This window comes from Plecotus auritus (assembly GCF_963455305.1).
Source record: "Plecotus auritus genome assembly, chromosome: 3".
In the NCBI taxonomy this organism is placed as follows: domain Eukaryota; kingdom Metazoa; phylum Chordata; class Mammalia; order Chiroptera; family Vespertilionidae; genus Plecotus; species Plecotus auritus.
This window is the reverse complement of record NC_137772.1, coordinates 101,273,997-101,346,085: the sequence shown is the minus strand read 5'-3', so window position 1 is coordinate 101,346,085 and position 72,089 is coordinate 101,273,997. Positions and strand designations below refer to the sequence as shown.

General features: G+C 39.6%; 1 pseudogene across 1 annotated transcript; it reads right to left on the bottom strand.

The window, feature by feature from the left end:
• Positions 1 to 52,187: 52,187 nt before the first annotated feature.
• LOC308244360 (monocyte to macrophage differentiation factor-like) lies at positions 52,188 to 52,904 on the bottom strand (annotated as a pseudogene). The gene has a single exon. The product of its transcript is annotated as a monocyte to macrophage differentiation factor-like (transcript).
• Between the last annotated feature and the right edge of the window lie 19,185 nt (positions 52,905 to 72,089).

Sequence of the window (72,089 nt, the reverse complement as noted above, 5' to 3'; positions counted from 1 at the left end):
ATCAAGAGAAATCACTAAGACACATTATAATTGTCAAAATTCAAAAACAAAAGTAAATACACTCTGATGATATGATTCAGCAATTTTGCTCCTTGGTATTTACCTAAAGGAGTTGAAAATCTTTGTCTACCAAACAAAACCTACACATGGATGTTTATAACATCTTTATTCATAATTGCCAAAATTTTGAAACAGCAAGATGTTTTTTAGTAGGTGAATGGATAAATAAACAGTGGTATTATTTAGCACTAAAAAGAAATTAACTATCAAGTCATGAAAAAATGTGGAGAAACCTAAAATACATATTACTAAGTGAAAAGAGCATACATGAAAAGGGTACATCCTGTATAATTTCAATTATATGACATTCTGGAAACGGCAAAACTATAGTGCCAACAGGAGATCAGTATTTTCCAGGGGTGGAGATTGGGGAAACACAAATAGACAAAGCACAGTGGATTTTTAGGGCATTGAAAATACACTATATGATATTTTAATGAAGGATATCTATATATATAAAAAGCCAGCAACTGTAACACCATAACAACCAGAATGATGCCCACTGTGGCCAGGGAACCTGCCCGATCAGGGGATGGGGCTTGCCAGCCCACCTCCTGCAGCCCCTCCCCACATCTGACCTGCCCCTGATCGTCCCTTCACCCTAATAGGGGTTGAGGCTGGCCAGCCAACCTCCTGCAGGCCCTCCCACTGTCTGGCCCCACCCTTGATCAGCTCCCCACCCCAATAGGGGGCAGGGCCAGCCAACCTCCTGCAACTCCTCCCCCAACCTGGCCCCACCCCAGATCAGCCCCCCCACTCTGATCAGGGCCAGGGCAGGCCAGCCAACCACCCATGGCCCCTCCCCAAGACTGCTGATCCTTGATCGGCACCCTCTACCCCAAAAATTATAAATGAAAGAGAAAGTATTACAACTTATAACACAGAAATGCAACAAATCATAGGAGACTACCATAGATAATTTTACACAAATAAATTGGATAACTGGGATAGTGAGCACAAATTCAATATAGAGTTGACATATTATAGAATCCTATACCTGAAAATTAAATAATTTTATTAACCAATTTTACCTCAATAAATTCAGTACAAATAAGATAAAATGAAATTTAAAATAAAAATAGTAAAATCAACAACAAAAGAAATGAATAAATTCCTAAAGGCATACAACCTACCAAGACAAAGTGATGAAGAATTAGAATATATAAACAGACCTATTACTTGTAAGGAGATTGAATCAGTAATCAAGCTCTCCCAAGAAAGAAAAGCTCAGGGACCAGATGGCTTTCCTGGTGATTCTACAACATGTAAAGAAGAATTAACAGCAGTCCTTCTCAAAATCAGTCAGAAAATTGAAGAGAAAAAACTGTTTCAAACATTTTATGAGACCAGCATTTCTGTGATACTAAACCCAGACAAAGTCTCTACAAAACAAAACAAACAAAAAAGAAAGACAGATTACAGACCAACATCCCTAATAAATACAAATGCAAACATTTTCAATAAAATACTAGCGAACTGAATTGAACAGCACATTTAAAAAGAAGGAGCACACACCATGATCAATGGGATTTATTCCCAGAATTCAGAGATAATTTAACATACATAAATCAATAAATATATTATACCACATTAACAAAATAAAATATAAAATCACATGATCATCTCAATAGATGTAGAAAAACTGTTTAAAAAATGCAAGCTCTTTTCCCGATAAAAACTGTCAACAAATTATGTATAAAAGAAATAAAGCTCAACATAATAAAGACCATATATGACAATCCCACAGCTAACATCATACTCAGTGTTAAAAAGCTCAAAGCTTTCCAAGATCAAGAACAAGACAATAATGCACACTCTCCCAAGTTCTATTCAAGATAGTACTGGAAGTTCTAGCTAGAGCAACTAGGCAATAAAAATAATAAGGGACAGTCATATTAAAAGAAAGAAGTAAAATCTCTGTCTACAGTTGACATTATATTATACTAGAGGCCCAGTGCACAAAATTCATGCATGGGGGGAGGGGGAAGGTGTGTCCCTCAGCCCAGCCTGCACCCTCTCCAATCTGGGATCCCTCTCACAATCCAGGACTCCTGGCTCCCAACTGCTTGCCTGCCTGCCTGCCTGATTGCCCCTAACCACTTCTGCCTGCCAGTCTGATCACCCCCTAACCACACCCCTGCCAGCCTGATTGATGCCTAACTGCTCCCCTGCTGGCCCGATTGCCCCTAACTGCCCTCCCCTGCTGGCCTGGTCCCCCGCAACTGCTTTCCCCTACAGGCCAGGGTCCCCCCAACTGCCCTCCCCTGAAGTCCTGGTTCCTCCCAACTGTCCTCCCCTGCTGGCCTGATCACCCACAACTGCCCTCCCTTGCAGGCCTGGTCCCCCCCAACTGCCCTCCCTTGTAGGCCTGGTCGCTGCCAACTGCCTTCCTCTGCCAGCCCAGTCACCCCTAACTGCCCTCCCCTGCAGGCCTTGTTGCCCACAGCTGCCCTCCCTTGACAGCCATCTTGTGGCGGTCATCTTGTGTCCACCTGGGGGCAGCCATATTTGACCACATGGGGGTGGCCATCTTGTGTGTTGGAGTGATGGTCAATTTGCATATTACTCTTTTATTAGATAGGATATTGAAAAACATAAAGACTCCTCTAAATTTGTTTAGAACTAATAAACAAATTTAATAAAGTTGCAGGATATAAAATCTATAAACAGCATATATTGCTTCTATGCACTAAAATATAACTATTTCTAAAAATTAAGAAAACAATTCCCTTTATAGTAACATTAAATGGAATAAAATACTTAGCAATAGATTTAACCAAGGAAGTGAAGATCTATACACTAAAAACTATAAAACATTGCTAAAAGAAATTGAAGAAGACACAAATAGATAAATATCCAACCCTGACTGGTTTGGCTCAGTGGATAGAGTGTCGACCCTACAGAACTGTAGGGTCCCAGGTTCAGTTCCAGTCAAGGGCATGTACCTTGGTTGCAGGCACATCACCAGTAGGGACTGTGCAGGAGGCAGCTGATCCATTTTTTTCTCTCATAGACATTTCTGGCTCTATCCCTCTCCCTTCCTCTCTGTAAAAAATCAATAAAGTGTATTTAAAAAAAGTAAGTAGATATCCAATGTTTGTGAATTGAAGGAATTAACATTGTTATAATGTACATACTGACCAAAGTTATCTATTGATCTAATAAATTTTCTAACAAAATTTTAAAGGCCTGTTTACAGAAATAGAAAAACAATCCAGAATATCATGTGGAACTACAAGAAACACTGACAAAGAAATTTTGAGCAAGAAGAACAAAGATGAAGAGATAACATTTCCTGCCGTAGCCGGTTTGGCTCAGTGGATAGAGCATTGGCCTGCGGACCAAAGGATCCCAGGTTCAATTCTGGTCAAGGGCACATCCTGGGTTTCGGTTCAGTCCAAAATGCAGAAGGCAGCCAATCAATGGTTCCCTCTCATCATTGATGTTTCTATCTCTCTCTTCCTCTCTGAAATAAATAAAAATATATTTAAAAAAAGAGATAAAGTTTCCTGATTTCAAAATACATTCCAAAGCAATCTCTCTCTCTCTTTTTTTTTTTCATTTGTTTTTAAATTGTGGACAGTATAACAGATGTACCCAAATTCTCTCCCCGGCTTAGTCCTCCTCCCAACTCATGCCCCATTCCAGGCCTTCACCATACTATTGTTTGTGTCCATTGGCTATGCATATATGTATACAGACTGACATATCTCAGGGGGTGAGGGGGGGAATGGGAAGAGATTAACCAAATAATTTAGAAAGCTATCTTAATCATAAGAGTATGTTACTGGCATAAGAACAGACATATAAACCAATGGAACAGGATAGAAAGACCAAATATAAACTTATGCATATATAGTCAACTAATCTTTGACAAGGATGCTAAAAATACATAATGGTAAAAGATAGCCTTTTCAATAAATGATGTTGGGAAAACTGGATATCTACATGCAGAAAAGTAGAATTGGACCCTTACAACATACACAAAAATTATATTAAAAAAAATTAAAAACTTAAATGTAAGATGAAGCCATAAAGCTCCTAGAAGAAAACATAGGAAAAAAATCTCCTTAACATTGGTCTCAGCAATGATTATTTTTTTTTTTTGGATGTAACACCAAAAGCACAGGCAACAAAAGCAACTGTATAAACTTTTACACAGTTTTTAATTATGAGATTCCCCCCTTATGATGGGCCCTAGGTTTATCTTATCTGTTCTAGACTTTTTCTAGAATTAAAAGCAAAACTCAAAACTCTAGGTTCATCAGGTGACTCCATGGAAAAAGTTATCTCTTTCACCCTGTTTTCTGTCTAAGAAGATTTCTTGCTTAGTCAATAGCAAAATACATTTTTTTAGGATTTCATATATATATTTCAACATTTTATTTGGAAGAGTCTTCATTAAATTTAGTCCACTATACTACCAGACATGGATCTCATAGATTTATAGATGTGGAAATAATATAATGTGTCCAAGATCGCACTGATAGGCAACAGCAAAGTAAATATTAGACAGTGGATATCTTTGGTGTTTCACTAATTTTTTAAAATATATTTTATTGATTTCAGAGAAGGAAGGAGAGGGAGAAAGAGATAGAAACGTCAATGATGAGAGAGAATCCTTGATTGGCTGCCTCCTGAACACCCCACACTGGGGATGGAGCCCACAAACTTTCCTTGTGCCCTAATCAGGAATTGAACAGAGACCTCATGGTTCGTAGGCCAACGCGCAACCACTTGAGCTACACAAGCCGGGCTATTTCACTAATTTTTGTAGCCTACCACTGTATTAGCTGTTATTCCTTCTAAAATTACATGTCTGTGCTTGGGTAAAGTGGATGAATTTCCTACAGGGACAGTTTTCCTTCAGTTTCTACTTGGAAAGCAATGGGTACTCAGTTAGGCTGGAAGAAAGTACTGATGTTCCAAATCCTGTGCCCATGAAACTGATATTTAATTACACTTTGTCAAATACTTCTAAAGTCACAATTAATATTTTTCTTTCATTCATACTGAGAAAAATTATGACTAATTTAGAGTTATACTTCAATTCTCTCTCAAAGAAATGGATTAGAAAAATAAAAAGATCTCTAAATGGCTGTGAGCTTCTTCAAAGGAAATCACACCATTAGCTTTAATGGCTTCTTTTTGGCTCTAGGTTTTTAAATTCCACAATGAAAATTTATATGCAGTGAAGTATGGCCAACTTTGGTTTTTAATAGTCTTCATTTTGTGACTGAGGTTTTATCAGTAATGGATCAGAAAAGTATTTTCTCGGGATACAGCACTGTGGTATGTTATATATAATTTAGCTCTTGCTTATGTGGTGTCTTTGTTGTTAGTATGTAGTCAAGGCTTGATTATAAAAATTTTCCATTTTTTTGAAGAATATTTTTGTTTTCCTAGTTCTCAGAAAGCCTAGAACAGTACTAAAAACATTGTAGATATTTCATAATTACTTGTTGAATCTGGTTAAATTTTATTTTCAATTCAGCTACCAAACTAGAATAAATGTTCAGTATCTTGTCTAATCTGTTTTATTACTATCTCTTTTGCCAGTAAAACTTAATGAGTCATATGACTAACTTCTTCAGCCTAAGGCCAGGTTATTTTTTGCCAAGATCAATAATTTCCTTTGCGTCAGATATAAATAAAATATGAAGAAGAAAAATTTGAAATATGAAATTGAGAATGAACAGATGCAGTGATACCTAGCTCAGAGGGTTAGGAGCAAGGCAGAGAGAAGAGTACTACAACTTTTTATGTTCAGTCATGTGCTCAGCTTTTAGAAAATATAGTGGATTATCATTATATATTGTGTAATTCTAGAAGCAGCCATAAAGTTAATATATATCAAAAGCCTAAAAAGGGTAAAAACAAAATTTATAGGAAGTTAGAATATGGCATAAACATAGCAAATTGAAATTGGAATATAAGATTCTAGTGCTAATTCTATTCTCTTTAGTTTTATGTGTCATGGCGGAACTATTCCCTGTCTTCTCAGTGGGTAGAATCAGACTAATGGCATGGTATTATGTGATGCAAGGATAAGTTCACATGTGTTATTAGCATACTAGATGCTCAGTGCACTAATTCGTGCATGGATGGGGTCTGTCTGGCTCATCCGGATCGGGGCCCATCGAGCCAGGCCAGCCAAGGGGAGGAGCCGTGGGTGGTTGGCCAGCCGGCCCTGCTCTCTAGTCAAACTCCTGGTTGAACTCCAGGTCGAACTCCTGGTCGAGGGGACAATTTGCATATTAGCCTTTTATTATATAGTAGAGGCCCAGTGCATGAAATTCGTGCATAGGCGGGTGTATCCTTCAGCCCAGCCTGCACCCTCTCCAATCTGGGACTGCTGGCTCCCAACTGCTTGCCTGCCTGCCTTCCTGATTTCCCTTAACTGCTTCTGCCTGCCAGCCTGATCACCCCCTAACCACTCCCCTGCCAGCCTGATTGATGCCTAACTGCTCCCCTGCCAGCCAGATTGCCCCTAACTGCCCTCCCCTGCAGGCCTGGTCACCCCTAACTTCCCTCCCCTGCAGGCCTGGTCATCCCTAACTGCCCTCCCCTGCAGGCTTGGTCCCCCCCAAATGCTCTCCCCTGCAGGCCTAGGTCCCCCCCAACTGCCCTTCCCTGCAGGCCTGGTCACCCCCAACTTCCCTTCTCTGCTGACCTGGTCACCCCTAACTGCCCTTCCCTGCAGGCTTGGTCCCTCCCAACTGCCCTCCCCTGCTGGCCATCTTGTGGTGGCCATCTTGTGTCCACATGGGGGCAGCCATCTTGTGTGTTGAAGTGACAGTCAATTTGCATATTACTCTTTTATTATATAGGACTAGAGGGCCCAGTGCATGAATTCATGCACCAGTGGGGTCCCTTGGCCTGGCCTGTGGGATCGGGCTGAAACCAGCTCACCAACATCCCCCGAGGGGTCCCAGATTGCGAGAGGGCACAGACCAGGCTGAGGGACCCCACCAGTGCATGATCAGGTTGGGGGAGGGATGCTGGAGGTTGGCCAGCTGGGGAGGGACCACAGGAGAGATCCAGAGCATGTCCAGCCTGTCTCACTCAGTCCCAATTGGCCGGACCCCAGCAGCAAGCTAACCTACCCATCAGAGCGTCTGCCCCCTGATAGTCAGTGCACATCAGGCGATTGGTCAACCAGTCAACTGTCTACCCCCTGGTGGTCAGTGCATATCATAGCGAGCAGTTGAGCGGCCTTAGCATATCAGTAGCATATTATGCTTTGATTGGTTGAATGGCTGACCAGTCGACTGAACACTTAGCATATTAGGCTTTTATTATATAGGATAATCCTCTGTAAGGGATTTGAATCCAAGTAAAACACATTGCTTTAATGTCTTTGGTTGCCTATGGCGATATAATTTCTTTACTCTGGTGCTTCAGCCCATTATATTCCACCAATAATTTTCACACATGAATGAATCTCCTTGCCTCTATCAAAAACAGAATCAAACGAGTAACTCCAAGTCTTTAGAATTTTGAGTTAATATTATCAGACTTTAAGAATTATATATTGCCTAGCTGCGGTGGCTCAGTGGTTGGGAGTCAACCTATGAATTGGGAGGTCACCATTCAATTCCTCCATCAGGGGTCAGGGCACATGCTTGGGTTGTGGGCTTGATCCCCAGTAGTAGGCATGCAGGAGGCAGCCAATCAATGATTCTCTCATCATTGATGTTTCTATCTCTCTCTCTTCTTCTCTGAAATCAATAAAAACATTTTTGTAAAAAAAATGATATATTGATAAAAAGAAAGTGAGCCTTGCCTATTAGCTTATCTTATCATTTTTGAAATTTGAACCCATATAACATTTACAAGTTCAGAGCAAGTCTTTCTGAAGGGCTCAGAACACTTACAGAAATTTTTTAAATCTGCTTTCTCTTAGAGATAAGTTGGTTGTCAATAATAACATTAAAGTTTATGAGAAATTTTTGAAGACAAAATTCATGAGTATGAAAAGAAGTTGAAATCATCTACATTTTAATGATGTCATAGAAAAGTCTAAATGTTTACCAGTGTAGAAATAATAGCATTCATATTGGCTAACTTTTTTGTCTCTTCATTTTAATCAATAAAGTAGAAAGCTCATTATTATCACCCTAATAAAAACCATCTATAAAGACATTCTTGCTTATAGCATTGCTTGGAGCTTGTTAAACAGGCAAAATCCTCTCCATTATAACTAAATTTGAATCTTTAACAAGCAACCTCTTTTAGATTTTGAGTGAATAATCACAACATTTAGGGCCTATACAAATAAATTATCTAGGTGTGTGTTTTTTCAAAAGGAAAATGGGGTTAAGGGCTGTGATTTTCAGAGAAATTAAGATATGCTGATTTATTCATGTGTATGTCACCTCTTAGACTTGATTTTTATGATTGCCAATAATATCAGTCCCTCAAAAGATAAGAGGTCTGTAATCACAACCATTCTGCTTTTGTTCATATTCTATAGCTCAGAAAAACATTCTTCCCTTGTCAACTTTATGAAAAAATAGAACATAATTTTCATTTGCCTGTTTGGGGCATAATTGTTTGGTATTCTTAAAGTAAATTTTACTCATAGGCATAATATTAAAAAATAATTTGGCTTTACATATAAACCCATTCACATTCCCAGAGCATTTCCTAATTCTATACCAATGGTTTGGTTTCCATGTAGGGTAACCATAGACTGTATTCCAGGGATAAATTTTTATTTAGAGTGGGAGTTGTGTTGTTGGACTCCCACTGTTTCAAGTGGTGATGATGTATTAACCCCCCAGGTAACACTTTCCTAAATTCAAGGCATCTCTAGTTACTATCTTTATTAGATAGGATTGTTGGATCTGAAATATTGAAACCTTTGCTTGGAATTTTTAAAGTAATTATTTGCTGACTTAATGGCAGACTTGAGGCATATGAAAGAAAAAAATGCTCTATATTGGGCATTGTTTTCTATTAACAGAAGGGAATCTATGTATATTGTCAACAGCAAAAAACAAAAGCAACATTCTGGCTGACAAGCTGGAGACATGCTTGAACAAACTGGCTGCTTCAGAGCTCACCATTCCTGGTTGTAATGTCTAGAAGACAATGAACATATATATCTTAAATATGTGTGTACCCAGGTTAGTGCTTGGGGCCCTGATGACTTGGTTTTACACCCATGTAAAGTTTCACATAAACAGAATCATTGAATGCTATAACTATACCTTCCTGTAATGTCATGTGTGCATGCTGACAGGTCCATTGTAGGATTTCAAGTTCTACTTTAGTGACATTTCTCCAACTAGCTCTCCACCCTCCTCTCAATCTCTTTATATAGCTTAGAGTTCTATAATTGTTTTATCATTTTCTTGCCACCCCTCCTCTTCACATGAACAATCCTATCTAATAAAGAGGGAATGCTAATTGACCCTCATGCCATTGTAAAGATGGAGCACCTACAGCCAATAAGAAGGGAATATGTTAATTGACTGCCACGCCCTCAAAGATGGTGGTGCCCACAGCCACAAGATGGCAGTGCCCAGTCCCCTCAGCCCCGCTGGGGCGGCAGGCACATGGCAAGGAGTACCCCAGTCCCTTCAGCCCCCCAACCACCCAGGGCCTGCCCGAGGTGCAGGCAAGCCTCAGATGGTGGCTGCCCTGCCACCCAAAGCCTCCTGAGACTCAGGTAACCAGGACTGGCCAAGGCTTGCGCTGCCAGCAGTGGCAGCAGCAGAGGTGTGATGGGGCATTGCCTTCCCCTGATCACCGGGTTGCCTCTTGCCCCTGAGGGCTCCCGGACTGTGAGAGGGGCCAGGCCAGGCTGAGGGATTCCCCCTCCAGTGCATGAATTTTCATGCACCGGGCCTCTAGTTTTACTAATAATATGGTCTCTGATTATGATTGATCTCAATAATAAGGATGGGGGCTTTGAGAAAGACTATAAGAAGCTGTATCTTCAACACCTATAATAGCCTAATATAGGGACTGGCACATAGTAAATGCTCAATTAATCCTATATAATAAAAGCATAATGTGCAAATCGACCAAACAGCAGAACGACTGGTCGGCTGGGGTGTGGGGCTGGTGAGCAGGTGGTGCCAGGCCAGCCAAGACACATGCCAGCAGGCAGAGGGAGGGGAAGGTGATCAGGGGGCAGCAGCAACCAGCAGTGATGGAGGAGCAATCAGGGGGGCATGACTGGCTGGTCACAGGTCGGCACCATCCCCTGATCAGCCCACCCAGTCACCTCTTGCAGAGGGAGGCCAGACTGCAGCTTAGGCCTCTAGTATTTGATAACTGACAATTTTAAAAAAAATTAACAATATTTTATTTAACACTAGAGGCCCAATACAAGAAATTCGTGAACTGGGGTGGGGTCCCTCAGCCCGGCCCATGCCCTCTCACAGTCCAGGACCCCTTGGGGGATGTCCCACTGCCAGCAGTCAGACATTCCTCTTGTAGTCCAGGTCTCTCGCATTCCAGGACCTCTCACTCCTTACTGCCCATCTGCAGCGGAGATGGGAGAGGCTCCTGCCACCACTGCTGCACTCACCAGCCTTGAGCCTGGCTTCTGGATGAGCAGTGCTCCCCCTGTGGGAGTGCACTGACCACCAGGGGGAAGCTCCTGCTTTGAGCATCTGCCCCCTGGTGGTCAGTGCACATCATAGCAACCGATCATTCCTCCAGTTGTTCTGCTGTTCAGTCGATTTGCATATTAGGGTTTTATTATATAGGATTGGCACTATATAAATAGTACTATGCATATGTACTACATGTAATATTTATATGTACTGTATAAATGTATAATAGGAAATGCAGAAGAATAGAAAATTGGGGTAATTTTCTTGAATGTTGGCACATATGGCTGACATCTATATATATATAAAAGGCTAATATCCAAAGGGTCCCTGCAGGAGTTTGACTGGGAGACTGAGAGTTCTATCACTCGCTATGATGTGCGCTGACCACCAGGTGGCTGCGCAGAATGAAGGAAGGCCCCAGAGAGCAGCTGGCAGCCAGGGAAGAGAGGTCCTGGCCAGCAGCCAGAAGGCCCAAATTGGCCCTGATCACCGGCCTGGCCTAGGGACCCTATCTATGCATGAATTTCATGCATTGGGCCTCTAGTAAAAACATTTATACTAATAAAAGCCTAGGTGGCTCTCACGCCCTTGCATGATGCCCTCACGTCATCACAAGATGGCTGCCCCCATGTCATCACAAGATGGCTGCCACAAGATGGTCAGCAGGGGAGGGCAGTTGTGGGTAATCGAGCTGGCAGGGGAGGGCAGTTGGGGGCAACCAGGCCTGCAGGGGAGGGCAGTTGGGGGGACCAGGCTAGCAGGGAGGGCAGTTGAGGGGGACCAGGCCTACAGGGCAGGGCAGTTGGGGGTGACCAGGCTGGGGAGGGCAGTTGGGGGCAACCAGGCCTGCAGCGAGGGTAGTTGGGAGCAACCAGGCCTGCAGGGGAGGGCAGTTGGGGGCAACCAGTCCTGCAGGGGCAGGCAGTTGGGGGTGACCAGGCTGGCAGGGGAGCAGTTAGGTGTTAATCAGGATGGCAGGGGAGTGGTTAGGGGCCGATCAGAAAGGCAGGCAGAGTCTTTAGGGGCAATCAGGCTAGCAAACAGGCGAGTAGTTAGGAGCCAGCAATCCTGGAGAGGGATCCCAGATTAGAGAAGGTGCAGGCTGGGCTGAGGGGCACCCCCTCCATGCACGAATTTCATGCACCGGGCCTCTAGTATAAATAAAAAAAAATTGTCACACCTTCACCTTTTGTTACTTTAGAGACTTAGAATATTTCTTCACATAAATATCATTGTTCATAATAACTATTCAAAGATCAGGTTAATAAAATACAGACATAAAGTCAATATTTGGCTGATCAACCATGCTGGTTGACTATTGAGACCTTTATAGCAAATGAGTTGGAATAGTTAATTAACAATAAAATGACAAATTCTGCTATGATAGCTAACACAATTTGCCTAACACTGATATATCTTCATTTTTAACCTTTCACCACTCCTCAAGCTTTGAGATGTAATTGACATATGACATTGTGTAAGTTTAAGGGGTACAATGTGATTATTCGATACATGTATATATTGCAAAATAATTATCATAATATAATTAACAATTCATCATCTCACAAAATTGCAATGTTTTGTGTGTGATGAGAACATTTTTTAAAAAATGTATTTTATTGATTTTTTACAGAGAGGAAGGGAGAGGGATAGAGAGAGTTAGAAACATTGATCAGCTGCCTCCTGCACACTCCCTACTGGGGATGTGCCTGCAACCAAGGTACATGCCCTTAACCAGAATCGAACCTGGGACCTTCAGTCCGCAGGCCGACGCTCCATCCACTGAACCAAACCGGTTAGGGCGAGAACATTTTATAATATCCTTTCTTTAAAACTTTCAGAGATACAATACAATATTGTTAACTACAATTACCATGTTGTTCATTATATTGCCAGAACTTATTCATCTCCCCACCTCCAGCCCCTGGCAAGTACCATTCTACCTTCTGTTTCTATGAGTTTGGATTTTTTTAATTTTTACATTCTACATATAAATGAGATCATGCATTACTTATTTTTTTCTGTCTTACTTGTTTAACTTTAACAAAGTTAAGGTTATAACTATATATAGATATATAGATATGTCGATATCACAATTTCTTTTTAAGATTTTGATTTTGATTCTTTTGGGTTAATAAACAGAAGTGGGATTGCTGGATCACATAGTAGTTCTACTATTAATTTTATGAGGAAACTTTATATAGTTTTCCATAGCAGCTGCACCATTTTGCATTGCCGCCAATAGCATACAAGGGGTTACAATTGCTCCACATTCTCACTAAGACTTGCCTTTTCTTTTCTTTCTTCTTTTCTCTCTCTCCTCTGTCTTTCTTTCTTTTTAAACCTTTTATATATTTTTGTTGATTTCAGAGAGGAAGGAAGAGGGAGAGAGATAGAAACATCAATGATGAGGGAGAATCATCGGTCCGCTGCCTCCTGCACACCTCCCACTGGGGATCAAGCCAGCAACATGGGCAGGTGCCCTGACCAGGAATTGAACTATGATTTGCTAGTTCATAGGTCGAAGCTCAACCACTGAGCCATGCTGTACAGGCTCTTTCTTTTCTTATCAATCAGAAAAGTGTCTAGTGATACTTCATCATGGTTTTGATTTCCACTTCCCTGATGATTAGTGATGTGAAATATATTTTCATATGTTTATTGGCCATCTATTTGTATGTTTTCTTTGGAGAAGCATCTCTTCATTAGCACATTTTAAAATCAAGTTATTAGTATTTTGTTGTTGTAAGAATTTTTTGTATATTTTGAAAATTAACTCCTTATCAAATTTTTTCCCCATTCCACTGGTTGCCTGTTCAATCTGTTGATTGTTTCCTTTGCTGTACATAAGCATTTTAGTTTTATGTACTCCTACTTGTCTGTTTTTGCTTTGATTGCCTATGCTTTTGATGTCATTTCCATGAAATCATTGCCAAGACTAATGTTACAAAAGTTTTCCAGGAGTTTTACACTTTCAGGTCTTACATTGAACTAATTTTGATTGATTTTTGTTTTTGTTGTAAACAATAATCAAATTCTATTTTTTTTTTTTTTTTTTTTTGCATGTGAGTATCCAGTTTTCACAATAACATTTGTTCAAAAAACTATTTCTTCCTCAATGTGTAGTCATGGCACCTTGCTGAAGATTACTTGACCATATATTGGTGACTTTATTTCTCTGGGCTCTCTGTGTGTTTCATTTGTCCATATTTCTGCACTTAGTACAATATGCCAGCATTGTACTGTTTTAATTACTCTATCTTTGTAATATATTTTAAAGTCAGAAAGCGTGATAGATTTCTTTCAATTTCAGTGAAAGCTGTATTTGTGATTTTGATAGAGATTGTATTGAATGTGTAGATGCTTAAGGTAATATACGTATTTTAACAATATAAATTCATTCAATCCATGAACACAGGATGTCTTTCAATTTTAGTTTGTCTTCTTTAATTTCTTTCATCATTGTGCAAGTCTTTTACTTATTAAATTTATTCCTAAGTAAATTATTCTTTTGATACTACTGTCAATGAAATAGTTTTCCTAATTTCCTTATTAGAAAGTTAATTATCAGTGAATAAAACACAACTGACATTTGCCTGTTGATTTTGTATCCTATAAGTTTTTGTGAATTTATTAGTTCTAACTAAAATGTTTTATTAATTCTAATAAGTTTTTGGTAAAGTCTTTAGGATTTTCTATATGTATGATTATGTCATCTGCAAACAGGGACAATTTTACTTCTTCCTTTCTTTTGTTTATTTTTCTTGCCTAATTGCTCTGGCTAAGATTTCCATTATCATGTTGAAGAAGTGGCAAGAGTAGCGTCATTGTCTTGTTCCTGATTATAGAAGAAAACATTTCAGTTTTTCAACATTGAGTTTAATATAAGTTATGGGCTTTTCATGTGTAGCCTTTATTATGTTGGGGAAATTTCTTTCTATTTCTAATTAGTTAAGTAATTTTATCATGAAAGGGTAATGAGTTTTATTAAACTCTTTTTCTACATCTATTGAAATGACCATGTAATTTTTATTCTTTATTTTGTTAATGTGGTATATCAGATTAATTCATTGATGTGTGTGTTTGGGCCATCTTTGAATCTCAGGGATAATTCCATGTGGTCATGATGTGTAATTTAATGTGCTATTATTTTGCTTAGAATTGATACATCTACATTCATCAGGAATATTGGCTTATAGTTTGAGGGTTTTTTTGTTTTGTTTTCTTTTGTTTTTATAGTATCTTTGCTGGTTTTGGTATCACGGTAAAACTAGTCTCATAAATGAGCATGTAAGTGCTTCCTCATCTTTAATTTTTTGGAATAGTTTCAGAATAGGCATTATTTCTTCTTTATATCTTTGGTAGAATTTACCAATAAATCTGTCTTGTCCTGGACTTTATTTTGTTGAGAGGTTTTTGATTACTGATTCAATCTCCTTACCAGTTACAGGTCTGTTCAGACTTTCTATTTCTTCATGATTTAGACATTGTAGGTTATATGTTTCTAGTAATTTGTGCATTCTTTTAGAGTATCCAGTTTGTTGCTGTATAATTGTTCACAGTGGTCTCTTACAATTCTTTTTATTTCTGTGGCACTGATTGTAATGTTTCCTTTCTCATTTGTAATTGGTCTAGCTAAAGAATTTCAGTTTTATCTTTTTTAAAAAATGAGTTCTTGGAAGTTTCTTTCAATCTGCAAGATTGGGTGCTCTCAATTCATGAATCTTTGAATAAAGCTAATACAATCTTTAAAATGTATTAATTACATATTGTTTTTTAATGGTTTGGTGACAGTGACAGCATCCAAATGAGACTTCTGATGGCTTAAGGTACAATGAGAAACACAAGTGTTGATACTTATGAATCCTTTGAGTTTTCTATCTTTCTCAACATTCCTGAAGGGCACCAGTAAGTTTCTTTTGATTCCAAGCTCTGCTCTCTTTTGTTGAGCTTCCAATCTAATTGACTTTCCAGTCCAAGGTTAACATGTCAATCTAAACTACCAGGAGGTTCTAACAGAGTGTCAGTTCTTAGCCCTTTGTTAGTTCATAGTCTCAGTCCATCCTTCAGCAGGTCAGCTTGAGCTGACTGATGGTTCCACACAGAAACCAAAACTTTAGCCCTTAGTTAGTCTGCAGTCCCCATTTGTTGGATTTGCTGGTAGTGTCCAGAGTTCCACTTTGGAACTGCTGGTGATGTATACATAAGGCTTTCCCTTAGATAGTCCTCAATACCATCTCTTTTGTTACTTGTGGTATCAACAGTTTTGTTCCCTTGGTTATTGTTGGTTTATATTAATGTGCACAAGAGGTAAAGGAATAATAGATCTATTGTTAACATGAATCTCAAAAGCCACAGAATTGGTGAGCATGTGTTGAGCACTTAAAAGCTGTTAGAACCTGTTCAAGGGATTTCTCAAAAGAAACTTTACACCATACACAAAAATAAACTCAAAGTGGGTAAAAGACTTAAATTTAAGTCACAAAACCATAAAAATCCTAGAAGAAAACATAAGCAGTAAATCATACATTTTAAATCATAGACATGTCACATAGCAGAATTTCACAGACACATCTCCTAGGTCAAAATAAACAAAGGAAAAAATAAACAATGGGGCTACCACAAACTAAAAAGTTTCTGCACAACAAAAGAAGCCATTATCAAAATTAAAAGGGAATCTACTGAATGGAAGAATATATTCACCAATGATATACCTGATAAGGGATTAATTTCCAAAATATATAAAAACTCATATAACTCAACAAAAGGAAGACAAACAATCCAATTTAAAAATGGTCAAAGGATCTAAATAGATACTTCTCCAAAGAGGACATACAGATGGACAAGAGTCATATGAAAAAAATGCTCAATGTCACTAATCTTCAGAGAGATACAAATTAAAACTATAGTGAGGTATCACCCCAAATGTGCCAGAATGACTACCATCATAAATCAACAAACAAGTGCTGGTGAGGATGTGGAGAAAAAGAACCCTAGTACACTGCTTGTGGGAATGCAGACTGGTGCAGCCACTATGGAAAACAATATGGAGTTTCCTCAAAAAATTAAAAATGAAACTGTATTTTGACCCAGCAATCTCACTTTTGAAGATATATCCTAGAAACCTCAAAACACCAATCAGAAAGAATATACCACATGCACTCCTATGTTCATACCAGCATTGTTTACTATAGCTAAGATCTGGAAACAGCCCAAGTGCCCATCAGTAGATGAGTGGATAAAAAAGCTGTGGTACATTTATGCAATAGAATACTATGCAGCTGTGAAAAAGAAGGATCTCTTACCCTTTGCAACAACATGGATGGACCTGGAGAGTATTATGCTAAGTAAAATAAGCCAGTAAGAGAAAGGCAAATATAATATGATCTCAATTATATGTGGGAGCTAATGAACAAAATAAACTGACAAACAAAATAGGTCCAGAGGTATAGATGCATGCAATAGACTGACAGATTGGAGGGGTGTGGGATGGATAGGAAGAGATTGACTAAAGAATTTATATGCATAAATACATAACACATGGACACAGACAATAATTCAGTGAAGGTCTTGGATGAGACAGACTGAGTGGAGGGGTGCAAAGGAGCTAAAAAAGGGAGACATCTGTAATACTCTCAACAATCAAAATAAATTTTAAAAAATAATAGGAAGAAACTTTGAAGATCAAAGGGATTGGCAAGAAATATTCAAAATGATGAAAAGCAAGGACCTACAATTAAGAATACTCTACCCAGCAAGCTATCATTTAGAATCAAAGGACTGATAAAGAGTTTATAAGACAAGACAAAGCTAAAGGAGTTCAACACCACCAAACCAGAATTATATTAAACTAGAGGCCCGGTGCATGAAATTCATGCACTGGGGGGTTGGGAGGTCCCTCAGCCCAGCCTGCACCCTCTTCAATGTGGGACCCCTTGGGGATATGCAACTGCCGGTTTAGGCCCAATCCCACAGGGACCAGCAGTTGCAAATCCCTCTCATAATCCAGGACTGCTGGCTCCCAACTGTTTGCCTGCCTGCCTGCCTGATTGACCCTAACTGCTTCTGCCTGCCAGCCTGATCACCCCCTAACCACTTTCCTGCCAGCCTGATCGACACCTAACTTCTCCCCTGCTGGCCTGATTGCTCACAACTGCCCTCCCCTGCCGGCCATCTTGTGGTGGCCATCTTGTGACCACATGGTGGCAGCCATCTTGTGTGAGGGTGTGATGGTCAATTTGCATATTACCTCTTTATTATATAGAATGTTAAATGGTCTTTTTTAAGAAAGAGAAAAAGGTAAAAAAAAAAAACATGAACAATGAAATGGCAATAAATGCATACTTATCAATAATTGAATCTAAAAAAAAAACAAATTAAATGAACAAGTAGAACAGAAATGGAATCATAAATACAGAGAACATTTTGACGTTTTCCAAATGGGAGGGGGGGGATAGATGAAAAAAGTGATGAGGTTAAGAATTACAAGTTGGTTATTACAGAATAGTTATGGTGATGTAAAACACAGCATGGGGAATATAGTCACTAATCCTATATAATAAAAGGGTAATATGCAAATAGACCAAATGGCAGAACTGAACAACCAAAGCATAATATGCTAATGATATGCTAAGGCTGCTCAACCGCTCACTATGACATGCACTGACCACCAGGGGGCAGATGCTCTGACCAGGAGGTTAGCTTGCTGCTGGGGTCCAGCCCGATCTGGGACTGAGTGAGATGGGCTGGACCCACCCTGGAGCCCTCCCATGGTCCCTCCTTAGCCCGAAAGTGCACAGGTGGGGTCCCTCAGCCTGGCCTGTGCCCTCTCGCAATCTGGGACCCCTCGGGGGATGTCGGAGAGCCAGTTTCAGCCTGATCCCGCAGGCCACTCCCCTTTGGGAGGGCGCCAGACTCAGGGCTCACGGCTCCCAATCAGGACTGATTGGCGTGAGACCACGGCAGGCACAGTGGGGCCAGGATGAGTGGGAGAGGCAGGTAGGAGCTGCAGGCGGCGTTGGACTGTTTGTTTCGGCTGATTCCTGCAGGCTACCCAGAAGGACCCCACCTGTGCATGAATTCGTGCACCGGGTCTCTAGTCTATATAATAAAAACCATTATGGCAGAACAACCAGAACAACTGGTCATTATGATGTGCACTGACCACCAGGGGGCAGATGCTCAATGCAGGAGCTGCCCCCTGGTGGTCAGTGCGCTCTCCACAAAGGGAGCGCTGCTCAGCCAGAAGCCTGGCTCATGGCTGGTGAGTGCAGCGGTGGTGGCAGGAGCCTCTCCTGCCTCCACAGCAGCGCTAAGAAGCAGCAAGCAGGTGGGCAGTAAGGAGCTAGGGTCCCGGACAAGAGGGATGTCTGCCTGCTGACTTAGGCCCGCTCCCCGACAATTTGACATTCCCCAAAGGGTCCCTGACTGTGAGAGGGATGTCTGCCTGCCAGCTTAGCCCCATTCCCCAGCAGGCAGACATCCCCCAAGGGGTCCAAAACTGTGAGAGGGATGCCCACACCCTGGGAGGAGCAGGTCTAAGCCAGCAGTCAGACATCCCCTGAGGGGTCCTGGAATGTGAGAGGGTGCAGGCCGGGCTGAGGGACCATCCCCAGGTTACGAATTTCATGCATGGGGCCTTTAGTAGTATAATAATTATGTATGGTGTCAGATGGATGCAAAATTTATTGGGATGATCACTTATTAACTTATGTAATGTCTAATCACTGGGGTGTACACCTGAAAGTAATATAATAATGTATGTATTTGAAAATTTTTAAAATGATTTTTAAAATGCTGTTAGAGTGCTTGACATCTAATTCTAAGACTGCTGGGCTAGGATATGGTGGTCATGGAATGGGTTAGGTTGACACTCAGTCACACACTAACCTCAAGAAAATTTCCAAGCAATGTGGTACATTGTAAAACATCACAAAAATCCCCAACCCAGCAACATATCCCTCTAAGGTACTAATTTAGCTCTGAGAAATCTCGGGTTTAGCTAAAAAATAGGGTCCTCAAGTTTCAAAGAATTGAGCATTCCATCTCTGACATAATTACTTATTTTATATGTAAGAACCATGTTCCTAAAAACTGTAGATATCTACAAAAATGCAAAATTTTACCAAGACATCCTAGAATTATGATGGCCATTATGGGAAGCATTCTAACTAGACAAGATGGTTTATTTAAGAAATGTACTCGATGCTCTGGCTGAGTGGCTCAGTTGATTGGAGCATCATCCCATGCACCAAAAGGTTGCCAGTTCAAATTCAGGTTAGGGCACACACCTAGCTTGCAGGTTCGATCCCTAGTTGGGGCAAGTATGGGAGACAATCAATCAATCAATGTCTATGTCTTTCTCTCTCTCTCTCCTCTCTCTTCCTTCCTCTCTCTAAAAAAAGAAAATCAATAAAATCATATCCTTGAGTAAGGACTAACAAAAAAAAGAAATGTACTTGAAAGAAAGAGATTTCCAGTAAAACAAAGAGATAAAATACCTATTTTAATTGGCATGCAGAAACCTCCAAAAGGCTTCAAGATTCCAAAATTCTAAAATTGAAAGATTCATTGCAAAAGGTTACCAAAATATTAAAGACACAAGAAGTGCCTAAAGCAAAAGACTAAGACTGAAGGATTCCAATTACTTCCCTCTATTTATTTTTACCTGAGTACTTACAGTCTACTAATTGTCTATTTGAATTTTTATTCCACTCTGAAGAGACTACACAACTGTAAATAATAGTCTACCAAGATAGTGACATTACAGTCACCTCCATTTCTACCCTTAAAGGTGGGCTCCTATTTGGTCACCTCTCAGGTTTGACATTACTCCAAGAAATTCTTTGGCAAACTGCTGCTAATTATTTCCTTAAACAACCAAGCAGAAACCAATTAAATGTAATAGAAAATATTGCTAAATTCTGGTAGATACTGGAACTAGACTCTACTTTAAACCCCACTGACTCTGCAGCCTACAGATGAGATACTAGTAAAACTGGCAAAGAGTAGTAAAGAATGAAAATTCTTACCAGTCAGCTCTCCCAGATCTCTGTCTGTAGTGCCCAGCCAAGAAAGGATATATGTGCCCCTATGGTCATAGCAGCACAATTTATAATAGCTAAGATTTGGAAACAGCCCAAGTGCCCATCAGCAGATGAGTGAATTAAAAAATGGTGGTACATCTACACAATGGAATATTAGACTACTGTAAAAAAGAAAGACCTCTTACCATTTGCAACAGCATGGATGGACCTGGAGAACATTATACTAAGTGAAATAAGCCAAAGAAAGATAAATATCACATGATCTCACTCATTTGTGGAATATAATGAACAGCATAAATTGATGAACAAAAATAGATCCAGAGATAGAGAAGCATTGAATAGACTGTCAAACCTCAGAGGGAAGGCAGGGGAGGAAGGAGTGGGTGGGTAGGATCTCAACCAAAGGACTTGTATGCATGCATATAAGCATAACAAATGGACACAGACAGTAGGGGGGTGAGGGCATGTGCTGGAGTAGGGGGTGGGAGCAGCCGGGGAGAGTTCAGTGGGGGGAAAAAGGGACATATGTAATACTTTCAACAATAAAGAACTTAAATTTAAAAAATAATAAAACAAAACACATAATTTTGTAATCCAATCCCCACCTTGCATTCTCCTACTCTCATGTAATCTCCCTTAAATTTCCTCCTTAATTTCAAATGCATAAAAGAAACTGCAAAACTGTTATTCTCTGAAACATTTGATATTTTGTTTTAGGGCAATTGTCCTCAGTTTGGGTGGGATCAAATAAACTTTTATAAAAATCCTCTATAAGTTTGGACATTTCTTAAGTTGACACAAGATAAGACTAAACAGAAATGGTCATTTGCCAGCTCTGAGGAGAATTTTCTGTGTTTCTTTCTTTGGCTATTTTAAAGAGTAGCTCTGGATCTTGAGAGGGTAATACCTTAAACCCTCTTTGGGGCTGTCTCTCAGATCAATGGGGATTGTTCAAAACTGCCAAGGATACTTACTGTTTGTCTGGAATGAAACCCGACAAGATATTTGAAAGGATTTTTAAGTAGTTCTATGGTGAGAAGTTGGCCAAATTGGAAGCTGATATTCAGAGCCTGATAGAAATTTCTTTGCAGGGGGGTTTTCCCCTAAGCTAAGCTTACACAGAAGGAAAGAAAAACATTCTAAACACAAAGCTCTAAATCTACAGCGTAAGAATCTTATGTTTTCTATCTTAGTTGAAGATCTCTCTGATACATTTGAATGGGTGGGTCAACCCTTTGAAATTACAACCCAATTCTTTGAGGAATTAGAAACAATTGCTCTTGTCTTATAAATTGAATTTTTATAATAGAAATAAAGCTCTAGAAGAAATTCAAAGCCCACCTATCATTTTTACAAATTTCCAAACTCCCCTATTCATCTCAAAAGGCTTGTAGATATTCTAAAATTCTAGTTTAAAAAATCAAAAGTCCTTCTTAAAGAAACTTGAATACTTTATCTGTGCCTTTAATATATAAATGTTTTATCCTTTCCCCTTCTCCAAAACCTATAATTTAAGCCATCCCTTGAAATGCAAACTTCAAGTAGGTGGTTCTTATCAGAAAAAAAGGAGGAGTGGCTATTTGAAAACTAAGTGAATAAAAATTTTTGTGTTTCTTTCATGCATATTAGTAAAAGGCCTTAGCCAACTGAGCAAGTAATCACCAGTCAAAAATGCTATTTGGATCCTATGTTCTTTTATAAACTACCAAGGTTTGCATTTTTATATATCTCATAGCTAAAATGTTAAAATGAAAGCTATAAGATCTCTGTTTGCATCTATCTGTATATTATGTATGTCTCTATATATGTTATAGATGTGTGATATGTATTTTTTACCTCCAGATGGTATTGCCAAAATTAATTTGTAAAATAGCTGTATTTGATTGGCTTAAAAATAAGTGCTTATGAAATTAAGTGTTCCTAAGACTCTCAGAAATATAGGAACTAACCCTAATGTTTTCAAGCTCATGTAATAATCAGAGATAATCTTTGGTAAATAAAAGCTAGTTTAAGTTAGTTGGTTTAATTAGAATAAGTATGTCTTCAAAGTTATTAGCACTAAATATAATGCAGACATTCAACTTTTATTCTACTTGGGTTTATAAGTTAAGTAATTTCATGTTATTTCTGTTACAAAATTTGTCAGTGAGGAAAATGTCTAAGTACTATGGCTAAGTTTGTTTAATGTTTTGTGAAATTTTCATAAGTAATCTAAATGTCACCTGACTGGTTATGTGCTGAGGGCTGACACTGCCCTGGCACAGTCTGGGACCTTTTGAGTGTCAGGCGACCTCTAGGGTCTTGACTTGCCCAGGAAAGATTTCAAGAATAAGTCGAGGTGAGAATCAAGCAATAAAAGCAAGTTTTATTCAGATAGAGGGGGGAAAAAGAGGCTAGAATGCAAGCTCCTGAATACAGAATCAAAGGTTTAGCCCAAGACTGGCTGCCACCACCTGTTGCCCCCCTGATTGCAAGTCTCAGAGGGCACTGATGTGAAAGAAGATAAAGTGCACATCTGAGTAGATGAGGACAAAGTTGTAAGTGAGTTGTGGGCAAGGTCAGTCAGTTCCTGTGAATTTGTGTTACTGGCTTTTCAACTTTGTGGCACCAAATTTATTCTCCACCTTCTGGTTGGGAGTGGCCTAGTTTCTAATATAGTCCGTTCTGGATGTGTCATTGCATTCACGCCTGCCCTCAGCCCCCTTTCTAGGTGTGGTATCATTTTTCATTATAATGATGGCATAATGAACCTTGGGGTTGGTCTCTGGTCAATTTTTCCTACATCTTGGATTGGTCTAGCTTTAGCTAGTTCTTGCTGTTGACTTCTATGACCACCACAGGGGTTTCTGCCATAAACTGTTTCCTTTTGATCATGCATGAAGGTGGGTGCTTTGATGAGAGGACCTAGTAGCTCATCAGCCTATGATGCTCCTACTTCATCATTCCACTTGTCAAGATTTTCCCTAACTGCTTTGTATCCTGAATCATATATTTATTTAAAGTCCCCCAAGTGATTTAGATAAGTGTAAGTAGGATATAAGTTTTTAGGAAAACTTTTTAACGATTATGTTGTCGACATAAAAATGTACAAATCTATAGAAAAATTTTATGTTTATTTGAGCCAAACTGACAATATGCTTTTAGGTCTCAAATGCTCTCAGAATGATAGATTATAGTTTCTTCTATGTATTTGAGGAGGTATAGTGGAACTCAGAGATGCACTATGACTCCAGTAGCAAAGGCATCTGGGAAATGTTGGACTCTGTTTAATTCTCTGTGACTATTTAACTGTCTATAGCCTCATGCTTGGCTGACTACCTAGATAAATGTCATGCCCCCAGGAAGGAGGTTAATGATTGTATAGAATGTGATAACTGCCTGGTGCTATCTGTTAACTTAGAAATGCATTTTTCTTTCCAGTGGTCCATGTGACTACCCACCATATGGTTTTACTATTAACCCCCTATAAAAATGAGACCCTGTCTTAGGAGGGTGTATATTTTTCCCCCTGTCAGCCATGGCTGGGAGCAGCTGCTTTCCCTTGGTATGTAAGTTTCTTCTATTAAAACTCTTATGAATTTGAATAAGATTAAGCGTTAGTTCTTTGGAACCGATCCTGAATGTAGACTTTTGGGACTTTCCAGCAATAGGAGGAAACTAAGGAAAATTACATAAAGGTGGGAGAAAGCAAGGTGGAAATTGGATTACAGAATAGTTAAGATTATGCATTCAAGTCTTGAGAGTAGTTACTTTGAAAAATAGGCATTTCAAAGGTGTGTTAACCTAGATGCATAAAAACAATGTGTTACCGATTAGGATTACTGGCTGGCACCTTGGTTCTTCTCGTCATTGCAGAAAATATTTTAAGGTCAACAAAAATGAAAATAAAGCAAAGTGAGATAACTAAAATGGAATCATAGCTAACCACCTGTACTCCCCACCTCCCACAACCACATCAAAATTACAACTAAAATACAGAATCACCATCATCCAGAACCAACTGAAAGCTGGCTGAATGGAAGTCCTACAAGTAGAGAATAAAGAAGAAAGCACATTGATACTGGTAGGAGAGGCAGAGGTGTGGAATGGGTTGGACTGGCACCCAGGTGTGCCACCATTTTTAATTAGGAGGGAGATCATCCCTGCAGAGGGCCCCCATAAGGAACAAGGGGTCCCAGGCCCATACCAGACCACAGCCCAGGCTCCCAGAGCAGGGAAGAGAAGTCCCCGTAACTGCAGGCTATAAAAACCAGCGGGATTGTGACTGAGATACCTGGAGGTTGCTGGATGACCCAGCTGTTCCTTTTAAAGAGCCAGGGCATGAACTTACTCAGACTTGCTTCCTCTGAGCTCCAGTGTCCGGTGCCAGGTGATGGCTCTAGGGAACTCAGACACATACTGGGAGTAACTGGATTGTCTGCCATCAGGGCAGGACCTCGGGGGAGGATTTCTCCCATATGGAGATGCTCACAGGGGTCATTGTTCTTGGGCTGGGACCTTCTTGGTGGAAGGGCTGACTGGCAGCCATTTCTGTTTGCTCCACCCTTGTGATTCCCTGAGACCCCACCCTATCCAATTTGCAGCACCCAACCTGTGTGCAGTGGCTTTTGCATATGAATGGCCTGTCTTTGCTCAGTTTTCACTCTTTGCTAAAATCTGTCAAACAAGCAGCAGCTGGGTCAGGGTTCCCCAAACCTATAAATAAAAGGCCCAAGACCTGGCATTAGCACCGGCCTGCCTTGCCTCCCCTGGGCACTTCCAAACCTAGTACAAATAGGAGGAATCTGGGATCTCTCTATAGTTTCTGCTGGGTGGCCCCCCAAAATGGCTGACTTTGCACTTCCCTGGAGACCTAAGAGTCAGTGCACCCAATGGACAGCTTCAGACCATACCAGATTACAACTGTATACATCCATAAGTGACACACTCAAGGGGAAGAATCAGTGAACACCAAAGCCCCAATGAAGCAAGTCCTGCTCCATAGGGGTGTCTCCTGCACAGCAACTGTCCCACTGTAGTCACAGCTAGTCCTCACAACCAATTGGCCTGGAGGCCAATTCCTCCCAGTAACACCAACAGCATCAAGTCTCAACTACAACAAGACTGTACACACAGCCCACAAAGGGGTCCACCTAGAGCGCCCAGCTCAAGTGACTGGGGAGGCTAAGCCACTGGGCCCTAAAGGACACCTACTACACAAGACCGCTCTACCAATTCAAGGAGACATAGAAGCTCTACCTAACATATAGAAACAAACACTGGGAAGCAGCCAAAATGTGGAGACAAATAATCATGTCACAAATGAAAGAAATGGAAGAAAACAAACTACTAGATATAGAGTTCAAAACCACAGTTATAAGGTTACTCAAGAATCTTCTTGAGACCCCCAAGGGACCTAGTGAGACTTTCAAGGATCTTAGGGAGAATGGGAAAAAAAAAAAAAAAAAGGAAAAGGACCAGTCAGAAATTAAGCAGGGTTTCCAATTACCAAAAATATTTGGGAAAACTATTTAAGTAAACATACCATAAACATTGTGAATAAAAATGTGGCCCTGGCTTATTTTTTTATTTTTTTTATTTTTTGGCATAATAAGTCAGTTAGAGAAAGACAAGTATCACATGATCTCATTATAGTGGAGTCTAATGAACACAATAAACTGACAAAAAGACTGACGGAGCTCAGAAAGATTGGGGGTGAGGGGGACAGCAGGCAGAGTTTAACCAAAGATCTTACATGCATATATGCATAATCTATGAACAAAGACAATAGTGAGGTGAAGGCCTAGGGTGCAGTGGGAACCTAGTAGAGCAGGGCAATGGGGGGAAAATGAAGAATATCTGTAATATTCTCAACAATAAAGATTTTTTAAAAAAAACTGGTTCTATAATAAATCTAACCAAAAGTAACCTTAGAGGGTGATCTGATGATAAGTTCCTAACTGAACAGGTCATGGTGGGCAATTATGCCCGAGGTTATAACTCCTGGGTTATAAGGTTTAAATGAGGGATTTTAATGTTATCTCTGATAAGGGTTTAATCTCCAACATTTACAGGGAACTTATACAACTTAACAAAAGGAATATAAACAACCCAATCAAAAAATGGGCAACAGACCTAAATAGACACTTTTCTAAAGAAGACATAAGGAAGGCCAAGAGACATATGAAAACATGTTCAAAGTCACTAATCATCCTAGAGATGCAAATCAAAACAACAATGAGGTATTATCTCACACCTGTCAGAATGACTATCATCAACAAATCAACAAATGACAAGTGCTGGCAAGGATGCGAGAAAAAGGAACCCTCGTGCACTGCTGGTGGGAATGCAGACTGGTGCAGCGACTGTGGAGAACAGTATGGAGTTTCCTTAAAAAACTAAAAATGGAACTTCCATTTGACTCAGTAATCCCACTTCTAGGAATATATCCCAAGAAACTAGAGACACCAATCAGAAAGGATATATGCACCCCTATGTTCATAGCAGCACAATTTACAATAGCTAAGATTTAGATACAGCCTAAGTGCCCATCAGCAGATGAGTGGATTAAAAACCTGTGGTACATCTACACAATGGAATACTATGCTGCTGTAAAAAGGAAGGAACTCCTACCATTTGCAACAGCATGGATGGACCTGGAGAACATTATGCTAAGTGAAATAAGTAAGTCAGAGAAAGATAAATATCACATGATCTCACTCATTTGTGGAATATAATGAACAACATATGAAAAAAATAAAACCAATGAACAAAAATAGATCCAGAGACAGAGAAGCATCGATCAGATGCTCAAACCTCAGAAGGAAGGTAGGGGAGGGTGGGGATAAGGGGGAGAGTTCAACCGAAGGACTTGTATGCATGCATATAAGCACAAGCAATGGACGCAGACAACAAGGGGTGAGGATGAGGGAAGGATTGGGGCTGGGTGGGGGAAAATGGGGGAAAAAGGACACGTTTGTAATACCTTAATCAATAAAGAAAAAAAAAGATAAACATAAAAATAAAAATGAAAAATAAAGTATTAAAAAAAGAGCTATGCTAGTACCAAAAATGTGTAACATGGATGTAGTTATAAGGGCTCATCCAAAACCCCAAAGCAAATTCTATAAAACTGCTAGCCTGTACTCTTCAAATATGTAGTAAAGTTGAATAAAAATCATGTAAAAAATAGAAAATAAAAGTTTACATTTGCCTTAAGTAAGCCCTGCCCATTGTTTCTAGGTTGACATACCTTTGAAATACCTCTTTTCAGACCCCTTCTTTTAAAGTGTGACTCCCCTCAAGAGAGCATAGGATCTTAACTTGCAGTCTAATCCCCACCTTGCTTTTGCTCTCCTTCATGTTATTTTCCTTAATTCCCTCCTTAATCACAAATGCTTAAAAGAAACTGCTATTATTCTTGGAAGCATTTTTCTCAGTCTGTTGAAGTCCTGCTTCCAGGTAAATCCGGTTTGACTCAAATAAATTTTAATAACATTTTTTCTACAATTTTGGGTATTCTTACATTGACAGTGGGAACCACAACAAAATCCAAGTCTCCAGATCAAGCCAATGTCTAGCTATGCAAGCAGAACTTTCTAATGATAATATTCTTAGGTCTACTACATTAACTCTTTTCTACAGAGTAGTTATAACTCTTTGTTTTCTTCTTTGATCACTATGGCTAGGATTTTCAGTATTATCCTATCTAATAAAGACAGAATATGCAAATTGACCATCACACCACTACAAAGATGGTGGCGCCCATAACCACAAGATGACAGCACCCAGTCCCTCAGCCCTGCCGGAGTCCCCCAGTCCTTTCAGCTGTGCCGCTTGCCTGCCGCTACAGTCCCCAAGTCCTTTCAGCCTGAACTGATTACTATGGCAAGTGAACCAAGAAGGTTTTCAGCAAGTGTGAGAAGCAAGCCTTGGTGGGATTGAGGGAGAGCCGGTGGGCTCAGGGCCGCTGTTGCCCAGGGAGGCCCTCAGAGTTCAGTTCTGAAACCACGGGGACCTGCTCCAGTGTGGGCTCTGGAGGAAGTGCCCCTGCCTCCCACCCAGCGCCAAGTCCCTGGTTAAGGAAGTGGGTCCAAGTCGCAGCCATGGGGCCTGGCGGGGTTGTCTCACTCCAACCATCATGGCTGAGCTCTGGTGGGGACGGTGAGCACCTCTGGGATCACTGTCTGCCCCCGAGCCACCTGCGGACACCAGTGGAGCAGGCATGGGTAGAACATTTTAATGAAAATGGGATGCCTCTGCCCCGTGCCACTGTGCCCCGGTCCCCAGCGAGTAGAGGGCAGCAGGATTGGGGGTGCAGCCTCGGGACCTCATTAGGAGGCACTGGGGCTCGGAAGGGGCTGGGAGCAGAGGGCCCCGGTCACTGGGCTAACAGCAGGATGGACCTGAGGTGCCCCCAGTCGCCTTCACCCACCCAGTGCTGGGCCGCGGGCCCTCACTCCGGAGCTCAACCATAGGAGGTGCCGGCCCTGGGATGTTTTTCCTGTTATCTGGCTGGAAGTAGAGGAGGTAGTTGAATTAGAGTCATGATTGTAATTTAATTTCTCCAAACTCAGAGCTATTTTCTTTCCAAATACATCAGGGGCCAGGAAACATTCAAAGAACTGGGGAACCATTCCCAAATCAGCAAGGTAAGTCACAGGGTGTATACTATTGCTAAGAATACAGTATTTCCTACTACTTACAACATATACAACATAATGTGTTAGATGCCTTCCTATCGCATGAAGTATGTATTCTCATAGAGTAATACTGGTAGATATGTTATAGTTATGGCGGTATGTCATATCCTATCTATACTAATAAAACATTAATATGCTACTTATACTGGGAGACCTTCTGGACGTCCTTCTGGACAAAGCCATGGTGGCGGAGCCAAGGCAGAGGCGGTTAGGGGTGATCAGGCCAGGAGGGGAGCACAGTTGGGGGTGATCAGGCTGGCGGGGGAAGGCAGTTGGGTATGAGCAGGCCAGCAAGGGTGGGGGGGGGCAGTTGGGGGCAAGCAGGCCAGCTTGGGGGAGCAGTTGGGAGCAAGCAGGCTGGCGGGGGGGGGGTGGAGGCAGTTGGGGGCAATCTGGCTGGCAGGCAGAGTGGTTCGGGGCAATCAAGCAGGAAGGCAGGTGAGCAGTTAGGTGCCAGTGATCCTGGATTGCAAGAGGGATGTCCAACTGCCGGTTTAGGACATTCTAAACTGGCAGTCGGACATCCCCCCAGGGTTCCCATATTGGAGAGGGTACAGGCCAGGCTGAGGGACACCCCTACCCCCATGCATGAACTTCGTGCACCAGGCCACTAGTGTTGAATAAGAGTGGTGAAAGAAGATATCCATGTTTTGTTCCTGTTCTTAGGGGGAATGGTTTGAGTCTCTGCCATTGAGTGACGTTGGCTCGAAGTTTGTCATATATGACTTTTATTATGTTGAGGTATGATCCCTCTATCCCATTTTGCTGAGAGTTTTTATCAAAAAAGGGTGTTGGATTTTCTCTAATGCTTTTTTTGCATCTATTGATATGATCATGAGATTTTTGTCTTTCAATTTGTTTATGTGATATATCACAATCATTCATTTGCAAATATTGTACCAACCTTGCATCCCCAGAACAAATCCCACTTGGTCATGGCGTAAGATCATTTTAATACATTACTGGATCTGATTTTTCCACATTGTCCAGCTTGTTGGCATGTAGTTGTTCATAGTATTTTCTTGCCATCCTTTATATTTCTGTGGTGTCAGTTGTTCAGTCATCTCTTTTGTTTCTGATTTTATTTATTTGAGTCCTCTCTCTTTGTTTCTTGGGTCCTTTTTGTTTCTTGATCTTGTTTATCTTTTCAAAGAACAATCCTTATTTTCATTGATCTTTTGTGTTGTTTTTTTTTAGTCTGTATGTCATTTATTTCTACTCTGACCTTTATTATTCCCTTCCTTGTACTTATCTTGGGCTTCTCTTGTTGTTTTCTTCCTAATTCTTTAAGTTTAGGGTTGGATGATTTTTAAAAAACCAATTTCTTGTTTTTTGATGTAGGCCTGTAGTGCTATGAACTGTTTCAGCACTGCTTTCACCGTGTCCCATACAATTTTGGGTTGTTGTATGCCCATTTTTGTTGGTTTTCAGGAAGTTTTTTATTTCTTCCTTGATCTTATTCATAACCCATTTATTGTTTAATAACATGCTATTTAGAGATGTGTTTGAATGTTTTTAAGTGTTTTTACTGTAGTTGATTTCTAATTTCATACCATTGTGATCCAAGAAGATGCTTGATATGATTTCATTCTTCTTGAACTTGTTGAGATTTGTTTTGTGTCCTAACATGTGATCTATCTTTGAGAATGTTCCATGTGCTCCTGAGAAGAATGTATATTCTTCAGCTTTGGGGTAAAATGTTCTGTACATGCCAATTAAATCTATCTGATCCAGTGTGTCATTTAGAGTCACTGTTTCCTTGTTGATTTGTTGTTGTTGTTTGGAAGATATATCCAGTGAAGTCAGTGGAATGTTAAGGTCCCAAACTAAGACTGTGTCACTGTCTATCTCTCCCTTAAAGTCCTTCAGAAGTGCTTTTTAAAAATGTATTTAGGTACTCCTACATTGGATTCATATATGTTTACCAGGGTTATATCCTCTTGTTGGCTCAATCCCTTTAGTATCATGTAATGACCTCTATTGTTTCTAGTTATGGCCTCATTTTGAAGTTTACTTTGTCATATATAAGTATTGCTACACCAAGTTGTTGTTTTGTTTCTAAATATTTTCCATCCCTTCACTCTCATCATGTGTGAATCTTTTATTCTGAGGTGGGTCTATTGTAGACAGCATATATATGGGACATATTCTTATTCATTCAGCTACCCTATGTCATTTAATGGAAGCTTTTAATCCATTCACATTGAAGGTTATTGATAGGCATTTATTTATTGCCATTTTAATTCTTTATGCCTATGTTTCTCTCTATATATATTTCTTATTATTATACAGCAGTCCCTTTAGCATTTCTTGCAATGCTAGTTTGGTGGTGATAAACTCCTTTAGCCTTTCTTTTCCTTTTTTCTTTTTTCTTTTTTTTTTTTTTTTTTTTTTTTTTTTGTCTGAGAAGCTCTTTATTTTACCATCTATTTTGAATGAGAATCTTGCTGGATATACTAGTCTTGGTTTCACATCCTTGCTTTTCATTATCTAGAATACTTCATGCCATTCCCTTCTGGCTTCTAAAGTTTCGTATGAGAAATCCACTGACAGCCTTATGGGAGCTCCTTCATAGGTAACAAATTGCTTTTCTCTTGCTGCCTTTAGAATTCTCTCTTTTTCTTTAATTTTTGGCACTTTAATTATGATGCCTCTGAGTGTGGGCCTCTTTGGGTTCTTCTTTCTTGCGACTCTTTGTACTTCCTCAACTTGTGTGACTGACTATTTTCTTCACCAGGTTAGGGAAGTTTTCTACCATTATTTCTTCAAACATGTTCTCTATCCCTTGTTCACTTTCTTCTCCTGCTGGCACTCCTATGATGTTGATATTGTTATGTTTCATGTTGTCCCATAGTTCCCTTAAAACTGTTCTGGTTTTCAATTGATTTTTTTTTTCTTTTTAGTTTTCTGGTTGAGTGATTTTTTTCCACTGTGTTTTCCAATTTGCTGATCTGATCCTCGGCTTCCTCTAGTCTACTCTTTATTCCTTTCAATGCACTCTTTATTTCTGCTATGTCATTCTCCATTTCTTAATTGTTGTTTTTTATAATTTCTATATCTTTTCTCAATCTATCGAGCATCCTTATAATAATTACTCTAAATGCTATATCTCATAAATTCATTATTTCCATTTTATTTAGCTCTTCTAGAAAATTATATATATATTCATTTAGAGCTTATTTTCTTTTTTGTCTCCACATTTTTGCTGCCTGTTTGGGTTTGTTTATATGTATTAGGTAGATATACTATGACTCTCAGTCTTTTTTGAAAGGTCTCTGGTGTAGGCCAATGTCAGATTTTGTTTTTGACTGGTCCTGATTACCCTGTTTGGAGCTATCAGTGATCCACAGTTTGTGGTTCACTCTGGTGGGGCTGGGTGCATTTGGAAAGGACTGAGATGTGCACCAATGTCTGCTTTTCCTAGTCCCTGGTCAGAAGTGAATCATGCAAAGACTCATAGCACCCAGAGATGTGCTTCTTCCTGCAGGCTGATTGTTATTCTCAGTCTCTCAATGAGCCTCAGGTTGTAGACCACAGCAAGGTATAAACTCCACAGGGTGGAGGGAGGTTTTTTGCAATGGTTAGGGCTATTGCTTTCCCCCAAGCTGAAGCTGCCTGGATGGTAAAGGTCTGCCTGAGAAAGATGTCCTCGGCAGTATGGGTAATCATTCAGCACAGGAATCCAGGTAGTTGTACTCTGAGTTCTAGCCCCAGTGCCACCAACCCTGTATTCTCCTCACACAGTTCTAGTCCACTCTGCCCTCCCTGTGCTGGAGCCCAAGGTGGGTGGCTATACACAAAATTTTGTGCATTGGCCCTTTAAGAGGGTGCCTGAATTTCCAGCTGTCTCTCTCTAGCAGACAGAAACCCTGCTGCTTTTCATAGCCAAATGTTATATGGGCACCTTTCTCAGTTCTGGTGCCCTGGGCTGGGGAGCCCAGCTTGGGGTTTAGACTCTAGATTTCTCAGTGGGTATCTCCATAGATGAGATATTTCTATGAAACTTCAGCTTCTGCCTGTGGGAGTCCAGACATCCCTCTAATGCTTCCACACTTTCTACCAGTCTCTATGCAATCTCTACTTTACATCTTGGTATAAGGGTTCTGTCCTTACAGAACATTCTTCAGTTGGATATTCAGAATGTTTTTCTATATTTTAGTTGTAATTTCAGTTTGGTCCTAGAAAAAGGTCAGAGTATCTTCCACTTAATCCCAACAGTGAATTGTTTCTTCTTTTTTCTTATCTGATTTTTTCTACCCTGTTTTCTAATTCACTGATCTAATCCTCTGCTTCCTCTAATCTACTTATTTATTCCTTCTAGTGTATTCTTTATTTCTGTTAACTCATTCTTCTTTTCTGTGTGGTTGTTTTTCATAGTTTCTATGTCTTTTTTCCTGCTGTTGAGCATCCTTATGATCGCTACTTTGAACTCATATCTGATAAATTGCTTATCTTCATTTCATTTAGCTCTTCTTCTGTAGCATTCTCTTGTTCTTTCATTTTGGGTTTGTTTCTTTATCTCCCCACTTTGTCTGCATGGTTGGGCTTGTTTTTATGTATTAGGTGAATCTTCTATCACTCCCAGTCTTGATAGGGTGGCCTTATGTAGTAGGTGACCAATGGAACCCAGTAGCGCAGTCTCCCAGATCACTAGACCTGGGTGCTCTAATAATGTCCCTTGTGCTTGTTGTATAGACCCTCCATTGTAATTAAGTCTTGATTGCTATTGGCCTATTTGTATGTGGATTGACCCTTTAGGCTGGCTGACAGTGAGGCTCAACCCATAACACAGCATGCAGGCTGCTCTGTAGGTGATTATCATATGAAGTTGAATTCACCTCAGCAGGGTTTTGGGTCTTCCAATATCTCCCTGTGTATATACTGCTTGTGAACCTTATTGGATCTTGTTCTTTTGTTGTTTGAAGCTGGCTACTTGGTTTATTGGTTTTGGACATCTTTAAAGGGACTCTGATGCAGGGCAATGTCATACATTGTTTGTGGCTGGCCCTGAGTACCCTGTTTGGTGTTATCAGTGATCCATAGCTTGTGGCTACCTCTGCTAGGGCTGGGCATGTGTGGAAAAAAACAAACTGTGCATAAAGGTGTGCTTTTATTAGCCTCAGGCTCTGGAGCAGGTTAGGCAAAGATTAAAAGCACCCAGAGATCCATCTCTACTTGCAGGATGACTGTTAGTCTCAGACTCTTAATGAGCCTCAGGCTATAGTCCTCAGCAGGGCTTAAACTCCACAGGATGAGGTGAGAGAATCTCCAATGGGTGGGGAATTGCTTTCCCCCTAGCCAGCTTTAGCTGAGAAAGCTCTGTCTGAGAAAGATGGCTTTTGTAGCAGAGGGGAGTGACTCAGCACAGGGATCCTGGTAGCTGTCCTCTCACTCTCTCCTCAGAGCCAACAATATCAGACTTTCCTTATCCAGCTCTAGTCCACTCTGCTGAAGCCCAAATTGAGTGGCCACAAATGAAACTTAGTGTGTTGGTCCTTTAAGAAATTGCCTGCATTTCCAGCCATCTCTACCTGGCAGATAGAAACTCTGCTGCTTTTCACAGCCAGATGTTATGTGGGCAGCTTTCCCGGTTCTGTTATTTATGGGCTGGGGAGCCAAGCTTGGAGTTTAAAACTAAGAATTCTCAAGGGGACCCCCCCACCCCATAGCTGAACTATCCTTTGACAACTTCAGCTGCTGCCTGTGGGAGCCCAGCTGGCCTTCTTGCACCTCTGCACTTCCTACCAGTCTCAATATGGCCTCCTGTTTACAACCTTGGTTGTAAGGGTTTTCTCAAGTTAGTCTTTAGTTTGTTATTCAGGATGGTTTTTAATATTTTAGTTGTAATTTCAGTTTGGTTCAGGGAGAGGGTCAGGGTAGCTTCCACTTAATCCTGATGATATACACCAGGGAGCAAGATCTCAAATGCTCTACAGAATAATAGTTTTTAAGCTTTTTTATGCAAGAAATTAAGAGGGAAATGTAAGGAAGATTACATGGAGGTGGGAAAAAGCAAGGCTGGGACTTGGGTACAGGATAGTTTATAAGATTTGGTGCTATCTTGAGTGTGGTTGTAGTTTATTTCAAAGGTGTGCTAACCTAGATGCACAGAAGCAAACATTTCCTATTCTTGGCCTCCTTCTTCCCCAACACCATTTATATTACATGGCACTCTACATTCCATGGTTGGTTGTGTATGGAAAGGAGACTAACTAAAAAAGGAGAAAGAATTATCCATTGTTGAATATATTTGAAATGAGAAGGAATAGAAAGGCAGTGGGCAAGGGTCTTCTCAATATCTAGGCATTTTCATATTATAAATATCCATATACAGAGAAAATATGTGAAGAAATTGAAAAGGGATTCCTTTGCTTCATTTGGGACAAGAGCTACAGCTGAAGGCCTCACCCAGTGTGTTATGCCACACTTTGGGGTCTTGACAACCAACTGCTGTGATAACAAATAGAAGTCTCTGAGCTTTTGAGCTCATGGAACAGACAAATATAACCCTTCAATTTTTGATGAGTTAGGATATTAGGGCACAGTTAAAAATGGGAATGAGAGCAAGAGAAAGAGAGAGATATTTAATCCTAAGGTGATAAGAAACATCCAGGAATAGGTAATTGCATAAAGCAGAAGTTCAAGATGAGGAAGACTTACTCATTTTGACTACTAAAACTTAACTATGGCTGTCCCTCAGTGTACTCAGGGGATGGGTCCCAAGACCCCCACAGATGCCCAAATCCATGATTCCCATGCACCTTATATAAAATAGTGTAGAACAATGCATGCAGTCAGTGCTCCACATTTGTGGATTCCCAAACACTCAAGAAAAATACTGTTTTTGATAAGCAAATGGTTGAATCCATGGATGTGAACCAGGCGACATGAATGCCCATCTGTATATTTATTGAAAAAGTCTAAATATAAACAGACCTGATGGTTCAAACCCATATTGCTCAGGGGTCTATTGTAGCTTAGTGGAAGCTAGAACTCTGGAAGAAGCTTTGCCCAAAAGATGTTGCTCAGCAGATAGACACACAAGTATTAAAGCTGGGTGCAATTGGAGGAAAAATATGCTAAACTCTTTCTCTTCCCACCCCATGATCTTGTGGTAATATTTTACTTTCACTGAACTAAATCAAAAGGCAGTGAAAAGGGGAGTTTAGATGATTCAGTTGGTAAGAATCAGCCTCCTGGGGAAAGAGAATGTATCTGGGAATGGAAAATAACCAGTACATTCACCATGAAAAAAGGCACCAAGGATGGAAGGCTGGCTTCCATTGAAGATGACTTATGCATTCTATTGCAAGAGTCTCACTCTCACTTTTGAATGCCATGGTTCCCGAAAAGCAAAACTCTCCAAAGGGACTTACTCCATCCACTAATACTAGGATGCTACACTCTAGCTAATAATTAGCCCTTTCTGCAAAAATCTCCTGCTGTAGGAGAGTTGCCGGCCTGCTGGAAGTATAAGCCAAAATCTATCAAGCTTTTCTTACCTGGTTTCCCCACTGCCATTTCAAAATTAATGAGGTAACCATTAAGTGTCCCTTTCAAAAGACTTCTCTTTACCAAAATCCACATTCATTCTCAGCAGAGAAGTAATTCAATCTCTCAAAGTCAGAAAGATTGCATTGATTCCTCCTCTCTGAGCCAGTTTCCATCTCTGGGTTTTGGGATACATGGATTTGTTTTTTGTCACTTCCTGGCTACTTCCACTCATTCTTCAAATCTGTTTTTTATATTACTCTCCAAGTACCATATACTTCCTTGCTTACCACCTACTGGCAAGATTTGATATTGTCTGTTTTCTTGTATCCATTCCTTAGACTCTAAGCTTTTAAGGAGTGAGACAGTGACTCTACAGGACTTCACATAGTGCATGACACTTGAGTCATCAATATGTGTTAATAAAGCCAGTGAAAAGGAATATGTGAATGAATGGAAGTCATCATGTAACTGTGCTTTCTCAATGCAGGTGTACTTAAATACACCAACCTGGACATGTTACAAATCTTCTGGGCCACATTTTTTAAATTTACATTATTATTGATAATCTGTAAGATTGTTTTATGTACTAAATTAGATATCTATGTTTTATAAAAAGGAAAAATATGGAAACACATTGATTTCTTTTGAGAAGAATGGGACTTTTATTTCCAGAGAATAAGGAGGTGGCATGCAGGTGTCCCAAGTAGCACATCAAATGTTGCTTTTCTATCAACCATTGAAGATCAATTACTGTGAGAACAGAATACTGTTGGTCTTCATGTTACTCTTGAGTGTAACAATACCGGTATTATTGAGTTTTAAAGAACTTGTATCATAATACCTTAATGTGCATTTTAAAAAGTCAAATATTTCTGATTATATTGATTCCCCTAAACATTTAAATTGTAAAATACTTAAAGTAACAATAGTGTACAAGAAATACAGAGACCCAAAATCCACATAGAAAATCCAAGAAACTAGATATTTCTGTGGGAATCAATAGAGAAAACAGGCATGGTGTGGGTTAAAGTCAAGAGTAGGTTTTTTTATATGATTTTTTTTCTTTATTGATTAAGGTATTACATATGTGTCCTTATCCCCCCATTACCCCCACCCCCACCCCACTACCGTTCATGACCTCACCCCTCTGGTGTCTGGGTCCATTGGTTAGGCTTATATATGCATGCATACAAGTCCTTTGGTTGATCTCTCCCCCTGACCCCCACCCTCCCATGCCTTCCTTCTGAGGTTTGACGGTCTGATTGATGCTTCTTTGTCTCTGGATCTGTTTTTGTTCATCAGTTTATGTTGTTCATTATAATCCACAAATGAGAGAGATCATATGATATTTATCTTTCTCTGACTGACTTATTTCGCTTAGTATAAAGAGTAGGGTTTTAATGTTAACTAGAGATGGGCTTGAAAGTCTAAGGGGTATAGACCTCTTATGAGTTGTGTGATCCTGAACAAGCCATTTAATCTCTCTAAATCTCTAGGTCTTCACCTATAAATTGGAAATAAGAATTCTTAAAATGCTAGGAATATTAAATGCAAAATGAAATATAAAGGACCCCAGATATAGTAAATGTTCAACAAATGATAACTACTGCTATTATTATGGGCATAATTGATTATAGAGTCACAGATGACAATAACTCATTTTAAGTTGTCCAGTTAACCCTGATGAGTTTACATAGCATATCCCTAATGTAAACTTTATCATTGTTAAGCTTTATGGGCTGATTTCTTCTACTAATAGTAATGCTTTACATATAAAGGCTGAAATAACATTTTTCAAAGCACCACCAAATAAATAACCTCATTTTGATCTTATTCCAGTGTACAAAATAAACGAGATATTCCAAAACCCTCATAGTAAGACTTATTGAATCAATTATTTAGATCAACTTTTCTTGGGTACAGATCAGCACTAGATTTGATTCTTTTCAAATGCTCAAAACATATCTAACTGCCCATTGACATTAGAAACAACAGGAAATAACTTAATTAACTAGTTAGTTTGCATGTCATTGGGAGGTGGCAATCTGTATATATGAATATTTTCTAAGTTTTCTACCTCTAGTACCAAGTTTTTCAACAAGTCTTTAATTACATTGTAGTTTTCCCAAATCTTTTCTTTCACTTATGACAGATTTTGAAAAAGGGGTTCCACATGAATTAATGAAATAGCAGCTAAGGAAAAAAATGTTCTTTGGATATAATTATTGAGTTTCACCAGCAATGGCAGGAGCCAATAAAAGCACAACACCAGAAAAACAGTTCCTGCTCCCATAGAATCTGCTCTCACCAGCCATTAATACATAGCATAGTGTTCCTATTTAGTCTAACAAGTACTACATCATTTAATTTTATTTCCCTGCTATATGAAGACAAGTTTGGAACTCTTCTGATGATAATAAATTTAATATGGACAGCAATATGTTATGTAATGTGAATATATAAGCAAATCACAAGTTTAATATTCCAAGGGATTCAAGATGAATGAGGCAGAGTTCTTTTCTTCAAAAAGATTACATTTTAATGGGGGAGTGGGGAATCATAATCAAAATACTATAATACTAAGAATGGGGTAAAAATATAATAAAAATGAGAACTAAATATAAAAAATATAATAAAAAATATAATAAAAATATAATAAAAATGAGAACTGAAGTATCTACCATGTGCCAGGCATTCTTCTAAATAATTTACAGGCCCTATCTCAAGTGATCTTGTGATAAGCCTTTGAGAAAGGTAATGCTATTATTCCTTTTATTTTATAGATGATTGAAGCAGAGAGTCATTAAGTAACTTGTGTAAGATTACTTAGCAGTAAGTGCTTAATCTAGTAGTTGATTTTGATAGACTCCAGCACCCCTGCTTTTAAATAAGGGACAGAAAATTTTCCAAAAAAATCAAGAAGATAAAGACATTATTTTTATATTTATTTGAGAGTCCTCATTTGTAAAGTGGGAATAACTATGATGCCTACTTCATATGCATGTCATGAGATTAAGCAAGACAATACCGGTTAAGTACTTCAACAAGAGGCTGACATTTATACTCAAGCCATGGTGGATCCCTCAACCACAGGGTATCAATCTTCCAGTACTGGCTGAACATGTTTACCCTACTGGAGGCACTTGCACTCACCCAAACCAGATATATACCTTCCCTCCTTGGCACTAAGTGTGCTAGTACCCAGCTGGACACAGACCAGATTTCAGGAGCAGTGGAGGGAGTTCACACTGTCCTAGGCATATATCCAGAGGAACACTCCACAGTATTAACTATTGTTGGTGTGCCAACTCCAGTCACCATCTGAGATGGTTTGTGGACACCTGAGTAAAAAATGTGGCTATCAAGAGTCCTGGAAGCTTTTCTCATTTCTGGTTGGAGAGTTTCAAGGAGAAACTCTAAAAGTGCCATTGAGATTTTTACATCAAACAAAGTTGTTCCACATGTATATTTTCAAATTTTTAAAAAAGTTTTTAAAGCCTTTTTAGAGCAAAGCATAATATAAATAAAAATGAATGGATGGATATTTATTTTTTGGAAAACAATAACTACTTCTAGTTACAGAGTGGAATGCCAGGATACAGGTGTTTAAATATTAAACTTAAACTGTGATATATGTTACTTTTCTAGGATTAATCCTGCTCTGTTTAATGAGATGCTGTGAAGTTGTTAACATAGAGGAAATATAATCAATTTTTTATACTACTATATTAGAGATTGTCACAAAATCTAGTGCTAAAATTTAAAATAAACTTTAGCTGAGAAATTAAGTAGAAACTACAAAAAATATGACAGGAGTATTATTTCAAGAACTCAAAAAATGTTAAAATTTCTCTGACATACAAATTTACTAGAAGAGACCAGATGTTTAAGAAAAGAAAAAAAAAATATTCTAAACATTATACCAGCTGGTGTCCAACAATTATGCTAAAGTATACCCCTTTCTTCAAAACACTAAGGAGTGAGAATGTGATGGTCTATTCACACCAGGAATCCTATATCTGAAATTTGCATTTGGTGGTATTTTTAGTCTCACAATATCAAAGACTTTGACAGCCTTCACACACACACACACACACACACACACACACACACACACACTTCCTCCAAAATGGAAAATCTTATTAGAATTAAATTGCATATCAAATTGTTATTATGTTTAGTTTACTGTATCTTTTAAAATAATTGATAAATTAGGAAATTTCAAAATTAAGATTTTTTTATGATACTGTTAATTACTGTGTTAGGCTGAATAATAATACTCCTAAACTGTTCATTCTTAACCCTGAAACTTGTAAAATGTTACTTTACATGACAAAATAAATTTTGTAGATGTGATTAAATTAAGTATCTTGTGATGAGGTGATTATTCTGGATTCTTTGGTGGACTCAATGTAATCACAAGAGTCCTTATTAGAGGGTGGCAGGAAGGTCAGGGAGAAAAAGCAATATGATGATGGAAGCAGATGACAGAGAAAGTGAATTTGAAGATACAGAAAAGGGCCAGGAGCCAAGGAAATCAGGTGGTCTTTAAAAACTGGAAAAGGCAAGAAAAGGGATTCTCCTCTGGAGCTTCTAAAAAGAACCAGTTCTGCTGACACTTGACATTAGCCCAGTAAGACTGAGTTTGGATGTCAGACTTCTAGAACAATAAGATACGAAACTTGCTTCATGTTAAGCCACTATTTTGTGATTATTTATTAAAGCAGTCATAGGACACTACTGTAATTACTATTACCAATAATTGTATTTACTGGTAATTAATTGGTTTATTGACCCAGAACAAAGCAAAGAGTGAACAGAAAAACTTACACAAAAAGATTTCAATTCACTCAATGTACACCATTCTTCTGCTGGATCTTACTGAACTGTTCAAATAGAAACCAAAAGCATGAGGTAAAGTCCAATTATTTTATTTTATTGTATTTTGATTCTAACGAACTTTTTGCCTGACTCAAAGGCATAAATATTTTCCTTTTTTTTTAAAGGCTTATAGATTTATCTCCTATGTTTAGGTCTATGATCAGTCTTGGGGTTAAATTTTGGGTATGGTATGAGGTAAATTAATCTTTTTGTAATTAGATATCTAATTCTCCCAGCACCATTTGTTGAAGAGATCATCCATTCTCCTAATAAACTGCTTTGGCACTTTTGACAAAAATCAAAAATATTTGTCTCCTTGTGGCTTCTCTGGTCTTTTATCATCCCCTTTCTGTTTCCTCTCTCCTCTTTCTGTCTTAACAGTTCCCTATAAATAAAAATGTCCTGTTGTCATGGTCATTGCTTTTATTTTTATTTTTTTTACATTGCCATTATTATTCCATCTTGTGTTTCTTATTTTACAGGTACCACATTCTAAACAGAGGAAGAATTTTAAAAATAAAGGCTTAACAAAAAAATCAATTGGCTATAAGCATAATGTCTTATTTCTGGACTCTGTTGCCTATCCTTATGGCAGCATGATACTGTTTTGGTTACTATACTATACCTTTATAGTAAGTTTTAAAATTGGGAAGTGAAAGTCCTCCAATTTTCTACCCTTCAAAATTGTTTTTTGCCTAGTGCTTTGCATTTCTACATAAATTTTAGGATTGGCTTCTCAATTTCTGCTGGCATTTTAAAAAGTTTTATGTTGATCAATTTAGGGAGAAATGTATGCTATTTCTTAAACCTGAATTGCCCTAGATCTATATGTACCCAGCCATCTAATTAATACTTGGCCCCTCTTGGGTCTTATTATTAGTAGGACAATATTGGTAAAACCTTTTCCTGGAAGAAACTTTCATTTGTTAATTGTTGATTCAACCTGCTTCAATCACATACCATTTCTCAGGATTAACTATCCATTCTCTCTCTCTCTCTCTCTCTCTCTCTCTCTCCGGCTGGTACCTTTCCCATGTCCACTTAGCATTGTTCACTTTTGATATGGCTGGCTTGATTTTCACTCAGCCATTCTCTCATTTTGGTCTCATGCCCCATTCACTTTCAGGCTCTCTGTTCTGCTTTCCTCTTCCAAGAGAATGATGTGGTTCCAAGAGACCCAGAGTCCCTTCATGAAAATGTGAGCATTTACCTCTACCCAGTCTTATCCAAAGTACAAATGAGGCAATTATGGAACAGCAGATCAGATTTCAGAAAATGTGGCTTCTCTCATTGACCATGTCTTATACCAACTGAGTGATCACAGGCTCTTTATTAACTCCCTATATCAGTTTCCTCAACCAGAAAATGGAGATATTGATAACTTTCCTATCAACCTCACATAGTTGCTTGCAAGTCAAAGGAGATGACATATAAGAAAGTTCATTAAAAGCAACATAATACATTAGTATAAGATAGTATATACATTAAGCATTTAAAACATATATTTTCCTCCTCAACTAGATTATATGGTAGTATGTTTCTGTGACATCCAGCAGATATATCTGTATATTTTGTGACATCTATATTTTGTAGTATTATGAGGTGCATAGAAAGGGTTTTATAAATATTTTAATTAAAATAATAAAGTCTATGAAGTAGTTAGAAATAATTTGGACATGGAACAAGACTGTGTAACTTGGGTGGGCACATGTATGTGTGTGAATGTGTACATGGGACAGAGAGACAGACACAGGGACACAGACAGAATGAGAGATAGAGAGAGATACTTCTTTTAATTAACATCTTAAGAGATTCTAGCACTTTGTGAAAACAAATGTGGTATATTGAGCCTTGAAAATAAGTGTATAGAGACTAAAGCATGTACTTAGAGAGAGTCACATATTGAAATTCCATGTCAGGGGTTCATAGTTAAAGATAGTCAAAACTCAGCCCCACTCACACACCAAAAAAAAAAAAACACACAAAAAAAAAACACACAAATTTTTCATGAAAACCAAAGAATAGTTCTTTGTCTTCTTAGTTCCTTAGAAACATAAAGTGTATGAGGAAGCTATAGCAAGTCATCAGTTTTAATCTAAATCTTAGAACACAGATCTTCTTAGGTTTAAATTATTATAGTCATTAAATCTTGATTTCAACAAAGAAGACACTGAAGTCTAGGTGCATGTCACCATATACAGTGGACTCCTGAAAACTCTCTTAGGCCTTTCCTTGTTCTCTCTCATACTCTCCTCATATGTTGACAGAAGTGTTCTCCAGAGTTCTATATGTTTGCTCTCACTTCTCACTACCTAATCCAATAGATTGCACAGTAAGTGTTGCCTCTCTTTCCATGCTCTGACATTTCACACGGGGCCTGGTCTGCACTAAATGCTAGATGAATTGAGTTGATCCCTGGACATTCTTCTTTTCTTTATCTTTTTTCTTCCAACATAATTAAAACGTGTTAATTAAAATCTGCATAGCATTATAGTTTATAAACTGGTTATTCTCAAATACTTAACTCCAGAGCACTGTTATTGACCACTTTTCCTGGAATAATCTCTTGCTTAGAAGGGATGTGATCTTAAACTTCAAAGAGCTCCTGTTAGCCTTGAAACTGTGGAAAAAAGTTAGAGTACATATGTACCTTTCATTAGCTAATGTATTCTTAATCGAATTTCACCTTCTCCAATCCCAGTACTAAAACAACCATTTATCTGCACATATTTATTCTGAGATCCCAGGTCTCAATTTAAAATGGAATACAAAACTTCCTGTAAACATGGCTATTGCTCAAGTTCATTTTTGTTCACTTGATTCTTTGGTTCAATCAGAAATATATTTGAGTGTGCAATAGACATTTTTTTCCTGCTTGGATAGTAGGGAAGGAGAAAAAAAGAAAGAGAGAGAAAAAACAATGAGCAAGTAGGAAGGGAGAGAAAGGCTTATCCAAACACTATCTATATGTAGTTGTAAGATGTATCAATTTTTATTTACCAATGTGCTTTACTTAGAACATTATATTTCCTTCTGGGGCTGAGAACAATATTGCATTAATATAAAAAACAAGTAGAAAAATAATTTATAGCACATATTTGAACAAATAAACAAATATATTTCTACTTCTTCATATCCCTTTCTCAAAAATTAAGCAAGACAAAAATATTTTTGAGCTATATAGACATTCCACTTCAATCAAAAATTTCCCTTCAATCAAAAAGTTGCATACTCTTTCAGCAACTTTAACAACTTAACAGATTCAAAGATACAGAAAACAGAGTGATGGTTGACAGGAAAGAAAGGTTGGGAGACTGAGTGAAAAGGTGAAGGGATGAACAAATACAAATTGGTAGTTACAAAATAGTCACAGGGACGTATAGTACAGCACAGATATTATAGTTAATAATCTATACTAATAAAAGGGTAATATGCTAATTAGACCAGATAGACCAGACGTCTTCTGGATGTCCTTCCGGGCAATGCCACGGTGGTGGGGGCCGAGGCAGAGGCGGTTAGGGGCAATCAGGCTGGCAAGGGAGAGCAGTTAGGGGCAATCAGGCAGGCAGGCAGAGAGACTAGGGGCGATCAGGCAGGCAGGCAGAGGCGGTTAAGGACAATCAGGCAGGCAGGCAGAGGTGGTTAGGGGCGATCAGGAAGGCAGGCAGAGGTGGTTAGGGGCGATCAGGCAGGCAGGTAGAGTGGTTAGGGGCTGTCAGGCAGGCAGGCAGAGGTGGTTAGGGGCAATCAGGCAGGCAGGCAGAGTGGTTAGAGGTGATCAGGCAGGCAGGCAGGTGGGCAGTTAGGAACCAGTGGTCCCGGATTATGATAGGGATGTCCAGCTGCCAGTTTAGGCCTGATCCCTGTGTGGGATTGGGCCTAAACTGGCAGTTGGACATCCCCCGAGGGGTCCCAGATTGGAGAGGGTGCATGTCGGGCTGAGGGATCTTTCACCCCCACCCCCCATGCATGAATTTTGTGCACTGGGCATCTAGTATTATTATAAATATGTATGGTGCCAGGTGGGTACTGAAAATATTTGGGGGATCACTTTGTAAAGTATACCACTGTCAACTACTATGCTGTACACCTGAAACTAATACAAAATAATGAATGTAAACTGTAAATGAAAAATAAAATTAAAAAATAATTATGATTCATTTATGATTCCTGAGGGAAATGTTTTAGAAAAAATAAAATAATTCCTTCTAAGATTAAAGCAGGTAGCATGGAAGGTTGAAGTTTTATTTTCCCCCCTAAAGAACCCTTGAGTGGGAGTGGAAGGGGGAAGAAGAAGAAATGTTAACTTGGATCTTACAAGTACAAGTGTATAGAATACTCTAGGGCAGTGGTTGGCAAACTCATTAGTCAACAGAGCAGCAAACCGCGGCTCGCAAGCCACATGTGGCTCGCAAGCTGCAGCTTGCCGACCACTGCTCTAGGGTGAGTGGAACCTGAGAGCTGTCAAAGGAGATTGTCCATGTAGGACTCATGCAGGCAGGGACCTGGAACCCAGGAATGGGAACAAGGGGAAAGTGTTGTTGATCTGAAACCTTTTTGAATTCTAATATAAGCATTTAGGGCTATAAATGTCCCCAAAAGTACCACTTTAGTAATTCCTCATAATTTTGATGTTACTTTTTCATCAATTTTATTCACAATAATTTATAATTTCCCTTCTGACTTTCTCATTTGTGCTACTTAGAAAATGGTTTTTGAAAATTTTCTAAGTATTTGGCATATCACAAATATCTTTCTTTATTGATGTTTATGTGTAGTTTAAATTCTTTTTAGTTAAAGAACATAATTTGCCTAGCTGGTTTAGCTCAGTGGATAGCATGTCGGCCTCTGGACTCAGGGGTCCTGGGTTCGATTCCGGTAAAGCGAACATGCCTAGGTTGCAGGCTCAATCCCCAGTTGGGGGTGTGCAGGAGGCAACCGATCGATGACTCTCACTCATCATTGATGTTTCTATCTCTCTCTCCTTCTTCCTTTCTTTCTGAAATAAATAAAAATATATTATAAAAAATAAAAAACATAATTTGTGTCTTTCAATTATTTTAAAGTCATTGAAATTTGCAGCTTAGAATATTATATACTTTTGTAAATGCACTTGTGTACCTAAAAATAATGTACATTTTGCTCTTGTTGGATGGAGTGTTCTAAGAGTGTCAGTTAGATTAAACTGGTTCACTGTTGTTCAAGTCTTTCATATTCTAACAGTTTTATTGTTGTTGTTTACTTATTCTATCAATTACCGTAAGAATAGTATTGAAAAACTGCAACTTTAGTTTTGAAATTATTTTTCCTTTTAACTCTATTATTTTTATGCATTGTATTTTGAAACTCTATTATTAGGTAAATACATATTTACTGCATGCTATGTCTTCTTGATAAACTGACCTCATTATTATTATGTAATGACACTCTTTATGTCTAGTAATATTCCTTGTTCTGAAGTCTACTTTCTCTTGTAGTAATATAGTCACTCCAACTTTTCCATAATGTTTTTTTCCACATGCCTTTACTTTTAAGATATCTATTTTTTTATGTTAAAAACTTTCTTATAGACAATATATAGTTGATTCTTGTTTATTTAGTGTGATAATTTCTATCTTTTTATTGGGCATTTAGATCATTCTACATCTCTATATATAAAATCCTAATATGCAAATAGACCAAATGGCAGCATAACCAAACAACTGAACAACAGGTCACTATGACGTGCACTCACCACCAGGGGGTGCACAAAAAAGCATGCTGGGTATTGGCAGCAGGCAGCAGAATGTGGAACATGGTGGGCATCAGCTGCGGCAGGATGGTGGAGCAGGTGAGCAGGGACACCAGACCAAGGTGGGTGCCAGTTGCTGTCATTGAAACAAGCCTCTGGTGGTTACTGAAAATTCTTTGCTCCTACGCACCACAGTCCTGCCCAGTGCTCACACCTGCTGCCAGTGCTGGCCCTGCTCACACCCGCTGCTGGTGCCCACTGCTGGCCCCAATCACCCCTCAGGGCTTCTCCACCTCCCCCTGCTCCTGAGGGGTGATCGGGGCCTGCAGCAGCCACTCACACTCACAGCTGGTGCCGGAGCCGCCACTCACACCCACTGCCGGTGCCGGCACCACTCGCACCCCAGCCAGTGCTGGAGCTGCTGCTCGCACCTGGAGGCTGCGCCAGAGCTGCTGCTCACACCTGCTGCCGGTCCTGATCGCTCAGTGCCAACAGTGGATGCAAGCAGTGGCTGCCAGCCCTGATCACCCCTGAGGGCTTCTCCACCTCCCCCTGCTCCTGAGGGGCGATAGGGGCATCAGCTGCAGCTTGCACCTGCTGTCAGCACCTGCCCCACTTGTACTCATTGCTGGCGCCAGCCCCCATCACTTGGCACCACCAGCGGTTGCGAGTGGGGATGGCACCGTCAGCATGTGGGAACATCAGTGGCTGGAGCAGGGCTGCCAGCAGACAGGGGATGGGGGCCACGGCAGGAGGGGCCAGGCAGGGGGATGGTTGGATGCACCAAGACCCACCCCTATGCCCACCACAGCCTCGCAGCCCACAGTTCCTTTCAAGGTGCATGAATTCATGCACAGGGCCCCTAGTATAATATAATATTGACATAGTTCCTTTCAAATCCATTCACTTGTTGCTTATTTTCTGCCTATTCTATTCCCTCCTCTTATCTGCCTTCTTTTAGGTTGAATATATTTTATGATTAATTTTCATTTTCACTATTAGATTTTCATTTTACCTTTTGTAATAAAATGTAGTGGCAGTCTAAGCTTTATAATATGCAATTTCATGTTTTATAGTCTGCTTTCAGATAATGCAATACCAATTAACATGTAATGCAAGATTTTAACAACAATATTAATATAATTCCAGTTCCTCCTTTCATTTTTTGTCCTATTGCTGTCATAGATTATATTCTCTTTATCTTAAAGTCCCCACAGTAAATTGTTTCTATTTTGCCTTAGTCAGTTCTCTTTAAAAGTGAGAATAAATATAAAAATATTATTTTATATTTACTTCACTTATGTTCTTTCTAGTATTTTCATTTAAGTCATTTTCCATGTAGTTATTATATTCATGTCTGACAAACTTCCTTTAACATTTTTTTATGGCCAAAAGCCATCAATCCATTGTTTTCTAGCAGCATATGTTTGATAAGAAGTCTGCTATAACTCTTATCTTTGTTTCTATATACTTAATATATCTTTTCCTTTGGCTGTATTTAAGACTTTATCATTGATTTAAATTAATTTGGCTATACTATATGTAACTGTGTTCTTTTTATTTATTGCTTTATTAAAATGTAGTTCTGCTTTTGATATTTGTTGTGCCTAGGGTTTTTCTACAATTCTTGAATATGTAATTTGATTTCTTTCATTATTTTTGACAAATTCTCAGTCATTATTTTTTTTTTATTTAATACTTTATTGTTTAAAGTATTACGTAAGTTTCCTTTTCCCCTCATTGACCTTTCCCAGGCTGTCCACACCCTCAGCACTTGCCCTACCTCCCCCCCCCCAACCACTGCCCCCACCATCTGTGTCCATTGGTTATGCTCATATGCATGCATACAAGTCCTTTGATTGCTTACCCTCTCACCCCTCACCTTCCCCCATAGGTTCAACAGTCTGTTCGATGCTTCTATGATTCTGGTTCTATTTTTGCTCATCAGTTTATGTTGTTCATTATATTCCACAAATGAATGAGATCATGTAATATTTATCTTTCTCTGACTGCTTATTTTGTTTAGCATACTGTTCTCCAGGTCCATCTATGCTGTTGAAAATTATAAGAATTCCTTCTTTTTTTATAGCAGCATATTATTCTATTGTGTATATGTACCAGAGTTTTCTTATCCACTCATCTGCTGAAGGACACTTAGGCTGTATCCAAATCTTAGATATTGTAAATTGTGCTGCTATGAACATAGGGGTGCATATATCCTTTCTGACTGGTTTTTCTGTTTTCTTGGGATATATTCCTAGAAGTGGGATTACTGGGTCATATGGAAGTTCATTTTTAATTTTTTGAGAAAACACCATACTGTTTTCCACAGTGGCTGCACCAGTCTGCATTCCCACCAACAGTGCAAGAGAGTTCTTTTCTCCACATCCTCTCCAGCACTTGTCATCTGTTGATTTATTGATGATAACTATTCTGACAGGAGTGCGATGATACCTCATTGTTGTTTTGATTTGCATCACTCAGATAATTAGTGACTTTGAGCATCTATATATATGATAGACTAATATGCAAAGTGTCCCCTCGGGAGTTCCACCAGGAGACCAGGAGTTTGAGCACTAGCTATGACGTGCATTGACCACCAGGGGGTGGCACGGAATGAAGGAAGGCCCCAGCCAGCAGCAGGAAGACCCCTATCAGACCTGATCCCTGGCCAGGCCTATGGATCTGACCCATGCATGAATTTCATGCACTGGGCCTCTAGTGTTTTCATATTTCTCTTGGCCTTCTGTATGTCTTCTTTCAAAAAGCGTCTATTTAGGTCCTTAGCCCAGTTTTTGATTGGATTGTTTATCTTCCTTTTTTTAAGTTGTATGAGTTTCCTATAAATTTTGGAGATTAAACCCTTTTGGAGATAACATTGGCAAATATATCTTCCCATGCAGTTTCTTGTTGTTTTGTTGATGTTTTGTTTTATTTTTCCCCACTGTGCAGAAGCTTTTTATTTTTTTACTTTATTTTTTTTGAACCTTTTTATTTTGATGTAGTCTCATTTGTTTATTTTCACCTTACTTTCCATTGCCCTAGGAGCTGTATTGGTAAATATATTGCTACCACAAATGTCTGCTACTTTGCTGCCGATGGCTTCTTCTAAGATTTTTATGGTTTCCTGTCTTATGTTTAAGTCCTTTATCCACTTCGAGTTTATTTTTGTGTATGGTGTAAGTTGGTGGTCTAGTTTGATTTCTTTGCCTGTATCTGTCCAATTTTCCCAACACCATTTATTGAAGAGACAATCTTGACTCCATTGTATGCTCTTGCCTCTTTGTCAAATATTAAATGAGCATAATGGCTTGGGTCAATCTCTGGGTTATCTGTTCTGTTCCATTGGTCTATATGTCTGTTCTTGTGCCAGTATCAGGCAGTTTTGAGGACAGTGGCTTTGTGGTATAGCTTGATATCTGGTATTATGATCCCTCCAACTTTGTTCTTCTTTCTCAAGATTGCTGCAGCTATTCGGTATCTTTTTTTTTATTCCAGACTAATTTTTGGAAAGTTTGTTATAGGTGTTTGAAGTATGCCATTGGTATTTTAATTGGGATTGCATTGAATCTATAAATTGCTTTGGGTAGTATGGACATTTTAATGATTTTGATTATACCAATCCATGAACATGGTATATTCTTCCATTTGTTTATGTCTTCCTCTATCTCTTTTTTCAGCATCCTGTAATTTTCTGAGTATAGGTCCTTTACCTCCTTGGTAAAACGTATTCCTAGTTTCTTATATATATATATTTTTGTTGTTGCAATGGTAAATGGATTAGTGTGGACCCTAATCCAATGACTGATGTCCTTATATGAAGAGGCAAATTTGGATATAGAGATACATATAGAGAGATGCATGTGAAGAAAACGGTGGAGATTGGAGTGATGAGTCTACAAGCCAAAGAATGCTAAGGATTGCTGGTAACCACCAGAATCTAAGAGAGAATCATAGAGCACATTCTTCCTCAGAACCTCCAGAAAGAACCAAACTAGGTCAAGGATGTGGCCCAAAGCAGCCCGGAACTCGCGAGTCAGAGGTTGGGAGAAAAAGTCTGGAAAACTGCAGTTTTTAAAAATTGGCAAGTTCTCAGGCCTTGTGAAACCATCAGAAGAGGTACAATGTTGGTTCGCCTGTGGAATGTGGAGAGCTTGCTGCCAGAATGCACATGGACGAGGACCCTCAGAGATGCGTGTCCATGGAACTTTTTTTTAAAAAAAAAAGTACAAAAAACCGAAGTTACTGTTTAAAAAAGAATCATGTTGTGTCAGGATGAAACATGGTGAAAGTAGTCTAAGTTCTGCTCATGATTCTTTACACAGCTGTTGGGAAAGTGATAGAAACTAGTTTCTCTTCAAAAGGAAGCTTTGCTGTTGCACTGACTTCGACAACCCAACCTAGTGATTTAGAAAAACCTATGTAGTAAAGTTTGTAAAATCAAAATCCAAAATTCTAGTTTGTAAACATCAGTTGGCCAAGTCTATCCAGAGTCCTGCATGACAGTGGAATGAAATGAATAATTAATTCACTTCCTTAACGGATTCGGTCTGGAACATTCCAGAACACAGCAGTGATACTTTCACAGTAATTATAGTCAGACTATATAAAAAAAGTCAGTGCTGTTTTTCTTTTTCCTCCTCCTGTGCAATATTCAGCTCTTGCCCCTCTCCCAAGTGCCATCGCTGAAATAATACTGGTGTGGACACCTCGTGCAGACCAGTCATAAATGGTGCACGAAGTCTGTGGGGCTTCGATAAAGATACTTCCAGATGGCACAGTAATGCACAGCGGCTGCCGTGGCCACAAACAGATGCCAGATGGCATGGGCGAACGGGATGATGCCATCGCTCTTGAAGAAGACCACGCCCAGGCAGTAAATCAGGCCCCCACAGGCGAGCTTGTGAAGTCCCTCGGTGTTGTTCATTGATGTCACCACCAAGGCTGGAGAGAAGCCCATTGTGAGATAGAAAAAGAGCTCAACCACCTTATACTTTTTACGGTAGAGAAATACATAAATGGTTCCTCCAGCTGCTATGAGCCAGATAAACCAATGCATATGAGATGCCAGGGGTCCAAGTTCACGGAGATTTAACTATGGCGCATAAGACGCAGCAATGAAGAAATAGATAACCATTCTATCACACACCTGGAAACATTGCTCCACTGTCCTTAGGTGGCTCTTTTTCCATGACACCATGTGAAATACTGTGGAGACGATGAAGAGGGCACAGAGGCCCATGCCATAAATTGATGCTGTTATCTTCTCTCAGCAGTCATCAGACAGCCGATGGAGGAGGGCGCTGCCCACAATGGCCGGGACAATGAGGAATGCATGTGTGTAACAGTTAGCAGCATGTTCATAACAAGTTGGTTTATAGTGGCCATTGGTTGGGGCCCGGTGGTTCATGAACCGCTGGAATCAATTCTGGAACCGCATTGATCCTCCACTCCTCCTCGCGGGCGGGGAGCTCCGTCTTGTCAGCGCCGGAGGCCCTCAGGGGCTTGGGTTGCTCCGGAGGCCGCCCAGGTGCACCACGGACCGTTTGGCGGGGCAGGGCCGGAGTGGGTCAGGCCGGGGGTGGGGATGGAACCGGGAACAGACCCTAAAAGTACAGTTCTGATTAAGGAACTCCTCTGCTTAAAAAGCTCCAAAGGCTGTCTATCTAAAGGCTGCTTAACTCATATTAGTAATCAAGGTCTTTTATAATCTATACCCAAGCTATTTTTCTAACTTTTTTCCTTAACACTTTCTACGTGCCCCAAACTATGCCATTTCCCAAATGTTCCATTTAGTTTCAGAACTCAGAACCTTTGATCCTGCTATTTCTTCAATGTAGAATATACTCTCTACTCTTGTTCTTCACCAGTACAGTAATCCTACTTTGCCTCCAGGTCTCCATTAAGTTTCACATTCTCTACCAAGTCTTCTGTAACCTTTGATGCTTCCAGTCAGAATTCTTTTCTGTTCCCTTTGGCTGAGTCCACATGGCTTGGTGCTTATGCTCTTGTTTAATATTTATCATAATCTAACAGGATACGAATGCCTATATCCTGCTTTTCCTACTAGATTGTGAGCTTCTTGTGCACATAAATAATGGCTTATTCATATTGGTACTTTGTTTCCTAACCCAGAAATTTCAGTGAACGAAGAAAAACCATGGAGAGACAAAATGGTGGCGGAACAGACGGACGTGTCCTGAGCCGTGTCCCAAAGCAAAGAGAGTGAGCAGCTGAAACAAATAGAATTCAGCCCAAATTGGCAAAGGAGACTCAGCTGGTGAGACAGTTTGCAGTTGGGAAGGGCAGAGATCCCCCGGAGAAAGGTAAAATCAAGGATCTAGGCAGGAGAGATCTGCCGGACCTCTGTGCCCAGAGGGTCAGGGGGAAACCGCCAGTGCCAAGCAGTGTCCCTGAGGACAAGCAAAGTGTCTGAGTGTGAAAAATGGGTCCAAGGAACTGTGGGAGACAGGGGATTTTGGACTTTGGATTCTGGATTCTGGATCTGAGCTCAGAGGTAGCCCTGAAGGGCTGGCTTGACCATGAAGTGCCGGCAAGAGAGGAGCTTGCAGAGACGCTGTCCTTCCCCACTCTGGGGCCTGTGCCTTTCTTCACTGAACCTAGTTCATAGGACCTTTTGGATACAGACACTTACCCATGGCTGAGGTACGGGAGAAGGTGTGGACATGTGGAATCTGGGGAGAGGAGGCGGTCCAGGAGAGGTGGTAGCAAGTATGGTGTTGAGTCATGCCTGAGCCCGGGTCCTGGGCCCCCATTTTCTCCTGAGAGATAGCCCCTCCCTCCAGTCTCCAGGCAACCAATACAGCCACACCCAGATTCCACTCTGAATGATACAAAGGAATCTGAATAGTCCCTGAGAGTCCACAGGGATTGGCCTAAAGAGAAACCTTCAGCCCCAGCAATGGGAAACTGAGAAACAGTACAGTACAGATGACTGGGATCATAAGCCAGCCAAAGGAACACTTCACTTTTTTCACTTTTATTTTTATTTTTTTATTATTTTGTTATCCCTTTTTTCTTCTTTTTTTGGTTTTCCTGATTTTGTTTGTTGCTTTATTTTCTATTTCTTTTCACATTATTTTCCCATCACTATATTTTATTTTATTATTTGCTATTTTTATTTTATACCATTTTTGAAATAATTTTTTTGTAAATTTATTATTATTATTTTCTTCTGATTCTCTTTCTTCTCATCCACTCATTCCCTTTCTACTTCCTCAATACTGAATTGAGGTCCTCCCCATATTCATCCAATTCTTAATCTTATTTTCAGTATATAAGCTCAGCCTCTACAGATTCTGCCCCAACCCTCATTGCTGGGTGTTTGATGTTTGTATTTTTTTGGTTTATCTATTGGTTCCATGGTGTCTTATATATATATATTCTTCTTTTTCTTCCTTTTTCTTTTATCTCTTATCTTTTTCTCTCTCTTCAATATTATTTGTGCTCTCTTTTCTCTCCCCTAATTCTCTTTTCTCAGGGGGTCTCTTACATTGGGGTTATTGGTGTCATGAGTACATTTGTGCTTAGTTCCCTTTGTGTTGTGTCTTGTCGAGGTGAATTTTATCCTGTCTGGGCAAGGTGCTAGAGAGCAAGCCTCATAACCAGACATCTTGAGAGGAAACTCCATCCACGAACAGGTCAATATCACCTCAGACCCAACTACAGAGGCAGGAAGAATACGGCAGTGAGGGAGAGAGCATGAGTGAGTAAGTGAGTGAGTGAGGGAGCAAAAGAGGAGTGTGTTGGCAGTTGGGGTATGTGTGTGTGTGTGAGTGAGTGAAGCACAGTTTGATCCCACAGGACCTTCAGGGGCAGGCTAATTGGCCTCGCCTAACTAGGCAGTCTCTGCTACCATTGCAAACAGTACTGGGAGGCCAGCTTGTTCTCAGAGGCCTAGCCTTTTTGAAGGGGAGAGCTGCTGTAACTGGGTGCCCAGCCTCAATTCCACCCAGAGTGCCCTCAGATAACACCGGGGACTCTACAGCCACCCCTGCCAGGGACCTGCTACCTAGGCTGTGATCCTATGGTCAACGAGGCTCCAGCCACCCTGGGTGCAGGCTCCTGTGAGTTCTGAAGCACACTCTCCTCTGACTGGCCCAATGCTTTAGCCCAGGTAACTGCAACCACGTGAACAGCAGACACGTGAGCAGCCCGCTCCTGTCCAAGGAGCAGCAGTCCTGCAAGCAACCCACCCCAGGCCTAAGAGCAGCAGCTTCATGTGGCCTGCCCCTGTCCAAGGAGCAGCTGAGGAGCAGCAACCAAGCCAGCAGCTCACCCCATCCGAGGAGCAGCAGGCACATGAGCAGCCCGCCCACGACTGAGGAGCAGCAGCCCCACGCAGCCGGCCCCCATCCGAGGAGCAGCAGCTGCACGCAGCCCACACCCTGCACCTGTCCGAAGAGCAGCAGCTGTGCAAGCAACCTGCCCCCATCCAAGGAGCAGCAGCCGCATGAGCAGCCAGCCCCTTTCCAAGGAGCAGCAGCCGTGCAAGCAGCCCGTCCCCTGTCTGAGGAGCAGCAGCTGCACAAGCAACCCACACCTGTACAAGGAGCAGCAGCCCTGCAAGCAACCTGCCCCTGTCCAAGGAGCAGCGGCATCACAAGCAGTCCTCCCCATCTGAGGAACAGCAGCAGCATGCAGCCAGCCCCCATCAAAAGAGCAGCAGCCATGTGAGCAGCCGGCCCCCATCCAAGGAGTAGCGGCCGCACGCAACCCATCCCCATCTGAGGAGCAGCAGTCTCATAATCAGCCCACCACCGTCAAAGGAACAGCAGCTGTGTGAACAGCCTCCCCCACCAGCCAGAGGAGACATCACTGCTGCGAACAGCACCCACCAGAGGAGCCACTTCCAACTGAGAAGCAGCTGCTACCATGACCACCCAAAGCAAGCACAGCCTGAGGAGCCACTGCCACCCAAGGAGCAGCTCCTACATGACTCGACATCTAGATCAGTCAGTGAGACCAAAAATAGGTAGACGAAGAAACCCCCAAAGGAGAGAAAAGGAGGAATTGCCAGAAAAGCAGCTAAGTGAAACAGAGGCATGTCAGAAAAAGAATTCAAAATAAGGGTAATAGAGTTCATAAACCTGATGGAAGAAAAAATCAACAACTTATGTAAGAATCAAGAAGAAATGAAGAGTGATATAGCTGAAATAAAAAAACACCATGGAAAGTTTCAACAGTAGACTAGAAGAAGCAGAGGACTGAATTAGCAAATTAGACGACAGGGAAGCAAAACACACACAAACTGAATTGCAATTGGACAAAAAAATTAAAAGACAGGAGGAGAGCCTAAGGGAGCTATGGGACAATATGAAACGAAGCAACATACAAATAATACGGGTGCCAGAACAACAAGAAGAGGAACAAGGGTTAGAAGACCTATTTGAAGAAATAATGTCAGAAAACTTCCCTGATGTGTTGAAGAAAAATGTCACACAAGCACAGAGAGTCCCAAACAAGATGAACCCGAAAAGGCCCACACCAAGACACATCATACTTAGGATGGCAAGTATTCAGGACAAAGAGAGAATCTTAAAGGCTGCATGAGAGAGACAAAAAGTTACATACAAGGATCTCCCATTAGATTATCAAATGATTTCTCAACAGAAACACATCAGGCCAGAAAAGAATGGAAGGAAATTTACAAAGTGATGCAAACCAAGGGACTGAATCTAAGAATACTCTATCCAGCAAGGCTATCATTCAAAATTGAAGTGGAAATAAGGAGCTTCACAGACAAAAAAAGGCTAAGGAAGTTTATCACTACCAAGCCAGCAATCAAGAAATGCTAAAAGGACTGGTGTAAATAGAAGAAATAAAAAGGTAAGAAGGAACACAGGCACAAAAAATAAAAATGGCTACAAACAAGTATCTTTCAATAATAACTTTAAATGTAAAAGGACTAAATGCTCCAATCAAAAGACATCGAGTGGCTGAATGTATAAAAAAACACAACCTATATATATGCAGTCTACAAGAGACCCACCTCAGAAAAAGGGACTCACACAGACTGAAAGTGAAGGGATGGAAAAACATCTTTCAGGCAAATGGAAATGAAAAAAAAGCTGGGGTAGCAGTACTTATATCTGACAAAATAGACCTCAAAGTAAAGGCCATAAGAAGAGATAAAGAAGGCCACTTCATAATAATAAAGGGATCAATACAATAAGAGGATATAACCCTGGTAAACATATATGCACTCAATGAAGGAGCACCCAAATACATTAAAAAAAAACTCCTGGAGGATATCAAGGGAGAGATAGACAACAATATAATCATAGTAGGGGACTTTAATATACCACTGACATCACTTGATCAATTTTCTAGACAAAAAATCAGCAAAGAAACAGCAATTCTAAATGACTCACTACATCAGATGGACCTAATTGACATCTTCAGAGCATTTCACCCCAAAGCCACAGAATATACATTCTTCTCAAGTGCACATGGGACATTTTCTGAAAATATACCACATATTGGGTCACAAGCAAAGTATCCTTAAATTCAAGCAGATTCAAATCATATCAAGCATTTTCTCAGACCACAATGGCATAATATTAGAAATAAACTGCAATAAAAACAATAAAAAAAATTCAAACACTTCGAAGCTGAATAGCATGCTATTAAACAATGATTGGGTTACCAATGACATCAAAGAAGAAATTAAAAACATCCTGGAGACTAATGACAATAAAAACAAAACAATGCAAATGCTATGGGACACAATGAAAGCAGTCCTGAGAGGGAAGTTTATAGCTCTACAGGCCTACCTCAAAAAACAAGAAAAAATGCTAATAAATCATCTAACTCAACAACTCAAAGAATTAGAAAGAGAGCAACAAGAAAAGCCCACAGTGAGCAGAAGGAACGAAATAATAAAGACCAGAGCAGAAATTAATGACATAGAGACAAAAAAAACACACACAAAAAAACAATAGATCAATTAAACCAAGAGCTGGTTCTTTGTTTTTTTGTTTGTTTGTTTGTTTTTTAAATAAATCTTTATTCAGATTATTACAATCATTTCTCCTTTTTCCCCCCCCCATACCTCCCCTCCACCCAGTTCCCACCCCACCTTCTGCCCTTACCTCCCCCCCACTGTCCTCATCCATGGGTGTATGATTTTTGTCCAGTCTCTTCCTGAACCCCCCCATACCCCTTTCCCCCTGAGAATTATCAGTCCACTCCCTTTCTATGCCCCTGATTCTATTATATTCACCAGATTATTCTGTTTCTCAGGTTTTTAATTCACTTGATTTTTAGGTTCACTTGTTGATAGATATGTATTTGTTGTTCATAATTTTTATCTTTACTTTTTTCTTCTTCCTCTTTTTTAAGAATACCTTTCAGCATTTCATATAATACTGGTTTGGTGGTGATGAACTCCTTTGGCTTTTTCTTATCTGTGAAGCTCTTTATCTGCCCTTCAATTCTGAATGATAACTTTGCTGGGTAGAGTAATCTTGGTTGTATGTTCTTGCTATTCATCACTTGGAAAATTTCTTGCCACTCCCGTCTGGCCTGCATAGTTTCTGTTGAGAAATCAGCTAACAATCGTATGGGTGCTCCCTTGTAGGTAATTAACTGTTTTTCTCTTGCTGCTTTTAATACTCTCTCTTTGTCTTTTGCTCTTGGCATTTTAATTATGATGTGTCTTGGTGTGGTCCTCTTTGGATTCCTTTTGTTTGGGGTTCTGTGGGCTTCCTGGACTTGTAAGTCTATTTCTTTCACCAGGTGGGGGAAGTTTTCGGTCATTATTTCTTCAAATAGGTTTTCAGTATCTTGCTCTCTCTCTTCTTCTGGCACCCCCATAATTCTGATGTTGGTGCACTTGAAGTTGTCCCAAAGTCTTCTTACACTGTCTTCAACTTTTTGGATTTTTTTTTCTTTTTGCTTTTTCGGTTGAGTGTTTTTTGCTTCTTTCTATTTCAATTCTTTAACTTGATTCTTGTGTTCCTTTAGTCTGTTGTTGGGTCTCTGTATAATATTTTTTATTTCAGTCAGTGTATGTTTAAGTTCTAGTTGGTCCTTTTTCATATCTTCGAGGGTCTCGTTATATTTATCGGCCTTTTCTAGGATATTCTTGAAAAGCCTTATAACCGTGGTTTTGAATTCTATATCCAGTTGTTTGTTTTCCTCCATTTCTTTCATTTGTGATCTGTTTCTTTGATGCCACATTTTCACTGCTTCCCTGAGTTGGTAGGGTGGATTTGTGTGCTAGGTTTCCTATATGGCCCAGTGGGTCGGCCTCCCCAGTTAACCTGAGGTGGACACTCTTGGTGCACCCCTTTGTGGACTATGCGTACAGCCTTGTTGTAGTTAAGTATTGGTTGTTGTTGGTATCACTGGGAGGAATTGACCTCCAGGCCAGTTGGCTGTAAGGATCAGCTGTGTCTATGCTGGGAGAAGTTTGGTGTTGGAGACAGCCTTATAGGATTAGACTTGCCAAATTGCAATAGCCTCTGTGCTCAGCTTGGATGGGGTGGAGTCTCAGGGCGGAGCAGACAGCCTTGCCCTTGCGCGCGTGCGCGCCTGCAGACCTTTGCCTTCCCTGGCTCCCGAGTCTCTACCCGAAAGTCCAGATTTCCCCTCAAGAGCGTGGGTCCCCAGGGGCTTGCCTGGAACTGGATTTCAGTGCAGTCAGAACTGGGGATCAGTGCAGACAGGAGCTTCTGACTCCGTTCCACTAGGGAAAGCCTGTGGCAACCTCTGCAGCCTTTGTGCGCACTGGCATGCGCGCACCTGCAGACCTCTGCCTTCCCCGGCTCCCGAGTCTCCGCCCAAGAGTCCAGATTCCCCCCCGTAAGAGCACAGGTCCCCAGGGGCTCGCCTGGAACTGGGGTTCAGTGCAGTCAGAATTGGGGTTCAGTGCAGTCAGGAGCTTCAGACTCCCTTCTGCTAGGGAAAGCCTGTGGCAACCTCCGCAGCCTTTGTGCACACTGGCGCGCGCGCCCCCGGAACCCTGCCTGCCGGGGCTCCCCGGGTCTCCCCCAGGTCTCCGAGTCTCCGGGTGCCTTTCTCTCTACCTGACAGTCCAGACTCCCCCTGTATGAGCCTGGGTCCACTGGGTTTCGTCCGGCACTGGGGTTCAGTACAGTCAGAACTGGGGTTCAGTGCGGTTGTGGGCTTCCTTCCCCCTTCCGCCAGAGAAAGTCAGCCAGGCTCTCAGCCACCCTTCCTCTCTGCACACACAAAGACCCTTTGACGTACCTCCAATTATCTGTGAGCTTTTCTCTTTTCTTCTAGTTGTAGAATTTTCACTCAGCCAGCTTTCCTGTGGTTCTGGATGGTGTCCGTTCTGTCTTTTAGTTGTAGTTTTGAAACTGTTGTGCGAGGCAGCAGTTTAGGTGCTTACCTATGCCGCCATCTTGGTTTCTCCCAAGACCTGGTTCTTTGAAAGGATAAACAAGATTGATGAACCTCTAGCCAGGCTCACCAAGAAGCAAAGAGAGTGGACCCAAATAAACAAAATCAGAAAGGAAAGAGGTGAAATAACAACAGACCCCACCAAAATACAAAGGATTGTTAAAAAATACTATGAACAACTCTATTCTAACAAACTAGACAACCTGGAGGAAATGGACATATTCCTAGAAAAATATAACCTTCCAAAACTCACTCAGGAAGATCCTAAAAATCTCAATAGGCTGATAACTATGGAAGAAATTGAAGTAGTCATCAAAAAGTTTCCAGCAAACAAAAGCCCAGGGCCAAACGGATTCACAGGGGAGTTTTACCAAACATTCGAGGAAGAGCTAAAACCTATCCTCCTCAGACTATTCCAGAAAATTCAAGAGGAAGGAATAGTTCCAAGCTCCTTCTATGAAATCAGCATCACCTTAAAACCAAAAACAGATAAAGACAACACAATGAAAGAGAATTACAGGCCAATATCCCTCATGAACATAGATGCCAAAATCCTCAACAAAATTCTAGCAAATCAGATCCAGCAGTACATCAGAAAGATCATACACCATGACCAAGTAGGATTTATCCTGGGAATGCAAGGATGGTACAATATCCGCAAATCAATGAACATGATACATCACATAAACAAATTGAGAGATAAAAATCACATAGTCACATCAATTGATGCAGAAAAAGCATTTGACAAAATCCAACACCCTTTCTTGACAAAAACTCTCAGCAAGGTGTGAATAATAGGATCATACCACAACATAATAAAAGCCATATATGACAAACGCACAGCCAACATCATACTCAATGGGCAAAAACTAAAACCATTTCCCCTAAAAACAGGAACAAGATAGGGATGCTCACTCTCACCAGTCCTGTTTGACATAGTGCTGGAAGTACCAGCCATTGCGATCAGACAAGAAGAAGAAATAAAAAGCATCCAAATTGGAAAAGCAGAAGTAAACTGTCCTCATTTGCAGATGACATGATACTGTACATAGAAAACCCTAAAGGCTCCATAAAAAATTATTAGACTTAATAAATGAATTCGGCAATGTAGCAGGATACAAAATTAACGCCAAGAAATCTATGGCATTTCTATACACCAATAGTGAACTTACAGAAAGAGAGACTAAAAAAGCAATCCCATTTACCATTGCACCAAAAAAATTAAGATACCTAGGAATAAACTTAACTAAGGAGGTAAAATAACTATATGCAGAAAACTACAGGACACTGAAAAAAGAGATAGAGGAAGACATCAACAGATGGAAGAACATGCAGTGTTCATGGATTGGTAGAATCAACATCAAAATGTCCATACTACCCAATGCAATCTATAAATTCAATGCACTCCCCATTAAAATACCAATGGCATATTTCACAGATCTAGAACGAACTTTCCAAAAATTCATCTGGAATAAAAAAAGACCCCGAATAGCTTCAGCAATCCTGAGAAAGAAGAACAAAGTAGGTGGGATCTCAATACCAGATTTCAAGCTGTATTACAAAGTCACTGTTCTCAAAACAGCCTGGTACTGGCAGAAGAACAGATATATAGACCAATGGAATAGAACAGAGAACCCAGATATTGACCCAAACCACTATGCTCAATTGATATTTGACAAAGGAGGCATGAACAAACAGTGGAGCCAAGACAGTCTCTTCAATAAATGGTGTTGGGAAAATTGGACAGATATATGCAAAAAAAATGAAACTAGACCACCAACTTACACCATACACAAAAATAAATTCAAAATCGATACAGGACTTAAACATAAGATGGGAAACCATAAAAATATTAGAGGAATCCACAGGCAGCAAAATCTCAGACATATGCCGAAGCAATTTCTTCACCAATACTGCTCCTAGGGCAATGGAAACTAAAGAGAAAATAAACAAATGGGACTACATCAAAATAAAAAGCTTTTGCACAAAAAAGGAAAGCATCAACAAAACAACAAGAAAGCCCACTGCATGGGAGAACACATTTGCCAATGATATCACTGATAAGGGTTTAATCTCCAACATAAACAGGGAACTCATACAACTTAATAAAAGGAAGATAAAGAACCCAATAAAAAAATGGGCAATGGACCTAAATAGATTCTTTTCAAAAGAGGACATACAGAAGGCCAAGAGACATATGAAAACCTGCTCAAAGTCACTAATCATCCAAAAGATGCAAATCAAAACAACAATGTGGTGTCATCTCACAGCTGTCAGAATGGCTATCATCAATAAATCAACAAAGGACAAGTGCTGGTGAGGATGTGGAGAAAAAGGAACCCTTGTGCACTGCTGGTGGGAATGCAGACTGGTGCAGCCACAGTGGAGAACAGTGTGGAGTTTCCTCAAAAAACTAAAAATGGAACTCCCATTTGACCCTGTGATCCCACTTCTAGGAATATATCCCAAGAAACTAGAAACATTAATCAGAAAGAATATATGCACCTCTATGTTCATAGCAGCACAATTCACCATAGCTAAGATTTGGAAACAGCCTAAGTGCCCATCAGCAAATGAGTGAATTAAAAAACTGTGGTACATCTACACAATGGAATACTATGCTGCGGTAAAAAAGAAGGAGTTATTACCATTTGCAACAACATGGATGAAGCTGGAGAGCATTATGCTAAGTGAAATAAGCCAGGCAGAGAAAGATAAATATCACATGATCTCACTCATTTATGGAAAATAACGAACAACATAAGCTGATGAACAAAAACAGATCCAGAGACAGAGAAACATTGATCAGAACATCAAACCTCAGGGAAGGTAGGGGAGGGTGGAGGTAAAGGGAGAGATCAACCAAAGGACTTGTATGCATGCATATAAGCCTAACCAATGGACACAGACAACAGGGGGGTGAGGGCATGAATGGGGAGGTTGGGAGGGTAATGGAGGAATAAGGACACATGTAATAATTAATAAAGAAATTAAAAAAGAAGAAAATGAAAAAAATAAAAATAAAAAAGAAATCCCACTTATTAGTTGATTTTGATCAACTGCTGCTTACTGTTTTATTCACAATATTTTTAAGACAATAGAATAAAAGTTCTGATATTAAATTTGATTATTAATTAGTTTTATTTTCATGAAATCTACTTATTTTTAAAGATGTATAAACTATGTAAATCTCTTACTTTATTTAGTTTTAGAGTGCCTCTTTTATCTTCCATTTAATTTTTCCATTCAGCATTAAGAATTTGTTTATAATTTAGAGAAAAGACCTGGAGGGTCACAAGAAACATTCCAAATGCAATATTTTACTGTAAGAAAGACTGGCTTAAATAAAGAGAAGACTCAAACATGCTTAACAGCCATCCTAATAATTAGACCAGTTAAAGAAGAATTTAATCAGGAGGCCAGGAGACAGCTCAATGACTCATGAATATTAAACATGAATTTCATTAAGCCTAACAACATTAAAAAATGCTGTCATATTTGAGGCATGCCTGTGGAAATCATCTATAATATCCAAAATCTAACTGTCAAGTAGATCTTCAAAATATTGATTCAAAATAAGTCATATATCTGATTGTAATAAAATTAGGATTGTTGATGGAGCCAAGTAAGGTGCCTGATAAATATAACATGATGCCTGGTTTAAACAGTCATTTTGCCAGTGAATGGGTATTTAAATATAGACAAATATGGGATAGTATTTTAAGAATGATGGTTTGTTTGTAGTAAAAGCAGCAAAAAAAAAAAATAACAATTTGTGAATTCTAGATATTACACTAACTTTCCCAAAGGATTTACTCTAGGGGTCAGGTAATAGGAAAAGGAGAAAGGGGAAGTATGTTTTTCGCCTACTTATCATTGCACTGAATATGATACAAGTCAGCCAGCATGGTTTTCTTTTCTCTTTGCGTAGTAAGGCTGGACATTCACTGTGATTGAAGTGGAGTGTTTGATACCACTTGCTGCAGCTTTCATAGTCATGATCACTAAAAATTTCTTTTTGTTTTTGTGGGGGTTTTAATCTTTATTGTTGAAAGTATTATATATGTCCACCTTCTCCCCATTGACCCTTTCTAGCCCACCCCTGACCAAGGCCTTCCCAACACTATTATCTGTGTCCATTTTGATCATACTAAGATTTCTGAGCCACCACGCCTTTTGAGTTTTTATTCTTCCTTATCTTAAATACCTCCTGTAAAGCAAACTTAGTAAGGTGAAGTATTAGAGGTGACATGACTGTAACAGGTGTCACCCTGCTCAACAGAGATTATTTGCCTGGTCGTTCAGTTGACCCCTTCTTCATTTACTCTTCCACATGTTTCCTTCAAAAGTCAGATGATTGGCAAAAGAGGACAATTCGCCCAGAGAAAGGGTGGCTAGTTTTCAGTGATGTATATGAAAAATGAGGGAAGCAGTGTTAGTGAGGAAGATAAGTTAATAAATAAAGGAGTTGGTTCCCTGCTTATTTTTGTTTGTTTTTCTGGTTTGAGAATTACCTTAAAAAATTTAATACATTTTTTTAGTGTTATTTGATGTTCAGACTCAAACACTGGATTTAATTTCTCTAACACCCATCTATACTGATTCAATAGCAGGTAACGATGAATAAAGCTTATGTGATTTAAATAATGTTTCAAAGTACTTTGTAACAAAGAATTGTAGTACCATGGAATATTTCAAATAGTGGGGGAATGTTAATAGCAATAATAAAGCGATTTTTTTTACACTATCAAGGACAACCAAGTGGTAATTGACAATAGGAGTGAGAGGAATCAAATCTGCTTATTGGTGTATTTCCAAGCAAGATACTTTCTTGGTGTCTCTCACTGTTCCCAATGCTGATAATGATGATTTGTTAAGACTTTCTAATGCATGTAATTTAAAACCAAAGATAAGCTGAAAAAAGAAAATTTTTTAAAGGACATTGGCCATTCCAACTAGAGTTCTTGAAGAGAATCACTGACTGGAGCATTGTGGGAAACAATGAAAACCTACAAAGCTTCATTCTCAGTTCTGCTCCTAAGCTGTAATTCTCTAAGCATAGATCATCGTATCTGCTTCCTAGGTTTAATGGTATAAAATGGCTGCTATTTACAAATCCAAAGTTTGTATGTTAGGTCTGGCCATCTTGAAAAAAGCCTCTCTCTCTCTCTCTCTCTCTCTCTCTCTCTCTCTCTCTCTCTCTCTCTCTCTCTTCCTCTCTCATCTCCCTCTCCAAACTTCTTTCATAGTTACCACAAATACCAAGAAAGGACAGAGTAAATAGACTTTTCCAAATAAGTCTTGATGTATCTTAAATTAAATCTTTCCAGGTAAAGTGGCTACTTCCTAAGAATAAGATGTCATTTAAAACATTTGAACTACAGCCCTAGCCAGTTTTGCCCAGTAGATAGAGCATCAGCTGGTGGACTGACTGCTCCCAGGTTTGATTCTAATCAAGAGCACGTAACTTGATTGCAGGAATGATCCCCGGCCCTATTCGAAGCGTGTGCTGGAGGCAACCAATCCATGTGTCTCTCTCACACAGATGTATCTCTCTCTGTCTATCACCTTCCCTTCCACTCGCTCTAAAAATCAATGGAAAAATATCTTCGGGTGAGGATTAAAAGAAGAAATAAATAATAAAACATTCGAAATACAGACTTATTTATTAAATTGTGCAATGATTATAAATATTAACATCCTCCAAGTACCCCATTGAGTAAGGTACCTACCAAACAATATTGCTGGCATTTTGATATAATTGACTTATATGAGAGAATCTATTTGGGATTTGTGAATTAGATTATCTTAAAAAAAGCCAGAAAATTCCTCATAGAACAGAATTATTATTTGTATCTTTAGAAACAGCAATATGACCTAAGATTAGTAATTTTATTTGCATTACAAGCAGAAGAAAATATATTTATAAAAATGTTCTTTATAAAATAAATTAGTAACGTATTCCATGAGCATTCCAATTAAGGTGAAAAGTTAAATTTCTGGGAAATTAGATATTTGTGGAAACCTTTTTGCCATAAAATAAGAAGCAGATCATGATAAAATGTAAATGAGACCTTTCTTCAATTATATAATTTTCATAGTGTTCTTTGTTGTTTGATCAGCTGTAGTTTCAGGATGTTAATATTCTATGCCTAATTTTTCTTCTCTTCCTAAGAATAACAATAATCAGTATAATATTTTGAGAATTTATAGTTCTCACATCATCAAATTCTTTCTTCTTAAGATTTATTCTCAAAAAAGGAAACATTGCCCTGCCAGTGTTGCTCAGTGGTTGAGTGTCAACTCATGAACCCAAAAGGTTCAATTCTCAATCAGAGTACATACCTGGGTTGTGGGCTTAATCCCCAGTAGGGGGCATGCAGGAGGCAGCCAATAGATGTTTCTTTCTCATTTATGTCTCTCTCTCTCTCTCTCTCTCTCTCTCTCTCTCTCTCTCTCTCTTTCCCTTTCTCTCTCTAAATTCAATAAAAACATATTTTTTAAAAAAAGAAAAAATTGTGACCTAAAATGTTTCTTTCGATTTAATTATTTGAAATATTTTTATTTTTGTAATTGTATTTCCTTCTTGTAAAGACTCACTCCCTTAGTGATTTTTAATCATTTCAAAAATTTTAAATAATATTTATACTTTGGGGACTCCCAAATTTCCAATCATAGTGTTTGTCTTTCTCATATAGCCAATTAATTTTTTAGCATTTTGAGGCCTAATAAAATCTCAAACCTCACATCTTTAAGAACTTATAAATTATACCACAATACCACCTGCTCTTCCCTACTCTTTTTTATTAAAGGCACCAGAATTCACTTAGTTGCTGAGAGTAAACTGCAAATAATATTATTGTCTGATCTTTCCTTCCACTGGACAGTCCTTAGACTTACTTTGAAAAACATATTCTGCTAAAAGTTTTCATTAGGAGAAAGAAAAATGTAGTTAAAAAGCATTCTGGATAAGAAAGAAGAGTAAGTTGTTGGTGGTGGTATGTGAGGGAAGGGTTAAGAAAGAAATATCAGAAAAATGTGAGAAGGCAGCAGATGGGGGCCACCAAGCTGAATATGATGTGAAGTGATCAGGGGAACATCCCCGGGTGGGTTATGCAGAGGACTTTAAGAAACCATGCCATCTTGAAGGGGAGAGCAGCCACAACTAGGAGCCCAGCCTCACCACCACCTAGAATGGCCTTGGACACTGCCCCAGACCACACTGACACTCCGGGCCAAAATCACACTGCCTCAACCACAGACCTGCAGACCCCAGGACTCCTGCCTCCCTGGCTGCTGGCTCCTCGACCCCATTGGTGAGTTGCTGAGTGTTCACCTCTCTGGCCAAGGTTGCTATGCTTCAGCCGCAGACCCCGGGATCCTGCTTCCCAGGCCACTGCCACTTGGATTCCTGCAGTGATTCACAGAGTGACAGCACCCTGGCCAGAGTCATGTCACATCAGCTAGAGTTGTGCTACCCAATCCGCAGGCTCCAGAACCCCTGCTACTCAGGCCATAGACTTCAGGACACCTGTAGAGAGCCACAAAGTACACACCACCCTGCTCTGGGCTCTGGAACCCCACAGTGAGTAGCACGTCAGTGAGACCTCAGTGACCCTTGCTACAAGAGCTGGGAGCATGGGTACATCCACAAGAGTTTGCATGATGAGGTCGGGGGTGAGTCACATTGTCAGACAACCTGTGAGGAGATTCCATCCACTAACAGAAAATAACAATCAAGACACAACTACATCAGGGGAACCCAACTAAATCAAGTATGGGGTTTTCCCAGAACACCCAACTCAGGAGATCTGAGAAATTGCACCACTGGGTCCCACAAGTCACCCAGTAAAATAAGACCACCGCCCAAAAAAATCTGGGTGGCACAGCAGTTGGATCTAAGACATAGAAATAATTACAATGGGGCAGCAAAAAATGGGGAGACAAAGAAACCCCAAGGAAAGAAAAGGAAGAATCACCAGAAAAGGAACTAAATGAAATGGAGGCAAGTAATTTGTCAGAGAAATAATTCAGAGTAATGGTTATAATGATGCTCAAATGTCTGGATAACAAATACACACAACTCAATGAAAATTATAAGGAGCTGAATTAGAATTATCACCAATATGAATAAGAATCAAGAGGAAATTAAGAATTACATAGCTGCAATAAAGAACACAATGGAAGGATTCAACAGTAGACTAGAAGAAACTAAGGACCAAATCAGCAAACTAGAACACAAGGTAGAAAAAACACCCAAGCAGAGTAGTAACTGGAAAAAAAATTAAAAAACAGGGGAGAACCTAAGGGAGCTTTGGGACAGCTTGAAATGAAACAAAATCTGAATAATAGAGGTGCCAGAAAAATAGAAAGCTGAGCAAGGAATAGAAAACCTGTTTAAAGAAATGAAAGAAAACTTCCCACACTTGGGGAAGAAAAAAGTCACAGAAATCCAAGAACAGAGTCCCAAGCAAGATGAACACAAAAAGACCCACACCAAGACACATCATAATTAAATTGGCAAATGTAAAAGACAAAAGAAAGAATCTTAAAGCCTGAAAGAGAGAGACAGAAAGTTACCTACAAGGGATCTCCATTAGACTATCAACTGATTTCTCAACAGAAACATATCAGGCCTGAAGGGAGTAAAATAAAGTATACAAAATGATGCAAAGCAAGGGACTGAATCCAAGAATACTCTATCCAGCAAGGCTATCATTCAAAATTGAAGGTGAAATCCAGAGCTTTGCAGACAAAAACAAGGCTAAGGGAGTTTATTACCACCAAGCCAGCAATGCAAGACATACTAAAGGAGATTCCATCCATGAACAGAAAATAACAATCAAGACACAGCTACATCAGGGGAATGTATGTCTTTAGCATGTCTTCTTTTTACTGTTGTAAAAAGAAGAAATAGAAAGAAGGAAGTAACACAGGCATAAATAATAAAATTGGCAAAAAAACAAGTACCTATCAACAATAACCTTAAACATAAATGGATTAAAGGCTCCAATCAAAAGACTTAAGGTAGCTGAATGTATAAAATAACATGCCCCATATATATGCTGTCTCCAAGAGATCCACCTCAGAACAAGAGATTCACACAGACTGAACATGAAGGGATAGAAAATTTTCTTCAGGCAAATGGAAATGGAAAAAAAAAGAGCTCAGGTAGCAAAACTTATATCTGACAAAATAGACCTCAAAGTGAAAGCCATAACAAGAGATAATGAAGGCCATTTCATAATACTAAAGGGATCATTACAACAAGAAGATATAACTCTGGTAAACATATATGCAACCAATGCAGGAGCATCCAAATACATAAAAAAAAAAGAAACTTCTGGAAGATATCAAGGGAGAGACTGACAGTGACACAATCATAGTAGGAGACTTTAATATCCCATTGACATCATTGGATAAATCATCTACAAAAAATCAACAAGGAAACAGCAATTCTCAATGACTCACTAGGTCAGATGGAACTAATTGACATCTTCAAAACATTTCACCCCAAAGCTACAGAATATACATTCTTCTCAAGTGCACATGGAACATTTTCAAAGATAGACCTCATGTTAGGACATAGGCTAAGTCTCTACAAAGTCAAGAAGATTGAAATCATATCAAGCATATTCTCAGATCACAATGGCAAGAAATAAGAAATCAATTACATTAAAAACAATCAAACATGGAGGATAAATAACAGGCTATTAAAAAATGATTGCGTTACCAAAGAGATCAAAGAAGAAATAAAAAAACATCCTGGAAACAAATGACAATGAAAACACAACAACCCCAAATCTATGGGACATGGTGAAAACAATCCTGGGAGGGAAGTTCATTGCACTACAGGCTTATCTAAAACACACACACACACACACACACACACACACACACACACACGAAAAACTTGTAGTAAGTTATCTAACCCTACAACTTAAAGAATTAGAAAGAGAGCGACAGGAAAAACTCAGAGTAAATAGAAAGAAGTAAATAATAAAGCTCAGAGCAAAAATAAATGACATAGAGATCAAAAGGACAATACAAAAGATCAATAAAACCAAGAGTTGTTACTTTAAAAAGATAAACAAGATTGATGAACCTCTTGCCAGACTCACCAAGAAATAGAGAAGGACCAAATAAACAAAATCAGAAACCAAAGAGGTGAAATTATAACTTATCCCTCAGAGATACAAAGGTTATAAAAAAAATACTATGAACAACTCTACTCAAATAATCTGGACAATGTTGACCAAATGGACATATTCTTAGAAAAATACAATCCTCCAAAACTAATCAGGAAGAATCAGAAAACCTGATTAGATTGATAACTACTGATGAAATTGAAGCAGTAAGAAAAAAAAAGAAAAAACTCCCAGAAAACAAAAGCCCTGGTCCAGATGGCTTCACAGGTGAGTTTTAATAAACATTAAAAGAAGAGCTAACACCTATCCTCTTCAAACTATTCCAAAAAATTCAGAAAGAAGTAGCACTTCTAAACTCTTTCTATAAGGCCGGTGTTACCCTAATCCCAAGACCCATATAAAGACACTATAAAGAAACAGAATTCAGGCCAATATCCCTGATGAACATCAATGTTAAAATCCTTAACAAAATTCTAGAAAATTAGATCCAGCAATACATTAGAAAAATCATATACCATGAACAAGTGGGTTTTATTCCAGGGATACAAGGCTGGTACAATATCCACAAATAAATAAATGTGATACATCACGTAAACAAACTAAAAGCTAAAAACCACATGATCATATCAATTGATGCAGAAAAGGCATTGAACAAAGTTCAACATCATTTTTTTATAAAAACTCTCAGCAAAGTGGGAATAGAGGAATCATACCTCAATATAAGAAAGGCCTTATATAACAAACCTACAGCCAACATCATACTCAATGGGCAAAAACTAAAACTATTTCCCATAAGAACAAGAACAAGACAGAGGTGCCCACTTTCATCACTTCTGATCGACATAGTACCAGAAGTGCTAGTTGTAGGGATCAGACAAGAAAAAAATAAAAATAAAAGGCATCTAAATTGCAAAGGAGGAAGTAAAATGTCACTATTTGCAGATGACATGATACTGTACATAGAAAACCCTAAAGACTCCATAAAAAAAACTATGAGATTTAATAAATGAATTAGGCAATGTAGCAGGACATATAATTAATACTCAGAAATCTGTTACATTTTTATACTTCAATAATGAACTGTC